General features: G+C 37.3%; 2 protein-coding genes across 2 annotated transcripts; both read right to left on the reverse strand.

The window, feature by feature from the left end:
- Positions 1–3,598: 3,598 nt before the first annotated feature.
- Positions 3,599–5,518, reverse strand: LOC113332258 (protein DMR6-LIKE OXYGENASE 2-like). The gene is made up of 4 exons (XM_026578831.1): positions 5,221–5,518; positions 4,902–5,137; positions 4,002–4,329; positions 3,599–3,924 (listed from the first exon to the last, which is right to left on the reverse strand). Exons 1-4 carry the CDS (start codon positions 5,431–5,433, stop codon positions 3,679–3,681), a joined length of 1,023 nt encoding a protein of 340 aa, XP_026434616.1. The 5' UTR covers positions 5,434–5,518; the 3' UTR covers positions 3,599–3,678.
- A 31,460-nt stretch (positions 5,519–36,978) lies between these two features.
- On the reverse strand, positions 36,979–56,889 carry LOC113332471. The gene is made up of 11 exons (XM_026579006.1): positions 56,613–56,889; positions 55,939–56,506; positions 55,019–55,827; positions 54,150–54,867; positions 53,723–54,042; positions 53,511–53,626; positions 38,827–38,913; positions 38,420–38,740; positions 38,259–38,312; positions 37,365–37,434; positions 36,979–37,256 (listed from the first exon to the last, which is right to left on the reverse strand). The coding sequence occupies exons 1-11, from the start codon at positions 56,887–56,889 to the stop codon at positions 36,979–36,981; spliced, it is 3,618 nt and encodes a 1,205-aa protein (XP_026434791.1).
- Between the last annotated feature and the right edge of the window lie 15,200 nt (positions 56,890–72,089).

Raw genomic sequence — 72,089 nt, forward strand, 5'->3', positions numbered from 1 at the left:
TTGTTTGTTAAGTTCAGTAACTTCACAATTTTATCGCAGAAACCGAACCCAGAGTTCGGTTGGTTAGCTGTTAGGTTCAAGTTTGCGAAAGAACCGAACTTTGTAAACTTATATACTCTTATATTACGTAAAGTTCGGTTAGATCAAAAGTGCATGCAGTTTGCGAACCAACCGAACTTTGTATACCAAAGTTCGGTTAGTTGAGAACCAACCGAACATAACGCTGTAACTCCTAGAAATTCTATTATTTGAGAGTTCGGTAACCTGCGTGTTTGGAACAAGTAACCGAACTACACTTTCAGATGTGTTCGGTTACTTTTTCATCTCACCGGGCAACCGAACTACAACTTCATATGAGTTCGGTTACTTGTTCTTCATATAAAGTAACCGAACTGTTCGAAATCCAGTTCAAATCCGGATCATTTTGAAGATTAACAAATATTCTAGGAGAGGATGGAGATGAAGAATCAGATGAGTTTTCATCATTTGAATACTCAAACTTAGTGAATTGGAAAAAAAATTATTTTCCATGTTTTTCTCCTTCATCTGCTCTAACTCTACTCTCTCAATAATTCTACTCAACTAATAATAAACCCATCTTTTAATTTAATCTCACTAATTGTTTTTAACTAAATCATTCACTAATCATAACCTAAAATTAATTAAGACGGTAGATTAGGTATTAAATAAATAACTAGATATAGGGTGACCTAAAATTACTTCTAATGCCTTTACCGAAAATAAAACCATGGTCCCCAAAAAAACCATGGTCCCCAAATAATCGTTCTTAAACTGCAGGTTTGGTTTCTCTGGTGGGACTGGGCTCTTACCCATGTCCAAGTGGGTCTGTCTGTCTGCTGTCCGGTTGATGGATGTGGATATCAGGACTCCAAAATGGATAAGGCCACCCATTAGAGGATTGGGGATGTTATAGGCTCCTGAGCTTCATCCTGAACCAGAACTAGTTCTGACCCGATACCCGATCCCAGACCGAATGTTTTAAACACAGACCTGAATCCATAAAGGTGCCTATCTTTTGCTTTTTGTAGGTCTGCCACATTGTCATAAATTTTTCGTCTGGCAGTAGACGAATTTGCACCTTTCCCATGATAACCTGATTCTTGTGGGCTGCTGTCAGACGATTCTTTGACAGACAAGGGTGATTGAGGGAGTGGTCTTTGGTTAGTTTGCAAGACTATAACCCAAATACATCAACTGCATCATTTTCGATCCAGACCCTACTTAGATTATAAACATACAACTTTTATACAAAATATCACTTTTTTATATTTTTGCATTCATCACTTCCATTAGTGTTAATTTTTTAATATAATTTTCCCTTCTCTATATAAAAAAGCATGAAGCCGTGTTGTAGTATCTAACAAGGATGTTTCTTCCTGAATCCTAAGAGATTTTATTTTCAAGTTGGAGTATCAATCGACAATGATATAAGGACGTACTTTCTTCTAAGTCTTGGATGATTCATGAAACATGTATGTATTACTTATTGCTATCTCATAAAGATTCCACAAATGATATTCTGGTACTCTTTGGGAAAAGATTCTTTTGTCTCAAGGAGGTAATTGTTATAGTTTGGCATTTGTTTATGAACGATTTTTTAGGGACCATGGTTTTTTTGGGGGACCATGGTCTTATTAGGCCAACCTCCCTATACTTATAAGGGGTATCCCAAAGTTAGGTAAATACCCATTTACCCTTTACCTTAATTTAAATTAAAACTAACTTAATAACTATATAAATCTAATCATATACATCTAATCTAAATGAATTTATTAACCAAAATCAAAATCAAATCAAAATCAAAAGAGCAATCGAAAATTTTTAGTTTTGAAAAAAAGTTTATTCTCTTCTTCTTCTCTCTTTCCTTGACGTTCCTCGTTCGATTGAAAAACCCATCAATCTTTTTAATTCGTTTTTGGATAGGAAAATTGAGTAGAAATCATCAAAATATGGTTTAAATGGATGTTAAAGTGGCATGTTCGGTTAGGAATAGTTTTAAAAAAACTAGTTTTGTAACCGAACGTCTGAAACCAAGAACACGAAGAACACTTCGGTTATCACTAATTTAAATTTTCATAACCGAACTCCGATTTCGGTTGGTTCGCAAAAAATTCTAAAACTAGTTAGTAACCGAACTCTACCCATAATACAAAAAAAAAAAAATGTAACCGAACTGTGTTGTTTTTCCTACTATGTTGAGTTATGATATAACCGAACTTTACCTACCTTGTTCGGTTGGTTCGCAAAAATTTCTAAAACTATCTAGTAACCGAACTCTACTTATATTCCAAAAAGAATTTTTTTTCCAATGTAACCGAACTGTGTTATTTTGTCTACTATGTTGAGTTTCAATTTAACCGAACTTGTTCCACTATGTTCGGTTTGTTCGCAAAAAATCTTGACAAACCGAACTCTTCACTAATTGCATACATGTGGAGTTCGGTTAGATATGTTGTTGGGTTAAAGTTTGCGAACCAACCGAACATTACTCTGTAAGTCCTATAAACAAAGTTCGGTAACCTGCGTGTATGGAAAAGGTAACCGAACAACTAAAAACCTCCATTAAAGAATGAGTTCGGTAACCTGCGTATATGGAAAAGGTAACCGAACTACACTTTCAGATGAGTTCGGTAACCTGTTCTTCACATAAAGTAACCGAACAAGCCCAAATCTACCCTAAAAATTTACAGTTTTTTGAAAATTTGGAGCAATTCAACCAACATTATCTAAGTTTGAAACATACTTGGGTACCCAAATACTCTTCCTTCGGTTGTGGTAGGTAAAATCCTTTCTTTTTCATGTTTTCCTTCTTCATCTTCTCCAACTTTACTCTCTCAATAGTTCTGCTTAATCATTTTACTAATCACTACGCTAACTATTATTAACACTAACTAACACTAACTAATCATTACCAAAAAATTAATCAAGAGGGTAATTTAGGTATTAATATAAATATCTAGATAAGGGGTGACCTAGATTTACTTCTAATGTCTTTACCCAAAATAAAACCATGGTCCCCCAAAATAACCATGGTCCCCAAAAAACCGTTCTGGTTTATTGCTGAAAAGATTGATCTGATCTCGGACAAGTCACACTCTCTAGAATGAGCCAGCCCATACACTTGTTCGGCATGGAAAATAAATGGGCTTGTTTATGTTAGAAATCCCCGGGCCTAACTAACCTCGAAAACCGGCTTGCAAGGTTAGGGCTGCCCATGGCTTATTAAACATGGATACTAGGTTGCCCTAGGCGATGTGGTACAATTTAACACCCCCCTCAACGACTAGGGCTACACTGAACTGATGGTTATGACAGCCGCTGACTGGGCTACATTGATGGGTGGCTGACTGGGCTACACTGATGGGTGATACGGAAACCACGGACACACGGATGGACATGGGTGGGTTGAGAGGGGCCTGGATATGATACCATGTTAGAAATCCCCGGACCTAACTAACCTCGAAAACCGGCTTGCAAGGTTAGGGTTGCCCATGGCTTATTAAGCATGGATCCTAGGTTGCCCTAGGCGATGTGGTACTATTTAACAGTTTAAATACATAGAATAGTACACACGTAGTTCCTGGTCGGAATAGTTTATTTTAGAGCATCGTTCAAGGACAACTAGTTAGTAGTAGTGTGCATAAAAATTAGTACATATTAAACACGAATATGATCCAAACATGTTTTTCCATCAAGTTGGTTGCTCTGTTGAAGCTCGACATATTCTCTATATTTCATCCCTCGATATAACGGGGGATAGTTCTCGCAATCAACTAAATCTGGAGCTGCAGTTACTACAGCGTCCAAAGATGGTCCGTTTGCAGTAACCACAGTTACCCTTGTAGCCTTAGTGTTCACTGCAACTCGATGTAAAATGCTTTTATATTTCCCGTTGCTTAATATCTACGAAATCAGTGAAATATGCAGTTAGAGCAAAAAAATGCACTCAAATCGGGTATTAAGTGAGAAAATGTGTGTACCTCCATGTGATCACCAATGTTAACCATAAAAGAATTTGGTAAAGCGTTTGCAGCGATCCATTTTCCTTTGTGCTTGATTTGCAATCCACCAATTTCGTTTTGAGCGAGTAGTGTGAGAAGTCCATGGTCAGAATGTGGAGGCATACCCATGGCGAGTTCTGGCTGTGGGCAAGGAGGATAAAGATTTACAATCAATATTTGTAAACCAGATTTGGTTTCTAATGCCTTCTCAATATAATCTTCTTCAAGGCCTAAACTCTCTGATATAGCTTTAAGCAATTCCATTGCTACTTCTCTTGATCTTTTGCAATATTCATATGAAATATCTCTGCATAAATAAATCGAACTTCCAACACGTCATCACATCTGTTTTCGTGTGAAATCTTTCAGTATATTGAAGTGCTAGGAGCTATTTTTTTTCCTTTTCGAAGTGCTAGCAACTGGCAGTTAACAGTAAACGCAAACTTCAAATGAGGTAGCGTTTTTCGGGTGAATTATCAATGTGGATTTTTATATTTTTAACTGTTTGCTTTTTCCTAATGTTTGCTTTTTACACACACAATAATGAAACCAGTTAATAATTGCGTGACCAATCAAATTAAAATCTCAGATAAGCAGTTTTTGTGCAAAAAACTTCACCATTTTAGAATTTTATGCATGTAGTCTAAACTCTGTAATACATGATGGATGTTCTATTTGATCGAACCAGCTCGGATCGGCCAAATTATTTGTCAGGCGAAACTCTGTATGACGGACTTTATGATAGTCTAACAACATAAACATAGAAATCCACATTTCTAAAGCTGTATGACTTCTTTTTGGGTTTTTTTTTTTTTTGGTTTTTTTTCCCGTCTGCCCGTATAAAATTTTAGCGGTACACGTTATAGGGTAATTGTTTACCTGAAAGCATGTGGTTTGAGCGGGGCGTGAAATTCTGGGTGCACAAGAATCTTGAGATAATCTCTCCAAAAGTTAATTTTTTCAACTGAAGTATTAAAACTGGTTCCACATCTGATAGGATTCAAAACATGTTTTCCAACATAATCCGATTTTTCATCAGGACTTAGATCAAAGAAACCCAGACACAAATCCATCATTTCATTTATCAGAATCTGAGACACACCATGATTAATCACCTGTACAGCGGAAAATTAACTGATTATGTTATAAAAATAAGTGCCAATTGTGAGCTAAATTTTTGTGTTATATATTTGTTTACCATGAAGAAACCCCACTCGAGACATGCACTTCGAAGGTCCTCGATGATAAGTGACCGTTGTTCGGGAGAACCGGAAGTGAGGAGGTAGTAATCAATTATGGGAATCTGCTGCTCGGCTTCTTCGAGTTCCTCAGGATTTGTAGGGAACACATACTCTGACGGAATTGATATAAGATCACTTGATTCAGTCAAGTCCTTGACAGTTCTATCCATACTCTAGTATGGATCGTAAACCTCAAGATCCGTGAACTATGAGAGAAAGAGAGAGTTGGGTGGTGGACGTTCAAAACAGATACGTAAGAGGTTAAATATAAACTACCTTATGTGTCGGTTTCTCTAGTTAGTGGATAATGGTTTCTAGAAATATCTACTTGATTTATTTATTTTTATACGTAAAAGGAATTTTATTACTAACTAGGATTGATGTTTAACAGCACCTGACCCTGTAATACACTTGGAGGTTTTTGATGGATACTCTTTGAGTACTTTTATTTGTAATTGGGAGGCAGTAATCCGCAATTGCTAATTACTTGCTTTCTTATTTTTTCTTTGACATTTGTCACCTCTAGCGACTTTTATCTCTTAATATAATTTACCCTTTTGGTGTTCAAAAAAAAGAAAATACACTTGGAGGTTCATCATACTAACTATTGGTAATGCCATACTTTCCATTGTATTTTGCAAGCACATGTGCTGCATTATTACATGTTCTTTTTACATAACAAACTTTACAGTTCGGAATTAAATTTAATAAAGGTACAACATCAAGCAGAATATTCTCACTCGCCCAAGTGGATAATGATTTCTGAAACTATCTACTTGATTTTCTTTCCTTTTATGATAAGATAACACTAAAGCTTCCCTAATCGATACCACTAGTAAGTGGATAATGGTTTCCGAAAATATCTATACTTGACTATTTTATTTTATGTATTTTGAAGCATGTATGTATACTTGATAAGATAACACTAAAGCTCGTCTTTTCAATGTCGTGGCCCGTGTATATCCTCATCGAATGAGCGAGACATCTCAATTGACCTGCCAAATGATTTAAGCTTTTGTCGGGCCTTAATCAAAAGCCACCACTACAATGAATTATTGACATCTACAATTCACTACTACAATGAATTATTGATATCTACAATTCAGAATTATTGATATCTACGGTTCAATGAGTTATTGTACCAAGACAAGTGGCATGCTTCAAAAAAAAATAAAAAACCAAGACCAGTGGTTGACTGATAATTCAGCAGCCGAGCTAGAACCCAAACGATTGATGGGTCATTTACAAATCCACTTGCAACAAACAAATCCACCTGCAAAAAAAAAAAAAAAATGTGGACAGGTTCTGATATTAAGCATAGCATGAGATGTTGAAAATCACTTAATTTTGTTGTCGAGAGACCTCCAATTTTTTTACTTAATCCCAAGTCACGAGTGTTACTGTCAATATCTGAGTATTTTAAGTTGTGTTTGTTTTATTTGTATTTCATTCTCTTATGTCAGTTAAGGTTGTGTTAGGAGAGAATAATCTGCTAAGTCGGTGGTTCAATTAGTTGAGAACGTGTTGAGTAGAGTCCAGGTCAGTAGGATGTTTAGTTTTGTTTTCAATTAGTGGGTTTACTTCCTAGATTGTAGGATCTTGAGAATATCTTGTATCTTTATTTAAACAGATATGAATGGAAGGAATCAGGAAACTTGCTTAGTTCTTGTGTTAATCGGAGGTTAGGGCTCCTCTATAAGCCTTGGACGCTAGGGTTCGTCTGTAAACCTTTTATCTTCTTCTTAACTATCACCATTACCATGTATCTCGACTGCCTTTTTCCATCTTCAAGCCATTATATACGTCAATTCCGTTACCATATGTCACATGTGGTCGTAAAAAGTGGTATAACCAGAGCAAGGTTTCCTCTTCCGCAAAACTCAATCTCTTAGGATATCTTGTATTGTGGGTACAAGGTCTTGCAAACATTGCTTCCCAAAAAACTATCATTTTACTTTCTTTCCACCAAACCAGTGTGAAAATCAAAAATGGATGCGAGAGTTGAGAGTTTAGAAAAAACTACAGAAGATCTAAAATAAATTATGACTGAAAATCAAAAGGTAATCGTTGAAAAAATAACTGCTCTAACTAATCTCCTAGTAAAGTTTATTCTGATGCAAACTAATACAGAAGGTGATGAAAAACGGTCAACCGGTGAGAGACAACAATCAGATGAAGGTAAAGGTTCTTTTTCAAAAACTTCTGCAAAATTGAAAGGTGGTGTTAAACTAGTTTTTCCTAGTTTCAAAGGTTCTGAAGATCCTACTAATTGGTTATGTATAGATGAACAATACTTTTGTCTTCAAGAAATTCCTGAAAGTGAACGTGTTTCTTATGTTTCTTATCATCTTGATGACGATGCATAAATGTGGTACCAAATATTGAAGCAAGAGCAAATTTACGTCACCTGGGAAGATTTCAAATTAGCGCTCCAAACCCGTTAAGGTCCAAATAACTATCTCGATTTCTTTGGAGAACTTAGTAAGTTTCAGCAAACTGGAAGTGTTGAAGATTGTCAAAATCAGTTTGAAAAGTTAGTAGCAAAGTCTGGTTCAATACCACAAACTAGACAAGTCAGTTTGTTTGTAAGCGGGTTGCGAGAATCCATTCGAACTGATGTGCAGGCGAATAAACCAGCAACACTGTCAGAAGCTATTGGGTTGACACGTTTGTATGAGGCTCATGATAAGTCACAACAGTTTGATGTTACTCCAACAACAACTCAAGGAAAGATTCCAATAAGGCAATTAACTGCTATGTAGTTGAAAGAGCCCAAGAAACAAAGACTTTGCTTCCACTGTGATGACATGTTCAAGCCGGGATACCATTGCAAGAAACTTCTTATGATTACTCCTGTCATTGAAGAAATAGATGGAGAACATGTCATGGAGACCGACAGTCCCTAGCCTTGAGGACCAGGCTTAATATAATGGAAAATGAATTATTACGGTCAATATCTGAGTCTTTTAAGTTGTGTTTGTTTTATTAGTATTTCATTCTCTTATGTCAGTTAACGTTATGTTAGGAGAAAATAATTTCTGCTGAGTTAGTGGTTCAATTAGTTCAAAATGTGTTGATTAAAGTCCAGGTCAGTAGGGTGTTTAGTTTTGTTTTGAATTGGTGGATTTACTTCCTAGATTGTAGAATCATGAGAATATCTGGTATCCTTTTTTATACAATTATGGATGGAAGGAAAAAATATGCATTGAATTATCAGAAAATTTGTTTAACTCTTGTGTTAATCAGAGGTTAGGGCTTCTCTATAAGCCTTAGATGCCTGGCTTCGCCCGTAAACCTTTTATCTTCTTCTTAACTATGACCATCACCATTTATCTCCATTGCCTTTTTCCATCTTCAAGCCATTACATCAATTCCATTACCATATTTCATGTGTGATCGCAAAAACGAGGCTTCCATTTTTTTTTTCCTTTATTGTATAACATGTATTTTAGGAATTAGAATTTTTATATAATTAGATTATACACTTATCGACATAAACACCTAGCATTTTTAAGTTCTTTATACCGGATTACACCCTTTAGAGTTTGAAAAGAATGAGAAAACTGTAATTAATTTTAAGAATAATTAGGATACGTGTTGCTATATATAGGAAATATTTCCTTTGGATTTATTGCGAATTTGGAGGGGCCACTAGCTGCAACTTAGAAAATACAGGACCAAAGTTACCTATTGTAATGGAAACTTTCCAAAATGTGTGGTGGCCATGGACACCCAAAACTTATACATAGCTCCGCCATTGATTGTTATTGACTTTTCTAGGATATAACATTTTTTTTTTTTAAATTCCGAAAATAAAAAGTTCCTGGAAGTGAAGAAAATAAAATTTATATGGGCCGTCCAATTAAATTTGGGTACTAAATGGAAGAAGGAAAAAAGAAAAGTTGTTTGTTGTTTTTGTAGGATCATAATCTCGCAGCGATAATGTCTCAGCGAAATTATCAGCAACACAACACAACAGCGTCGCAGAACAATTTCAGAAATGATATAATAAACGAAATCAGCTAAAATCATGAGAAAGATGTGATAGTCCTGCGAAAGTTAGAGAGTTTGTGAGATTAACATTTGCAATGTTGAGAGAATGCCACAAGCCATATCCGAAAATAAAGGACAGATTAGCTGTCATCCACTATGTATTTCCTTATAAATAGTTACTCAGTTGTAAAGAAGAGAGAGATCTTTTTCTGAGTGAGAAGCAAGTAAATAGGAGAGAGAAAATCTAGAGAAGTGGTCATTCTTGATTCCTTTATCTTTTCTTGTAAGATTGTTCAAAGATTCATCAATAAAATTAAGATTGTTGATCTAAAATGAGTTGAATGTTAATAAAATCTTGTGAGGGGTGTAGCGTAGGATTTCCTGCAACTACATAATGGCGCTAAAAACAGGGAGATGAAGATCGAAAGTTGAAGATTGTTGTTGAAATTGTTCAAATCAAGAAAGTGATTAAATAAATCAGTGAACCAGTTAAAAGAAAAAAGATTAGAGTCAATGAAGATGACAAAAGATTGGAGTGTAATATGATAAAAAAAAACAATGATTAATGAATTTCATGAAAACATCAAAGGAAGAATACATAAACGAAATTTTGAAGGAAGGAAGGTTATGGCAGTAGAAAAGACATCACCCTAGAAAGATTGGGAAAAGCAAAAAATCACATTCATGGCGGCTGAAATACCAAAAGAAAATTTGAACCACACATCTCCATTGGTTATTACAGTGCCTATTACGCGAAAAGAGAAGGGAACAACAACAAAATCCACGGAAGAATGGATATTGAACAGAACTTTAGTCGATACAGGAAGTTCAGTGGATATAATATTCTATCATGCGTTCAGGGGAATGGGATTTAAAGATGAAGAAATGTCCAATTCAACATATCTTGTTCATGGCTTTGGAAAATCCACAACAAAACCTAAAGGATAAATAGTAGTACGAATTCCACTAGGAGAGATCGAAACACACGTGATACTATACGTGGTGGATATGGAATATTCATATAATATGTTGTTAGGAAGACCATGGATACATGCGATAAAAGCTGTAGTATCAACGTTGCATCAATGTATTAAATTCCCCACACCAAATGGAATAGGTGAAATCAGAGGAGATGTTGACAATGCGAATTTATGTCATCAAATTGAAGTAAAGCATAATGAAGGACAAGCAAAAAGGAAACAATTTCGCAGAAAGTTGGCAAAGGAGGCAAAGAAAGAAGAAGAATTTAAAGTATACATGATAAGGGCAAAAGAAGGCAGGGGAATACCCAGCGAAATTTCTGAAGAGGGAGAAGGACCTGTAAAAAAAATAAAAGAACCAACACCAATGGGAAAATCCAAGTCCAGTTACACTGCCGCAGAACCAACAAAAGAGGTAAACGTTGGGACTATAAAAGAACCTATAATATTGAGAATTGGAACCAAGATGGATGTAGAAGAAGAAGAAAGAAATGTTAACCTTTTGCGAGAATATAAAGACGTTTTCGTAGGGAGCATGGATGAGATACCGGGAATAGATCCATCAATTGCATGTCACAAATTGGAGATTAACAAGAATGTGAGACCATTTAAACAAAGAATAAGAAAAATCGCAACAGCTTATCATTCCCAAATAGAAGAAGAACTACAGAAAATTCTTGATGCGGGAATCATAAGAGAAGCTAAATACCCAGAATGGATAGCGAATATGGTCATTGTCCCAAAGAAAAACAAAGGAATAAGGATTTGCATAGATTTCTCTGATTTAAACAAAGCTTGTCCTAAAGATAGTTTTCCATTACCAGATATTCCTCAAATGGTGGAATCCGCAGCGGGAAATGATAGGGTATCGTCTTTAGATGGGTATAAAGGATATAACCAAATCCCTCTCGCTGAAGAAGATCAAGAACATACTGCTTTTTTCGCCCCTATAGGTTTATATTGTTACACGAAAATACCATTTGGTTTGCGAAATGCAGGAGCGACATATCAAAGAATGGTATAGAAGGTGTTCGCGAAATGGATACACAAAACATTAGAAGTATTAGTGGATGACATGTTAGTAAAGAGTAAAGAAGCCAAAGACCATGTACAGGACCTGAGGTAGATTTTTGAAAAAATGCGGCAGTATAACATTAAACTGAATCCTGAAAAGTGTATTATTGGAGTTTCATCGGGAAAATTTGTAGGCTACATTGTATCAAAGGAAGGAATACAGGTTGATCCAGAAAAAGTGCAAGCAGTTCGTGACATGCCAACACCCGCAACAATAAAAGATGTACAAAAGTTGAGTGGACTTTTAGCTTCGCTGGGGAGATTCATTTCGCGATCATCAGACAAATGCAAATATTTATTCGATATACTCAAGAAGGGGGCGAAATTCAAATGGACTGATGAATGCGAAATTTTTTTTCAAGTGATCAAAGAACATCTTATGAATACAACTATTTTACAAAAGGAAGAATCAGGAGAAGAATTATTGATCTATCTTGCGACGACGTCACATGTATTAAGTGTTGTGTTATTTCGAATAGACGCAGGAGTGGAGAAACCCATCTATTACATTAGCAAAAATTTTAATACTGCCGAGAATAATTACTCAAAGATTGAGAAGCTAATCTTAGCATTAGTTTATGCATCATTTAAGCTCCGCATATATTTTCAAGCGCACAAGATAAAGGTATTAACAAAAGTACCAATTGAATCAGTGATGAAGAATTCTAAAATATCAGGAAGAGTGGAGAGATGGAATGTACAAGTAGGCCATTTTGATATTAAATATGAAATTTCGTCTTCACCAAAATCACAAGTTGTTGCAGATTTCTTGGCATAATTTCCTTTAGAAGAAGATGAAGCGGTAGACAAAATGATGGATATAGAAGAAGAACACGGATATCCAAAAGATTTATTAACAGAACCAAATAGATGGGAGATATTGGTAGATGGATCATCAAATGGAGAAGACAATGGAGTTGGAATTGTATTAATTTCGCCAGAAGGAGTGAAGATGGCTTTTTCATTCAGATTGGAGTTCACATCCACTAATAATGAAACGAAATATGAAGCTGTGATACATGCCTTAAAATTCGCAATATAAATGAAACTAGAAAATGCCAGGATCACTAGTGATTCGCATCTATTTATTCGCCAAATAAAGGGAGAGTATACTACAAATAAACCATCCTTGAAGAAATATAAGAAGCTCGTTGAAGAATTGTCAGCGAAAATCCCAAAAATTAAATGGAGGCACATTTCAAGGAAGGATAACAGACTCGTAGACGCTTTTGCTTTCATCTCAAGCATGATGACAGATCCAACTACGAGATACATAAAAATACAAACACTTATATCACCATCAATCAATAAAGAAGAAGAGGAAGTGGACGTGATGATAATAGACGGTGAACAAGAAGAACAAACGAACAATATCACAGATTGGAGAATAGAACTTCAGGCATATTTGGCGAAAGGAGAAACACCAAGAAATAGATTGGAAACACACAAGTTAAAAAGCCGCGCAACAAATTATGAATTAAGAGATGGGCTGCTATACCGAAAATCATTTAATGGACCATCACTCATATGTTTGACACGAGAGGAAGGATAAAAAGTGCTAAAAATGTTATATAGTGGGGATGCTGTCAATCATAGCGGGGGAAGATCTTTGGCTCATAGAGCAAAAATGCAAGGCTATTACTGTCCATACATGCACGAAGATGCAAAACAAATATCAAGACGTTGCGAAGATTGTCAATGGCATGGAAAGAAAATACATGCGCCTGGAGCACCATTGTCATCTTCAACCAGTGTGTGGCCTTTTGGAAAATGGGGTTTATATATTGTGGGGCCATTTTTACCAGGTTTTGGACAAAGAAGATACTTAATAGTCGCAACAGATTATTTCAGAAAATGGATAGAAGTGAAGGCAGTACAGCATATTCGCGACAAAGATATCTTTACATTCATATTCGAAAATATCATTTGCAGATTCAGAATTCCTGCGCAGTTAGTATCTGATAATGGGAAACAGTTTGAAGGACAAAACATAGAAATGTTACTTAATGCATTTAAGATAAAATGTGGAAAGTCTACTCCTTTGTATCCACAAGCTAATGGGCAGGTAGAAGCAACAAACAAAACAATTGCAGATATATTAAAGAAGAAATTGGAAGGACATCATATAGCATGGTGCGAATAAATACATAATGCAGTATGGGCTTATAATACAACTAGAAGAGAAGCTGCTGGAATGTCACCTTTTTGTTTAACATACGGAGTTGAAGCGGTGTTACCAACAGAAGTTGTTATTCCAACAACAAAGAGAGAAGCTTGGGAGAAAAATCTTAGTGCGGGTTTGATCTTAAACAAACTTGATGAATTAGAAGAAAGAAGAGAAAGAGATTTACAACATATGGAGAATTATCAACGAAGATTAGCCCGAGAATATAATAAACGTGTCAAAGTACGCGAATTCCAACCAGGAGATTTAGTTCTGCGAAAGACACCAATATATCAGCAAGAAAATGGTGGAAAGTTAGAGAAAAAATGGGACGGACCTTACATCATTAAGGAGATAGTTGGAACAGGATCTTATAAATTAATGGATCCAGAAGGTAGAGATGTTGGTCTTAGAGTTGACAAACCATGGAACAGGTTGTACTTAAAAAGATATTATCCGTAATAAGCTTTGAGAAGTTATGGACTCTGAAAGAATAATTGCGAGATCATTCATATCAAAACAAGATCATGATGTGCGAAACTTTCGCAGAGATAATCATAGAACAATGACATGAAAGAAAGGGGCGAACCTTTATGGCGTACACCCTAGTTCGCGAATAAAATTTCGCAAAAGGCAAATGTAAGACCTAAAGTACATCATATAAGGGGGTACCTGTTGCATGGCTCATGGAAAGGCTACACCTCCACCGGAACCTGAGTCATGGAGATTTGGGGTCAATAAAGACCATTCAGGAGAGGCACCTTGGATTCTCAGCTTAATCATATGACTTAGGTTGGGCGACTAAGGTAATAAGGACTCTCCGAAGGAGTGCAGAATCTGATCAAGGCGCCGAGGTACACGGTTGAGTCAAGAGTGCCAGGGGCGTTTGAAGCGTACCTTGCCATTCTTGACAAGTCTTGGCTTATACTGCACTCGGTCCGAAGAAAACCCCACTTAGGGTGCAGACTCGTAACCACAAGTCCTATAGGTAAAAGTAATAAGAGGCTGCGAAAAGAACTGGTTGTTGTTAAGACTGGATAGGAGGAGCTAACCTTGTATGGTAGAAGTACGTCTCCTTGAAGGGGCAACCAGGGGGAAGATAAGGGCGGCACCCTCCATTAGGGAGATGATAAGTGTCTTAAGACGCAAATTTCATGAGGCTTTTTACTCGCAAGGGTATTAAGGCTTGTCATATTTGTGCAACAATCCTGAAGAGGCAATAATACAAAAGAAAAAGATAAGACGAGATCAATGGGTTTTCGCATGAAAGTGCGAAGACGTCCTGCGATTTCGTCGCAAGACGGCAATGTCATGGGGATTTATTTTCGCAAGAATATTTAGGCCTGTCATATTGTCGCAACATTCCTGAAGAAGCCATAATACAAAAGAAAAAGTTAAGGCAAGATCAATGGGTTGTTGCATGAAAGTGCAAGAACGTCCTGAGATTTTGTCGCAATGACAAGAGGTGGCATAATAAGACCTTTAAGTAGGAAGGCAAAATAAGACCACATGACAAAACAAAATATTTATAAGTATTCATAACAGATCCTTTTTCGCAAGAAAGATAATGAGAGGAAAGTATGGGAATCAATAAACAAGAGGCATTATCTTTCTCACCAGCAAAATACTAAAAGGGGAAATTGATTCCAAAGTTGGTTGAAGAATATTATTCGCAAAAAGTAATAAAGATGAGACAATTCAAGAAGATAAAACTAGATAAGAAGCTCATGCATTAGTATTAATTCCAGTAGAAGGAGATAATCGACATTCTTCGCCAATGTTCTCATTATCGCCAGCCTCTCCTGCATTTCGAATCTGATCTTCGCCTTGATTAGCACCTTGATTATCGCCAACAATTACTTCTTCAGAGGAGATTTCTTTTTCATTTTCATTAACACCAGCAGTTGCTTCCTTATAAGGAATTTCTTCTCCATCTTCAAAAAAACTATCCTCTGCACCACTTTCATAATCATAATCACTGTCAGCAGGACGACGAACTTCATCATCATCTACTTTCAGAGGTTCGATTGATGTAGGAGGAAGAGATTTAGACAATAAAATATTATTTACAAGGACTTCAGCCTGGAGATGAACTTGACGAAGAAGTGCTCTCTGATGATTCCTATCTTGAATATCCTTAAAGTAAGCAAGATAGTCAAGTCTTCTTTCTGCTCGGTCGCGAGAACCAGTAAGGATAAAGACAAGTAATGCATTTTCTTTGCGAATTTTGGAATATTTAGCCTCCAAAACAGAAATGGAGGAATGAAGATTTTTCTCAGACTCTGCGAAAGGTAGAATACAAAATTTCAATAAGATGAAGAACTCAAAAAGATATGACAAAGAAAAAATAGTAAAGACAGTCAAATTATTATGACTACCTTCCTTTTGCGAAATAATGTGTTGAATCAAGGTCAGACAACTATTTTCCCAACGGTCCAGTGCGTCATCAAATTTATCTCCAACTAAACCTTTAAGTCGAGACTGAAGATTTTTCTCTTTAGAAATAAGAAAGACATTTTTCTTCGCAAGTGAAGAATGAGATTCTTCTAATTTGGAATATTGTTCTTTAAGTTGATTCTCCTTTACACTTAAAGCTATTCTACCTTGAATGAGTGTATCTCTTTCAGCGATAGATGACTCTGTTACTTCTTTAAGTTCATTTCTTAAAGAGCGAAGAGATTGTTCTTGGTTATCACATACTTTATGAAGAATGATAAGTTGTTGCGAAGATATCGCCATCTTGTTTAAAAAAGTTCTCTTCTCTTGAGATAAGGTTTTATTCTCATCTGATAAAGTTTCCATCCCTAAATTAGCTTTAGTTAAAGAGTAAGAAATGCGAGATATTTCATTACTTAATAAGTCCTGCCTCTGAACTAATTGGGTATTTTCATTGGTAAGATTATCTATATGATCAACAGAATATGAATAGAGGTTATCTAATTGGTTATATTGATCCATCAAAATTTCTTTATCAACACGGGCTTCACAGCAGATTCAAATTGATATCTCTCCACTATTCGTTTATGGTTTAAGGCTTAACATGCGAAAGATGGATTTCAAGGATAATTAAATATGGGAGGGATAAAATCATTAGAAAGGCAAGTTGAAGATACAGATAAGGAAATCATACCTCTCAATTCATCATTCTTCTTGCGAACATTGTCACGATCCAGCAAAACATTCCGAAGCTTTTGATTTTCGAGACGAAGAGCATTACACTCTTTTTCCAAAGCTGTTTGCGAAGCAGCTCTATCAGAACCGAAATACTTACTCAGAATTTCGCAAATACCAGACTTGACAGGACCAATTGGAGACTTTTTGCCATCATCCAGGAATTCAGACAAAACTTTGAAAGCAATATCTATTCCTTCCACAGTTTCTTTCGAAAAGGGAAGAGGCCCAGGTAGAGAACTGGTAATGATAGAAGGTTGAGAAACATTATCAATAGGGAGAGAAGAAGATTCACTCACATAAGGATCAATAATGGGGGTTTCAATCATTGGAAGGTCAGTTGAAGAAATGAAGTTAGAGGCAGCTTTTTCGCGAATTGGAGATAATGGTTTAACTTGCGAAGATGTCGCAGGAGATTTAGAAGGGATAAGTGAATGAAATGAAACAGAGGTTTCAACAATTTTAAGGTGGCGAGTTTTCTTGAGAGTTAGGTCTATTGACATCCTTATCACCCTGCGAATTACAATCCAGATAAGAAACAGAGGCAATAATATTGTTATTAGAGAAGAATAATGTTTCTTACTACCTTCTGATTCGCAGACTTTCTTTTGTGTACAACAATCTTATGTTGTGGTTTAGGAATATTAGGGTTCTTTTTCTGAAATAACAAAAGTATAGGAATCACATAAACAAAATCAAATAAGGCAGTAAGCAAGATTAATTTCAGCAAAACCCATAAGGAAAAAAAAAAAAAAACTAACCTTGATGAATCCATGGAAAACACTAGCAGGAAGATTATTTTAAAGAAAATTACAAATGATGAAGATCTACAGAGGGAACAATATGGAGATGAAGAAGAACTTAAAAGATTGAAAGAAGAAAAATTGCAATAATGGAATTTGCAGAAGAACGATGAAGTTGCAGAGAAAATAAAAATAGAGAAAAAGAGAGTGAGAAAGAGTATATATAGAGGAAATTTTTTATCGAGAAGATAAACACGATGAATGCGGAAAGATGTAAGTGGTTAAAAAGCAGCAGTTACAAGAGACGTGTCAAGATACGGATGGGAAAAAGGATACGTGTGATAAATGCAGAATATGAAATAATGGATAACTGCGACATTTCTCACATCATTCTCTACTTCGCAGAGAAGATATGAGAAGAGGAAAGATGTAGGATCATAATCTCGCAGCGATAATGTCTCAGCGAAATTATCAGCAACAAAACACAACGTCGCAGAACAATTTCAGAAATGATATAATAAACGACGTCAGCTAAAATCATGAGAAAGATGTGATAGTCCTGCGAAAGTTAGAGAGTTTGCGAGATTAACATTTGCAAGGTTGAGAGAATGCCACAAGCCATATCCGAAAATAAAGGACAGATTAGCTGTCATCCACTATGTATTTCCTTATAAATAGTCGTTCAGTTGTAAAGGAGAGAAAGATCTTTTTCTGAGTGAGAAGAAAGTAAATAGGGGAGAGAAAATCCAGAGCAGTGGTAATTCTTGATTCCTTTATCTTTTCTTGTAAGATTGTTCAAAGATTCATCAATAAAATTAAGATTGTTGATCTAAAATGAGTTGAATGTTAATAAAATCTTGTGAGGGGTGTAGTGTAGGATTTCCTGCAACTAAAATTTGGATATCAGGAGCAAAAGTCTAATACGGAAGTCAGAAGTAAAAACAAGATGTTAACTTTTTTGCTCTTAGAATTCATTTAGAGATTACATTGCGGATAATAATTTCTGATTATTAATAAAAAAACGGGGTCTAACAACAACACCAAATATTTTGTTCGACAATTTGTATGTACAACTCAAATACAATTCCATGAGAATCAACTAGGCAGTCAAACTCAATCATGGAAAAGTATCGAAAAGTTATATCTCCATTTCTCAAATCAATCTGCAATCGAATATAATCTGTGAGCCGGATCGATATAAAACTTGGATGGTACCAAAGTCTAATATCCAAGCTTCAATCAATTTCTATCCAACAAGCAAGGTAGGATTTATCAATTTATTGAACTGTGCACAATCTGTGATAATTCAATTAAACAAATATAATGCGAAAAAGAATTAACACAAACACCAAAAATTTTGTTAACAAGATAATCGCAAATGCAGAAAAACCCTGGGACCTAGTCCACTATATTAAACCACTACAGATACTAGCCTACTACAAAATTAACTTCGGACTGGAATGTAGTTGATCCCTAACCAATCTCACATTGATCAAGGTACATCCGCATTCCTTACGCCTCTAAATCCCAGCAGGACTCTACGCACTTGACTCCCTTAGATGGACTCACCAACAACCATGAGTTGCTACAACCCAAAGTCGAAGACTTATAAACCAATTTGTCTCCAAGGGGAAAATCCATTTAGATAGATAAATCTATCTCTCACAAAAATACCTTTGAAGTTTTATTCCGTCTTATGATAAATCAAGGTGCACATGAAACAATTGATAATCTGGTCTTATATTCCCGAAGAACAACCTAGAAATATCAATTACCTCACAATAACTTAACTATATGGCAGTATAACAAGTTATTGTGGAATCACAAAGAATGAGACAAAGAGCTTTGTGATTACTTTTTATATCTTACATATCAGAGTTAAATCTCGAGTCAATCCTAGAAAAGATATTACTCAATATGATAGAACAAGTAAGATCAGAATACGCAACTAAAGAGAAAATAGTTGGACTTGGCTTCAAAATCCCAATGAAGTCTTCAAGTCGTTAACCTACACAATTTAGGAAAAATCTAGGCTAAAGGAGAATCCACTCTAGTACCCAACTAGTATCGCACATGTATGAGGTGTGGGTATTAGGTTTTCCATTTAATAGATTTCTCCTTTATATAACTTTCAAATCAGAGTTTACTTAGTTAGCTTAGCAATAAAGCATTCATTATTCATCGTTAGATAAAATCCTGATTTAAGATGCAAGCTAAGTTTAGCTTGAAACCAAAGCAATATCTCTCCACCATTAGATGGACTTAGCTTGTCACACACAAATGAAATATTCTTCATTTAGATATGGGTAACCATACCTAAACGTGTACATGAGGTGTCTCAATAATAGTTAACCAAAGTTATCCATATGAACACTTTTGTCTAATCCACATTCATCTAACACATCTAGATCAACTATGATGATCAAAGATAATCAAAGGATCTAATTGTGTTCTTCATAAAGTTGTTCAATTGTTCATTATCTTATAGTAAAATATATGAACAAATCGAAGCAAAATCGGATTGATTCGAAAGAATCAGTTCATGAACATTTAAGCCACGGTTCGCAAATATTGCATTCCTTATTATATTAATGTATTTGTTCTTGAGTATGAAATCATACTTTACCGATTTAAGAACTTGAACCACTTAAGTTTGTGAACGGGTAAGCAAAATTAAGTTTCGTACATTGGTCACAAGCCAACAGTTTGCAAACGGGTACGCAAACTTTAGTTCCGGACTGAACTCAGTTGAAACCGTTTGCGAACAGGTAAGCAAACTTGGTTCCTGGAATTCAACAATTAAATAAGTTTACGAACGGCTATGCAAACTTAAGTACCCTGACTTAAACAGTTGAATAATTTTACGAACGGGTATGCAAACTTCCGGTCCTGAAATTTATCAAAACAGTTCGTACACTAAGTACACAAACTGTAATGTATCCAGACATGGGTTTTATAGGCTTAGAGATCTGGCCCATTCGTTGATTGTTTTTAATATATTATCTGGTCCGTTCAATTTGTACCACCTAAAAGAGTGCAGTTTGGGCATGACCGGTTTGTACAAATAATATCTAGAAGTAGCTTTTACACACAAATTGTCAATAGGTATTTTTCACTTTTATCCACCATAAATTTAGTTAACAGGATTCAGTTTCATGCTTGAAAGCAGTTTGGGCATAACCGGTTGTACGTGCTAACTTCCACTAGAAGAAGTTTCATACATTAGTCTTTTTGGATAGTGCCGGCTGTGCAAGCAATCTAGCAACAGTTTAACATGTTCAAAACCAAGGGGTCTAATCTGAAATTTAATTCATTGGGATTCTTTATCCCGAAAAGTGTCAACATGTGAGGTGGGGAATAATGATACCAAAGATGCATCAAGTATAACCACTTTCTATTATGTTGTGGAGAACCTATGGTGAATGTGGGTTGGCAGTTCTTAAAAGTAAAAACCAGTAAACGGAAATTTGCTTCTGATGAGGTTTTTGATTGGAGTTTCCTTATCAGGTTTGAACCATATCGCATAGCTTGGATATCAAAGACAAGACACACACGGATTTTTAAAATTGTGGTAATGACTTCTCCCTTTAAAACCTAAGTTGTTACACACCCTCAAAGCATTATACTGAACCAACCCAAAACGTTATCATATCTAGTTAAGCAATAGGAGCATTGGGACAGTATGCATGTAATTGGTTTTAGTGTGAATAAAATTTCAGGGTGTATTTACATCTAAGATTCCAGTAGTGTATCTACTTGTAACTTTTGCTTTATCTAAACACAGAAGAATCAGTTTAGGGGTATATATTTCAGTTTATGTACAAAATTGTTCTTTAGATTTACTTGATCTACAAATGTTGTTAATGATTGATGATATGTAAACTAAGCCAAGTGAAGACATGCACTGGTGCAAAATACCTTTTGCATTGGTGTGATGGCTTCCTTAATCCCTTGTGAACGTCTTACTGTCTATAGACATGTTAAACTTATTATTTTTAGATTCATAACACTTGACCAATTGTTCGAAAGATTATAGTCCAAAGTAGTGTTAGACTAAAATTTCATTGGGATGGATCAATAGAGACTTGAAAGATTGTGATTTGATGTATGTAGCTTAATTTGGTGATGCTATTTTAACTAATTAATCTTATTTAGGCGTGAGCCCACAAGTGAATAAGAGATTCATTACTTCAAAGAGAATTAAAATTGATTGTTCACATTAACTTAGCTTACTGGATCGCAGAACCAAACTAAGAAGTTTGAACTACCAAAAACTTCAATTAAGAGGTAATAACTAAAAGAATACACTTAACTTGAGTTTGCTAAAATCTACTAAATGTTGTTTGCAAAAGAGACTTACAAAAGAAATGATCCTCAAATCTGTTGATTTGTTTTTGTTCATGTTATATGGTCATCATCACTATCATCGTCATCCCAGTTCAGTGAAACAAGAATATCTAGGTGTGTGTGTGTTTTCCCGACAAAGTTAATTTTATAAAGGCCCACTAGAGGTGAACAAATGTAAAAACGTTACAACCCAATGGATAGTTAACTATCAAAATGAAAAAATGCAACCCTCACTACACCATATGAGCTAATTTGTAACATAGAGATTTCTAATGATTATATTTTAAATCACATAATTTATAGGTCACAAGGAATGTAACTAGGTTAGACGTGATAGATTTTTTTTTAGTGTTACAGTATTTAGGAGTTTATTTTTTTGATAATTAAGTGACAGTTTTTATTAGCAATACATTATGTGTATTTGATGTGATACATATAGAATTATTAATTCCACCCACAGTTCATTAACATAAAATTAAACCCCAGTACTGTGACCCTTTTTGGTTTATTCTATTACTTATTTTTATCAATTACACTTCCAAACACTAGTCCAGAAAGGCTTATAAGTGACGGAAGGAGTCCGTTATAAAACGTGATTAATCACAGATTTCATCCGTTATTCTAACCGTTATTTATTTGGCGTGACTCTTTCTAAATAATAAATAGAAAACGTCACTAAGTATGACGACCAAAATTCATCATTTTTGGTGACGAATAAAGTCTGTGATTTAGAATCACGTTTTTTGTTTGTTAAATATAATAACAGTTGGGATCTGTGATTTCCTAGAAACTGATTCAGATTTGGTGAATCAGAGCCATATTTTGATTCACCTTTGATTCAGCTAAATCTGGAAACTTACTACGTTTTGACACTGAATATACAATTGCATTTTCAAGATGAATTTAACTTTATATTAAATACTGAAAATTACATCAAAATATGAATACAGATTAAATGTATATTCATCATAAAACATAAGCAACTTGAAATTACATGCAAATATTAAAACTGATTTATTTATTTTTTTTCACTAAATTCCATTTACTAAACTGTTACCCAGCTTCGCCACTCTAATTTGGTAGCTCTTCAATAAGATTTACACACGTTTTTGGTCACCTAACCTACTGAACATATCCAAATACGCCATCACTTTCATCCACCATTTCATCAATCTGGCAGTCAAAATCGTCATTATTTGGGGGATTTGCACAATCAACATATGCATTTGCAACTTCTCTTTTCATGAAGTTCCTCAACAAGCAATAGTAATAGGAATGTGCGGGGAACCCACTCTCCAGTATAACAAGATACCAAGTTAGTATAAATACTTCCTAATGTGAACCAATTCGAAGGAATCAACTAATCCCACTTTGAAAGAATCATCAATTGTAAAGGGAGAGACTAATTTTGACCCCCATGCGTAATATTGAAGCAGGGGTGGTAATAGGAACCACAACAAGAAGATTTAATATCTAAAAAAACAACACAATTTCAGGTAAAATTCAACTTCAAGAGACAAAATACGTCAAATTCTGCATTCATTAGCTGATATATTTAAATGTCTGGAGATATTCCAAACCCCTAAAACCTTTGAAGAGTTCAAGAAGCCTAGCAAACTCTAGTTAATAAATTTATGCATTCATTCACTATAATTATCAGGGAAGATATTTGCAATAACGGAGATGTGGTGCAGCATGAACAACAATCATATCTAAGCCTCTACAAGAAGTAGTGAAAATTAAAAACAATAGCTCTAGAGATTGTGCATTAAGTAAGGAGATATCAAACAATAATACAAGGGTATGGGATTTTAAGATGATAGAGCTAGAGGAAAGGAGCTGAGGTCTCTGTGTTACAGGGTAAAGTTATTACTTCCAAATTCTTCCCTGCTGCTCGCGGCAACGAAACGAGCGCAAACTAACTTTAATTAGCCAACTATAATTATTATATTATAAGAAATGGATAAAGACAAACAAAGAAGACAAGTATTGTTAAAGATTGAATCTTTGGAACCTATAAGAAAACGAATTACAACATCACCATCTAGATGTAGAAATGTACAAACAAGTAGGAACCAATCTAAAGTGATAAGAACATGAGGCTGATATCGTATACACCACCTGAAATAAAAAAAAGATCCAGAAAAGATTTAAAAAAATCCATCTAGCATTTTGCAACTTTATATAAATCAATTTCAAGCTTCTTTACTTTAGAAATAAAATTTTCCACCACTTCCGAGAAATACAGATCACATACTCTCTTCATTTTTGAAAAAATTATAAATTTCATAGATGTCCTGGACACAAGAGATGAATTTAATTCAACTATTTAGCATACCCTTCCTGTGCAGCAAGAGCTCTTACTAATTTTGGTCATGATATAAAAATCCCAGCATCAACACCAGAATCATTGACATAACCCAAATGAACATTATCTCACAAAATAAAAAACCCTAAACGGAATCAGATTTTCAGGAAACTTAGAAGTCCTAACCGATACCAATAATATTTCTAGCTAACAAATATCAAATCAACTTAAGGTGATCCTAACCGATACCAATAATATTCTTAGCTAGCAAAAATCAAATCAACTTAAGGTGAAAAGAAATTATACCAAAGATCTGCAAGAAATGCTACTGATGTTGACGAAACCTGATGTTGTTGGTGATGAATCCATATCTTGAGATCGATTTAAATAATACCAACCAAATATAATCTAATCAATTAATAATAACACTAGTGGAAAATAGCCGTTTTTGGATAGTCTAGTAGTGTCGTTTCAGAGAGTAAAAAGACGCTATCGAAGTGCCGCTGAAAGTGCCGTAGATTCAGTGTCTTTTTCTGAAACGACACTTTCAAGGTGCCCCTAAATAACGATGCTTTCAGAGTTCCGTTATGCGCGACACCTGTATGACATCGTAGATTTGATTTATTTTAATATTAAAAATAAGTCAGGTCTGGCTGGCTGGCTGACTGCTGTTATTCTGACTGGGCTGAAACAATTCTGATTCAGATTTAAATTACGATAAACTGAAACTCAAATTAAATTGAAATTGAAATTCAAATGAAAATTCAAATTCAAATTAATTAAAATACTAAATTCAATTTAAATTCCATAGAAAATCAGATTCATTTAATACAAAATGACAACTCTATTACATTGAATTACTCATAAGTTTAGTCCACACTAACAAAAAGAGAAAAGGATTCAGCTGCTAATTAACAAGTTCAAGGTTTCTTAAAGAGAGGTGATACAAGTCCTAAGAATTTCATCAATTTTAGTCATTACGACATTGGTACCAACTTGCTTGAGAACAGAACTGCAGAAGCACAACCCTTTCCAACATTGACTTATCCAGCAACAACAGGATCTTACCATCAACCATGACATCAGTGACCCTTATGAGACCATCTGGAAGAGAGACGACATCCATAAAGGTATCAAACTACATTCAGAATACGAGTAAAATGTTAGAACTTATATGCTAGGTTACATGACTAGTTGAAACATAATACACAGAGGTGGTCTATAGATCCAACATCAAGACAACAACAACAACAACAACATTTCCATAGTGATTTCAGTGCTTACATCAACATGGAGACGAACAAATAAACCATAGGCAATGAAAAACCATAAGCATGATGAGTATGCGAAGACACATACCTCAACATAACATTGTGATTGAATATCTGCAATCCACATTCCTCTAGTTCCCGAAAGCATCAAGAAGTGATTGAATCTCCTTGTACATAATGAAGATAAAAAGACAACCACAAAATAAACAAGTATTGAAACGAGCATTATTACCTGAGCATATCTCAATCTGAATATTCATCATCTCCATATTCAGCTAGTTCCTGACAGTATAAAGAAGTGAATGAATCTCCATGTGTACATAAAGAAGATAAAAATAATTTAAAACGACTTCCTCAATCTAACCAAAGAGAAAATTAAGGGTACATTCATTATGCGACACGAATAGAATTCAGACAACCGAAGGGGAAAACTGTACCATTAAAATGAAACGCACATAACTTAATCCTTGGAAAGAGTTCAAAACAGAAATGGATTTGTCATAAACAAGATTAACTGACAAAAGTGATTCCAGTCGCCTAATCAAGACAAGTTAGCCTCTACTAAGGTATTTTATCAAATATTCATGGATGTACTTACTATCTTCTAGCATGACTTGTCAATTCTACAAGTAAAGAAGATTACGATTACGAATAGAACTCAAACTGCATCAACAATAAAAACTGTGACAACTAAATAACAAACTATTGTCCATTTTTCTGCAGCTAATTCAAAGATGTGGTACCCCAAGTGATTCGAGTCGCCTAATCAAGAAAAGTTAGCCTCTACTAAGGTCTTTTATCATGCATTCATGGATGTACTTACTATCTTCTAGCATGTCTTGTCAACTCTACAAGTGTATAATGAGGTCTGAGATAAATAGCAAGTAAAGAAGATTACAATTACGAACAGACCTCATTATGCAGTTTAACAATAAAAACTGTGACAATTAAATAGCAAATCACTGTCCATTTTTCTGCAGCTAATTCAGAGATGTGGTACCCCACGAAGCCAGAGCAAGAGCATAAAAACTCACACACCTCAATAACCTCAACACTTATGAGGTTCATTTCTATATACATACTCTATCTTGCACAGAGTGTTATATACTTGTATGATTGATTCAAGGGTTCATGCTCTTATGCTCACTGCAAGTTCATTCCGTAGAGAACTAGATCGTAAAAACAGAAAGCACCCGATCTATTGGATTAGTCATGACTGATTCTTTATGGGAAGTGTTTATACTCTTGCTGGTATATATTTGTTTTCTTAGAATCAAGACATTGTGGAACATATAATACATACTGTCAGAAGGTTGATGCAGTGTATTCGTGTCTAGCATTTTTCGTCTTCTCCTAACTTGTGTTTTATGGATATATAAAAGGTGATGCAATGCATACGGCTTTCAATGCATTAACGGAGTTACTAAATTTGCAGTGGTAATTGCATGTATAGGTAAAATTCTTATATGGCTAAAAAAAAAAAAAATTGTTGCTATCAAAAAAAAATTGTTTGACCCCATTGAAAGGAACAAATATTTACCGAGACGAGCAAACTTTACCTGAGCATCTAAATCCGAATACTCATCATCTTCCTGCTAGCATCATTCATTCACCTCTCTTTTTACATAAAGAAGATTAAGAGAAAAACAAATAAATAAACAAGTTCTAAAACAAAGCAATATTACCTCAGCAATTCCATTCCAATATTCATCACGTCCAACAGTTTTTGAAATCAATGGAGCGTCAGCAGAGGTTGCAGTGAAGACATATGGATCTTCAAAAGCATTCATATGGGGGTCTGATCTCATGGGAGACTCCAAAACCAGATTCCAATGCTTTCTTGTCAAATCGCTGCAGTAAAAAACTTGGCTAGCTTGAGATCGACTGCTACTTCCACTAAGAACTTGTTTGTTTGCAGCTGACTCGGCGTCTGAATCTGAGTCAACCCCTGACTCGGACCGAGTCAGCAGTCAGACCGTTTGTTTTCCATTTTGAGTCAGATCTGACTCGACCTCTGACTCAGACATAACCCCTGACTCGGACTCATTTGAGTCAGGTAACAAAATACCCCTGACTCATGGGACCAAACCACTGACTCACTTATTTCCGAGTCAGATGAGTCAGATCTGACTCAAAACAAACATATCGACTCAGATCCAGATGAGTCAGGTGATTTCACTCAGATCCAGATGATTCAGATCCAGACGACTCAGATGAATCAGGAGTAAACAAACATGGTGTAAGTCTCACCATAGTCATCTAAAATAAAACCAATCAAGATTCAAAATGTAAACTGCAGAAGATAAACAATGCAATGAATCGCCAGAAAACCATCAAAGAAGAACTGAACTGAATAAATATCACCAAACCAAGCTTGTCAAAAAGATCTGATGTTATGACTAGGTAGCTTCCTTCTCTATCTCGCACTATTATCGAGAAGTCTACACTATCTTAGAATCACCAACAGGAGATCCACTAATCAACAAGCATTTATATTACATACATGATCATACCTTCCTAAATACTATATTCCCGGTGCAAAGCACTAGTAACTCTATCTAGTTAGGATTAAATGGTGGATGAAAAAAGGGCGACTTGTTTTGGGCAACAGGTACAGACTACAGTTTTCCATTTGACTTAACTATTCTGTAATTTTTAGTGGAAATGTCGGTACAAAGCTGTGTTGTCTTCTTCAAACCTAGGTGACTACAAACTGTATCGTCTATCATCTCTAATATCTACGCAACCATTTCTTATCTCTCCTTGAGAAACCCAAGAAACCATTAATATATTTGATGATTTAATGATCCTACGTGATCAGTATGAAGAACCTCTCTCTCTTTTTAAGATCCAAGCAGAATGTGTCAGTATACACTAGATGCATCTTACCACTTTCTGATTGTCTCTAGAACAAAGTAAAGCTTAAGAAATGTGAACATTTAACCCTAAATCTCCTACATATTCATATAGCCTCCATGTCCAAACCCCATAATAAATGAAACTGCTCACAGCTGTAATAAATTTTGAAGCAATAACCCATGCATATGTACATGTGTAAGACTGTTAAGAGTTTGTTGTAGTAAAGGTGAAGTGATGACTAATAAGAAATATTATATATGTAAGATCTTAAATACTTTCCTGTAAGAAATATTTATATTACATACATGATCATACCTTCCTACACTATCCTATTATGCATAAATTCTTCTTCCTTCTAATGGCAAAAATTAGCAACTTGCATAAAAGGACAACATTATGCACAACTATATGAGCATTCAATCAAGAAAATAAGAAATTCCTTATGCACAAAGAACTACTAAATAATGCTAGGATCAAATACTTCATTCTAAACATCTCATACTTCACACAGTCATTCAAATAAAATGCAAGCAATCTAACAAATGATTATGAACTTTTAATATTTCTAACTATGCATCTGAATATTTGAGTTGTTTCACACAATGACTAGATATAACCAAATTACTCCTTCTACAAAATTTTAACCCTTACTTAGCTAGAATCGACCCTCACATGACGAATCAAATAATCATAAATACTAAGCATACAACTTCACAACAGATTTTACTTCATTAAGAATATCAGAAAACATATTGTAGGTGTAGATAATCCACAAGGCTAGGTGGCAAGATCCTAAGCTGTGATACACCAAAGAACAAAGAGCGGCGAAGCACAAGATAGAACCAGACGGCGCAAAGAGTGAGGTATTACGTGGGTCGAACGTGATGGCCCAATGGTTGTCGGATGTGACGTGACCCTTATCCTCTGACAGGTCGGGCGAACAATCAGAAAGCACTCGGTCGGACGAAGGAAGATGGTCAAACAAAGGAACGAGAAGAAAAGAAGGGCGACATCGTGTTAATCAGACGATTAAGACTCAGCCTCGGGTGAAGAACTATCGGTCAAACCAGAAATTCGGGCGAGCAGTGAAGGTCTGATAGGGAACAGCTAAATTGATGTAATGTGACCAACATTGTAATTCTATTGTATGTCGACCTTGGCCTATAAATATAAGGGAAGGTCGAGAGAGAGAGGCAGGTTGGAAGGGAGAAAAAACAAGACACTACATTGGAGAGTTTGAGAGTTACACCATTTGAGGAGGAGAGTTACACCATTTGAGGAGGAGAGTTACACCATTTGAGAAAGACAGAACATCTTGTAATCAAAGAAAAATAAATAATAACATTCATCCTTTCACCCCGTGGACGTAGGTAATCATACCGAACCACGTATATCTTTGTGTCTATGTTTGTTGTGTATCTTCACTTTGTGTTAAATCATCTTCTACTTCGTTGGATGTGGTGTGTGGTTTTATGCCACTACATTCTGCCGCCGACTAAGGGGATCGTCTAAGTTCTCCGGATACCTTGACTGCATGTGCCGACAGAGACGATCCAAAAGCTCCTAAAAACACTTTATGTGTTAGTTGATGCTATGGGATGAACTCTGCTCGGTGAAAGTCTGTATATGATCGTTTGGTTTGAAGTCTGTTGAGATAGTTAAGTTTTCGTTGTTAAGAACGAGTCGTTAGCAAACATTTTCAGTTAGGTCGATCCCGAACAGTCGACTAGTCTCGCTTGTAGGGGAGTCTGTTTTCGTGTCTTAATCTTCGTTTTCATAGTATTTTTCGCACTTGTCTTTGTATTTTGATCTTAGTTTTTGTCCTGCGAGATCAACAATGGAATACCCATAAACTCCCAAATAACATCTTCGATGTGTGGTTGAAGTTGCTTGAGGTTCCATGTTGGCTGGGGAAAATGCCAAAACAATAGCACGGCAAAATTATTGGTCGCCGGTGAAGGAATCCAAGGAATCAAGGGAAGAAATCCCTTTGTAGTTCCAAGGGAGTGCATAAGTCTTAGTCCAGTTTTTGCCGTGGCGTGCTGACCTCATAAAAGTACGAATTTGGACCTTTTACCCACAGAGAACTAGGTGTTAATGATTTGGAATATAGGGAATGTAGGACAAATTGTAGTTAATGCAGAGTCTGGTACTGAAAGCGACGTCGTGCAACTTTGAAAGAGACGTAGCATGATACCCGTCTACAAGAAGACACTTAGAGTCTGAACAGGGCAAATTAGCGAGGTCAGCGTGGCAGAGCAGAAGGAATCGTACTTTTGAAACTCAGTCTTGGTGTCAGTCACCTTTTCCTTCTAAAAACAGTGCGTACTATTGAAACTTTTCAAAAACAGGTCAAAGTAAGATGTTGTCTGTTTTCAATAACGTAGGTAGGGACGACTCTCGAACTAACAGCACACTGTGTCAGATGGCTAGCACGTCAGGGATGGCAAGAACTCTGAGGAACCGCACGATATCCAGTAACAGCATGCAAGGAGCATTAACTGGGACGAGGCGAGGGAGTAACGGGCATCCACCACCAAAGGAATCACGAGCTGTTGCAAGGGGTATGTCAACTGTGGACGAGGATATCGATCTGGGACGAGATGATGACCCATCGCCTCCGGAGCGTATGCCTCGCCCCCAGGGAGGGATGATCAAATAGATGGACTTACCGCGTCAGACACGGAAGATGATGGGGCAGCATTAATCCTGCATGCTCAGAGACGAAAAATCAGACGACAAGCTGAGTATCAAGAAGCCCTCGGGAGAGAGCAAGAACGACTAAGACGAGTACAACAAGGACGAGAAACAACTATCGGAATCGATCCGGCGACATCGACTCAGATACCCCCCACAGTACCACCTCCACCACCTGTGATGACGACACCACCCCCTGCCCATTTAGGCCATCCAAATGGTCACTCTAGCCATGAGAGTACAGATCCAACACTGCTCGCAATTCTAGAAAGCCAAAGAAGGCAAGAGGCGGCTTTAAGGGATCTTCAGCAGAGGAACCTAGCTCTAGAGTTCGAGAACTATCAACTACGGAACTTAAGGTCGAGGTCGAGAGGATCTTCTAGCCGAGGGACATCAGGACACCAAGGCCGAATCGGGCAGGTACCACCTGCAGTAGGACCAAGCAATTCCGGTCGATCAGGACCACCCCCAACACCACCTATCGGAAGATACGGTCCACCCGAGGATTCATCGACAGATGACGAAAGGCACGAGAGGAATGATCAACAGAGAAACACAAGGTCCGACAATGCGACTGAAGCCAAGTTAAGAGAGTTAGAGGAAAAGATAAAGAAGTTGTCAGGAACCGGCGAAGAAGATAAGCTCGCCGAGGTCATAAGCGAGGCCGAGAGGACCCCTTTCACCCAAGAGCTAGAACTAAGGGCCTTCTCACCTAAGTGCACGCTCCCTACCTTCCCATCAAGGTTCAACGACACGGGAGACGCAGTTGAGCATTTGAAGATGCACACAATGTCCCTAATACAATGGAAAAACCATGAGGTGGTAATGTGCAAGTTCTTCCCTGCAAGCTTGGAAGGTGAGGTAAGGAAATGGTTCTACAACCTCGCATCAGGAACAGTCAACAGTTATGATACTCTAGTTGAAGCCTTCCTTGAAACATAAATGCACAACAGCAGACCTCGGCCCAGGGTCAACAGGTGGCCCGACGGTTCAGAGAACCTCTCAGATCATTGACCGATAGATGGAGAAATTTGTGTACAGAAATTGGGAAAGTACCAGTCGACCAGCAGATGGATCCCATCTGGATAGCCATGTTCACTGAAAAACCACAAACATTGAAAGAAATGAGGAAAATGCAAGAACATTTCATCTCCCTAGAAGAAATTCAGGAAGAGTCAAGGTATAGGGAAGTGCAAGAGGCTAGTGCGGCGTCCGAGTCGACATCAGACGATGTTCAAAGGCGGCTCGAGAAGAGACCGAGCCCACCTACGCGAGGAAATGGGAAGAAGGAATTGGTGGCTAAAGGAAAGAGGACGAGGCACGAGGCGAGAACATACACCCCTCTGAATGCTCCACTAGAAGAAATATTCAAAGAGGTCGAAAAAAGGAGTGACATCATATACCCATCTTCAAGAGGGGTACAGTTCGAGGAGACCAAGGATCACCCAGAATATTGCCATTCTCATCAATATCGAGGCCACTCTACAAAAAACTTTCGAGAAGTGAGAGACATCGTGCAACACCTTATTAGAGATGGTTATCTGAGGAAGTTCGTCCGACACCCATCCCAGACGATCGCAGTCCCCGATGCACCCGTTCATCAGGTCCGGATCGACAGATCCACATAGTTTGTCAACACGATTTCCCATTCCGCCACTCAAGCGTACAATCTGAATCCTGGAATCATGTCAAGAATCCACAAAAGAGATCATAATGGGAAGGAAATTTTCAGTGTAGCAAAAGCTTTGCCGATGGAATCCTGGATGATGTGACCCATCTTTTTCTCGGCTCAGGATGTCCCGATGAACGGCCAAGACCACAGTGATCCCTTGGTTATCACCCTACTGATTGAGGAATGGGGGGTAAGAAGGATACTAGTAGATAGTGGGAGCTCAGTCGAAGTACTCTTCTACGATACGTTCAAAAGGATGGAGTTGTCAGATGATATACTCGTCCCATCGACATATCGTATCACGGTTTTAATGGGACCGTAACCATCCCAAAGGGCGAAGTAACTCTAAGGGTATCAGATGGAGGTGGTTACCTAGATAATTTAACCACATTATGCGTGGTTGATGTCGCCTCGCCGCATGAAGCTATAATCGGAAGACCATGGATCGCGGGAATCAAAGGAGTGGCATCGACCTATCATCAAAGGCTACGATTCCCAACGTACAAGGGGATAGCTGAGGTCGTAGGAGATCCACAGGCAGCCCGACAGTGCATGCAGGTCAAGGCCCAGATAAATAAAGAGCGGCGAGCACGACAAAGGGGAGAGACGAAAAGGGCTAAAGAAGCCAAAGTCACAGAAGAACTGGAAAGAGTTATTTCGCAGGCGGTCATGACTTACGAAGCACAAGGAAACGAGCCTTCATAGCAATTAAAGGAGACGGCGCCGTTGAAGGAATCAAAACCAAACCTCTCGGTCGTGGAACCTACTCGGGAGATTAATTTTGGAACTATAGAAGAACCAAGGGTGGCAAGGATCGGGTCCTTACTATCAGACGAACAAGTAAACCAGCTCGTGGAAGTGCTAAAGGAAAACATGGACGCATTCGAATGGAACATGCACGATATGAAGGGTATAGACCCGGAGGTAAGCTGTCACCATCTAAGAATCGACCCAAGCTTCAAGCCAGTCCGACAAAAGATGAGGAGAATCACACCAGAATTACAGGAGGACGTCGAGAAGGAGCTAAAGAAGTTACAGGAATTGGGAATAATTAGGAAATCGCACTACCCACAGTGGATATCCAACATGGTCGTGGTACCAAAGAGAAACGGAGGAGTCAGAATCTGTATCGACTTCATCGACCTGAACAAAGCTTGTCCGAAGGACAGTTTCCCTCTCCCAAGTATCGATCAACTGGTGGAATCTATAGTGGGGTACGAGGCACTAACGTTGATAGACGGATACGCGGGGTATAACCAGATCCCGCTGGCTCCCGAGGATCAAGAACACACCTCCTTCTTCACACCAAGGGGCCTATACTGCTACACCAAGATGCCGTTTGGGCTGAAGAATGCAGGCGCCACATATCACAGGTTGGTGGGCGACATGTTTGAAGACCAGATCCACAACACCATTGAGGTCTATGTCGACGATATGCTAGTAAAAAGTCGCCTAGCCAAGAATCACATCCAAGACCTGCGGGAAATTTTTCGAACGATGAGAGAATATAGAATGAAAGTTAACCCGACCAAATGCGATTTTTGGGTCACATCGGGCAAATTTTTGGGATATATCATCACTCCAAAGGGATAGAAGCAGATCCCGAGAAAGTCAGAGCCATCCTCGAGATGCCGTCACCAGCCACAATAAAAGACGTACAAAAGCTGAACGGAAGTATAGCAGCATTGGGGCGATTCATATCTCGGTCGTCCGACAAATGCAAGGATTTCTTTAGCACTCTTAAAAAGGGAGAGAAATTCAAATGGACGGACGCCTGTGAGGAGGCGTTTCAGAATATTAAGCTACATCTTGCAAGTCTTCCAATATTACAAAGACCCGAGCCATCGGAGGTCCTCACATTACACCTCGGAGCAACTTCATATGCTATCAGTGCAGTCTTAGTTTGAAATGAAGGGAACGAGGAAAAGCCCGTTTACTTCATCAGCAAAACATTAAGTCCAGCCGAGAAAAATTATACAAGGATGGAACAGATGATTCTAGCGCTAGCTTTCGCCACCTTGAAGCTAAGAACGTATTTCCAAGCCCATCGGATCCGCGTGCTCACAAAATCACATATTGAGGAGGTACTGGACAATGCAGGCCGATCTGGAAGGATCTCCAAATGGGGGGCACAAATTAAACAGTTCAATGTTTTCTACGAAATGAGGACAGCAGTGAAGGCACAAGTAGTGGCAGATTTCTTGGCAGATTTCCCACTAAGCGACGAAGATGAGGACGAGGACATACCCGGAATGGAAGAAGATCGAGAATATGAGGTCGAGGACATACGTTGGGAAGTATTCGCCGATGGAGCGTCGAACAAATATGGATCGGGACTTGGTATAGTCTTTACCACACCAAAGGGACCAAAACTGGTCCATTCGTTTAGATTGGAATTTAAGGCGACAAACAACGTCACCGAGTATGAAGCTGCGATTCATGCCCTGAGATTAATCGTCGAGATGGTCCTACAAGATGTAAGACTAACTAGCGACTCGAAGTTGGTGATCCGACAAATCACAGGCAAATACGCCATCCATGACCCGAGTTTGCAGAAGTACTGGGAGCTCTCCCAATTCTATATCGACCAGATCCACAACATCAAATTTCGCCACATATGCAGAAAAGATAATCGACATTCGGACGCATTGGCATATATTGCATCCCAGCTCACAGACCCAAGTGTGGAGGGTATTCGTGTCATGAGACTCCTCGCCCCATCTATACCAGAGATACCCGAGGTGCACGTCGACGTGGCTATTAACATGGCCGACAGATATCCGAATGGAGAGTGGAGAAAGCCAATTCATTCGTACTTGGATACAGGCGAGTTACCCAAGGGGCGACCCGAGATCAACAAAGTAAAAACATCGACCTACTATTTGGGAGCACATCATATGTCGTTTCGGAGTAACGGCGGCCATCGTCTCGGATAATGGAAAACAGCTCCAGGGAGAAAACATCGACCTACTATTTAACACCTAAAACATCAGAAAAAGCAAGGCTACCCCCATATACCCTCAAAGTAATGGGCAGGCCGAGATCACAAACAAAACTATCGCCGATAATATAAAGAAAAAATTAGATGGAGAATACGGTAATTGGTGCGAAGAACTCTACAATGTTTTATGGGCCTATCGAACCACTCGAAGGGAAGCAACAGGTCTATCACCTTTCATGATGACCTATGGAACCGAAGTGATACTACCAACTGAAGCAATGATACCCACCACAAGAACTGAAGCCTGGAGGCTAAACATATCGGCAGATCTAATATTGGCCAAGCTCTATGACTTGGAGGAAACAAGGGAGATGGCATTGCAAAAAATGTAGAATTACCAAAGGATATTACAACGAGAATACAACAAACGAGTTCGACTAAGAGAGTTTCAACCGGGGCAGTTAGTGTTGAAATATCTAGCCGATTGGGAACGTGATAAAAAGGGCGGTAAACTAGCGGCAAGTTGGGGAGGACCATACAAAATCGTGTCTAAAGCTGGCGAGGGAGCTTATCGATTACTCAAACCAGACGGCAAACCCGAGTTAAAACCGTGGAACGCTCAACATCTGAAACTCTATTACCCATGAGGGGTTCGAGGGAAACGGGAAAACATACTTGTCATTCATATCTTTAAAACTGCGAGGGGTAGGAAATATGACATGAGCGACCAATGGTCATTCGTACTCGGGGCAAAGCCAGTGAGGAAGTTCCGAGGTGACTTACACTCGAATGGTCATTCGTACTCGGGGCAAAGCCAGTGTGGAAGTGCCGAGGTGACTTACACTCGAATGGTCATTCTTACTCGGGGCAAAGCCAGTGTGGAAGTGTCGAGGTGACTTACAGTCGACTGTCTATTCGATACTCGGGGCAGTGGCAGTGTGCAAGTGCCGAGGTAGCCTAAGGGTACTGGTGGTTGGAAGCCAGATACCAAAGGTTGTTAAGATATGATTTCTTCTGAGCTAGGTAACCTACTTACATATGAAAGGTTACCCCCATCGCAGGTGGTCGTGACCACTTTCCTGAGTTGGTTGGTCGATAACCACTTGGGATTATCGAGCCTAGACCTAGGGAGACTATAACCCTTCCACTGAATCTAAAAGATAGTGATGAGATACCTCGGCTGGGACATGGCATCAGGCCCGATGACCCTCCTTGTTGAGCATGTTCGACAGAAAAGGCACTAATAACCAATACATGTGACATCAAGTGCAGGTGTGTAACATAAACAACAAGATAAGGATGAAATTATCAAGAGAATTGTCAACACAATGGAAAAGGCGGAAATTGTCAAGGAAAATAGGAAAGGAAAAACAAGTTTGACGACGCAGCACCCCATTTAAAAGAAATTGTTCAAAGAAGCATGGGAAAAGTGTTCAAACGAATTACAACCCGCAACAAAGGGAAAATTAGTGGCGCATCACTACAAAAGGCGTGATCAACTTCTGGATGGAACAACACCGACCTCTCCCTTCCTCTGAGCAACCTCGCGGCGCTTTTGCGTAATGTACTCGTTTACACCGGCCTTGATCGCCTCAGCAAGCTCGCTCTGATGAGCGTTTCTCTCGTCCACAATCTGCTGAGAAAGCAGCTCGGACCTCGACTCGGCAGCTTGGAGATTAACCTTCATATCACCTGCATCCTTCTTCCACTGCTCCACCTCTTGCCCGAGGTTGTGCACATCTCTCTCCAGATCCTTAGCACGACCCTGCTCGGCTGCAACAAAACATTATAAGCATGTTAAACACGGAATATAGCAGAACACGGAGTAAAAACAACAAATTAACTCGGTCTTAAGGCCACCCCAGCATGCACTCCAGAGACCTGATAGGGTTGAAAACACAGATTCTGACGACTCCACGGACTTGGACAACTCATCCTCGGCCTTAGAAAGCTTCAAAGTTAACTCATTATAGTATTGTTCATTGAATTCATTCGAAGGGCAATATTTCTTGTGATCGCTCCACTCGGCCCTCTGACGATTATAGGACAATTCTAGTATCGATAACTGGGATTGGGTCCACTCTAGGTCACTGGACAGATTATCGAAACCTTTGGTCCTTTCAAGAAGATCTCGGTTGGACTGTTCGGCCTCAGCTTTTTCCCTCAAAATTCGTCGCCGATCTTCATGAAGATATCGGTTTTGAAGCCTAAGGGAACCATTCTGACTCTCCAGTATCGGCTAGTAACGTTTTATCACTAGCAAGTCTCTGAAACATGCCCAAGCGATCCCGTAAGTTATCTATCTCCTAAGAGACATACTCAAACAGGCGATATCTGTCCAATTCCTCTTGAAGTTGCTGGATCTCGGCCTCCTGTTGGTTTATATTCCCATCCTTATTGGAAATTCGTTGTCGAAGATTCTCCACAAGATCTTTCTCGATATCCCATTTTCTCTTCATAAGCCTATACTCCGAAGAAGCGTCTATCTATACTAGATATTTCGGCTAGAATAGAAATAATTGACTCAGGACATTGGTACGAAGAACTCAATCAGCACAACTATGTAAACAATATACATTGAGCATCGGCGAGTTTGATCTCCAGATCAAGAGATCGTTCCTTCTCCTGCTGAAGAGAAGCCTCCAACTTCCTAATCTCTTATCGGTGGAGTGCAGCCTCCAACCTCGACCGATTCAACGCCTACAAATTTCATCCCAATACGAGATTAGTAAGGCCCGATAACATCAAAACGAGGAGTTCAAACAAAACACTTACCAGATTATCAAAGACCGGCGCAATGTCATGGTACAAGGGCACGGCAGCAATCATCTGCTCATCAGTATAGGAGCCGAACTCCTCCGAGTGTAATACGCCAAGAGAATCACACATAGGGCCCGATATGGTAAAAGATGCCAGAACACCCGAGGGAGACCCACACATTTTTTCTGGGGCAGCTTTTGGAGCGATGTTTGGGTCGGCCCCTGAGCTCCAGGCTGCACGATAGGAGTCACAATAGCAGTTTCCACGGGAACCTCCCGTTCCTTCTGACCACCAGCATCCTCATCAAACAGCTGCTCGTCCCCGAATATATCGTCCTCATCTTCTTGATCGGGGATGTCGATCACAGCGTCCGAGCTTTTCAGCACCACTCCTTTTGCCGCCACCTTTCCCCGAGGAGGATTACGCCTTGGAACCAAACCTTCACCACCAACAGTATCAGACCCTCCAACATCTTCATCCTCACGCCTAGGGAATTTCTACACAAGGTTCAGCGTCAAAACACGTGAAGGCAAAAAACAGGGGCAAGTACATGTACTTAGAATAAAATCTATATGTTTGTTACCTTCCCTTGGTCTTCCTCGACCCTTGTGCCAGCGCTTTTCTTCTTGGAAATAGAAGACGATTTGGTAGGCTCTCCCTGAGGCTTAACCTAAGACAAGAAAGTAATCAGTACCCCAAGCCGATACAACAGGAATCATAGAAAGTGGAAAGAAAGCAACATACCCTATCATCGTTAATCACCCAGAAGGGATAAGGCTATGTAGGAAATTGAGGAGGAGGAAAGCTACCATGCAAAATTTGGCCGCGAACAAGAAGTGGAACTCGGTCCCAGTATGGGTCATTGGTCGGCAAGGAAGGAAGGTGAAGAAGAAGAAAGAACAACGCTTGGTTTCTCTGAAAATGGCGAATAGAGGAAAGAGAACATAAAGGGATATATTTATAGGATGAAGTGTCTTGACCGACAGGAGCGGTTACAAGTCATAATGGGATGTTTAGTGGGGAACTGCATGGAGGAATTCTCGGCATGCTCAAGGACGTGGGAAGGTGGAGCGATTTTCTTTCCCTCATGCCAAGCACACGAGCGAAAGAAGGGGCATAAATGTAGGTGTAGATAATCCACAAGGCTAGGTGGCAAGATCCTAAGTTGTGATACACCAAAGAACAAAGAGCGGTGAAGCACAAGATAGACCCAGGCAACGCAAAGAGGGAGGTATCACGTGGGTCGGACGTTATGGCCCAATGGTTGTCGGATGTGACGTGACCCTTATCCTCTGACAGGTCGAGCGAACAATCAGAAAGCACTCGGTCAGACGAAGGAAGATGGTCAAATAAAGGAACGAGAAGAAGAGAAGGGTGACATCATGTTAACCAGACGATTAAGACTCGGCCTCGGGTGAAGAACTATCAGTCAAACCAGAAAGTCGGGCGAGCAGTGAAGGTCCGATAGGGAACAACTAAATTGATGTAATGTGACCAACATTGTAATTCTGTTGTATGTCGACCCTGGCCTATAAATATAAGGGCAGGTCGAGAGAGAGAGGCAGGTTCGAAGTGAGAAAAACAAGACACTACATTGGAGTGTTTGAGAGTTACACCATTTGAGAAGGAGAGAATATCTTGTAATCAAAGAAAAGAAATAATAACATTCATCCTTTCACCTCGTGGACGTAGGTAATCATACCGAACCACATATATCTTTGTGTCTATGTTTGCTGTGTATCTTCACTTTGTGTTAAATCATCTTCTACTTCGTTGGATGTGGTGTGTGGCTAGATGCTAATCATACAAATTGAATCAACAAATACACCCTATACATGACACCAATCATACAAAATACAACTAAACCATACAAATCCATGAATTACTGAACATGTTCTTCACACCAAAACAATTAGAAAGTGAATATACCTCAATCTCTTCCAGAAATCAAGTAAACCCTGTCAATAAAAAAACAAATGATAATTAAAACCTAAAAATAAACAAGAAGAACAACAAAACAGAAAAGGAGATTTTTAGAAAAACCCTAGAAATTACAAACCTAACTCTACCATGAACAAAATCAAAGAAGAACAAGAAACGAACATAAAAATGTTTTCGTTCTTCGGTTTATTTTTGCTTAAACAACTTTTTTGGTTTTCACATTTGATTTTTGGACTTTTGAGACACTGAATCTACTTTTAGATTTTGCCTACTGGTTGAATTGTTTGATTGTTGCGTTCATTCGGTTCTCTTCCATCACCTAATACCCTCCATAAGCCTTTGCCTATAAAAATCCTTTCATTTAAAATGAGAGCCTAGAGTTATCTGTTGGGTTGCCCAAGCTAGACATAAAACACAAATTGCTGCTATTAAAATTGCTGCTTGCGATGGGATTGTATCAGGTAGGAGTATCTGGTTAGTGCAAAAGAAAGTCACTTAATTAGGTAACCGTACTCCCCTGCGCACACACAAAAGTGTACCTAAAATCTCAATATGGATCTATCAAATTCGATTTTCAGACTCACAATCATAATACTAGCTAAGAAAACTCATAACACAAGTGTAATGGGAGATTAAGTGATGGTGAGGAATGAGCACAACAATAAATGTCTAAGAATCTTCTTATTGAGAAGTTTTAGGTTCACTTAATCTAATCGTGCACCGTGCTCTCACTAATCATCCATAGACAAGGACACGCATTTTATAGCCGAACCTTATTACAAAATAAGCTGAACACCTCACCAAACTAATTCCAATACTAAGTTGTGTGGAAGTAAACCTAGAGAAGAAGGGAATAGACAACAAAAACTACTTGTAGCAAATCAAACTGCTAACCCACCGCATGTTTAGTGAATGTCCCGCCTCCATAGAATATCTACGTGACGACAAAAGAAAAAATGCCCCAGTTAGTGGATAATGGCTTTTTAGTTGATGAAGTTTCAGCAGCCATCGATTCATATTGTATGTATCCCCATCAGTATCAGAGTAATCTCTTATGAGGTTTAGGCCCACGCACACATATACATGGAGGGTGATTGTAATTGAAATTCTATATCTAGATTCGTCTTATTTTTAAGTATTCCACTGTCAGAAGGAAAAAGAAAACCTAGCCTGATATCTTAGTTCTCAAAACCAGTGTACTTGTATGATCTTATTACACTATGGAAGGAGCTACTTGAGGCGTTTCCAGAACACAACTTTATTCTCATCAAATGAGTAAAAGGACTTCCCACGTCCAAGACTTGGGATGATATTAGTATTGATTGTGTTTAAGAATATGTTTAAAACGTGAGCCCTTATATAGTAATTTAAGATACTAAAACTACGTAACCATTTTGCAAATGCGCAGGTATAATTGAGGGAAGAAAGAGAGTGATGCCTCAGATCAATATGAATTAGATCTTCATGATAGATAACCCCTTGGACTAGAAATTGTAGTTTGGATGTGGAGAAGTCATTTTGGAAGGTAGCTTAAGCAATAATTATGTGAACATAATCTCTCAATCTTTACCGTTGCAGGGGTCATAGTGGTGTCAATTTCTGTTAGCTGTCGGTTCTCTTCCTGAACAAGGCTTTTAGCGAAGTTTGCAAAGCCGGAAGCATACTTGTAATGCTGTGAAGTTAAAAATACCCACTTCTGAGTGATTTCAAATTCCTCTTGGAGGATGTTTTGTCAACATTTTCTATAGCTCGGTAATATAAATATATGCATCAACTTCTACTAGAAAAGGTTCCATCAATTACACCATGTTTATTTTTCCTCTATATAGGTAGAGGGTTCTATATAGAGGTTTACCTCTATATCTATATAAATATCACTATATAATGTCTCTTAAAATCATGTTTGTTTGACCACTATCTAACAACTCTATATTGTATAGCCAATTTTATATATTTCTCATTTTATCTTTGTAAAATTCAAAAAATCCATGAAGATCCATTACAACCACAAATGTTTAAAAATTCAAAAAAAAAAAATGTATTAGAAAATACAACCATAGATGTTCACTTTTTCTGAAACGGAGCGAAAGTATCATTTTTCTGAAACGTGGAGAAAATATCATTTTTTCTGAAACGGGACAAAATGTCAATTTTTATGAAACGGAGAAAAAAATCATTTTTTTTTTAAACAGGGCAAAAATATCACTTTTTCTGAATCGCAATTCCAATGTCTGCACCTTCTAGTTTGTGAGTCGATGAGCAGCTAAGCTTTGTATATTGTACGTGTATGTTCACTCCCTTCGAGATTGTGAGTTGATGTGTGTAGCTCAGTTTTGTAATTATGTATGTTGCGATAGGAGAGCAAATGGTGCATTTCTTATCATTTTTGTAAAAGAAACGTCAGATAAAAATATGAGGCCAATTGTAGCTAGTCTTGTTGAGGTGAGTCAGACCACCTGGCTCATTTGTTGGTGAGGTTGAGTTTCTATTACAGGAAGTTCCCCGAGAGCATGATCAAAAGCATGGGAATATCTATCTACTTGGTTTTATTGTAGGCAGCTATGAAGTGTTTTTATGGTTTCTATAATTCACCATATTACAGGAAGTTTCCCGAGAGCATGATCTAAAGCATGGGAATGTCTGTCTACTTGGTTTTATTGTAGGAAGCTATGAAGTGTTTTTATGGTTTCTATAATTCATCAAACAGCTAAGAGGGCAGCGACCAAGAATTGGTTCCCAGAGGATTTAAACAGCGAAAGAGGTTTGTGAGAGTGCATTTGAGCACCACAGGTGAAATAAGAAATTGCAAAGTTAGAGTAGAAAGTAAACGAGGCAAAACTAGTTGCCGGGGTTTTGCGCATAAAAATGTGCCGTTTCCAAAATCAGAGGGGTTCTTTGGTCGGGGTGTTACTTTTTTGTGGTAACCTTAAAACATACATTGGAAATAAAAGACGGATACATCTTCCCAAACGTCATAACCACTTCTCCTCTAAAAATATTCAATTCTATCCTTTTGGAATCGTACATCGAGGCTCTCCCCCCTCTGTTTGCGACGACATGATTCAGCCCCACCAACTCTGAATATGTGCAGCAACAGTCGGTGTTGAATACTCCTTCCGTTACATTTTGCGTGATGTTCTACACTTTTTGACGCAGATTAAGAAACAACATAGAGAATAAATATTTTCCAAATCTATCCATATTAATAGTTTCCTAAAAATTTAAAGCACATAACTTTAATTTCTAAATTTAGTGTAAATCACGGATCCCATTGTAATTTATTTGGGATAAACCAAATATTCCACCATGGCGTAGACTTTAAAATTATTTATCTGCGGAATACGATGAGAATTAATGGTATGTTGTGATTTTAACCAAGGACAAATTAGTGAACATTTGGGAAAATTACTAAAACTCTCATCTATTTTGGAACATAAAAAAAACCCTAAAACATCAAGTAAAGTGGAACAGAGGGAGTATTATATTCAGATAAGATCCGTAAAATAATAGTGTTTGATATTTTTTTTGTACGGAAAATGGGTCATTTGTCCAAATATTTTTAAATCACGGTTCAAATGGACGAGTAAAAAATAGTTTGGGTGAAATGGCCAAAAAAAAAAAAATAGTAAGGATGAAACTGGTTTCATCCTATCTTAAATTTAAAAAATATCAAGGATGAAACTGGATACATCCTGTGTAAATTAAAAATAAAATAAAATATTTGAAAATGGGCACGATGAAACTGGTTACATCCTGCCTATTTTTACATTTTTGTCCATTTAAACAGTATCAAAATCTAATTGTCCATTTCACTCAGGAATTGTTGATTTTGGTCTTTTTAACCAATTTTATGTTTTTTGTATTAGCCCACAGTATATTTTGGTTTTTCTAAGCAGGGATGTTTTTATATTAATATGAGATATAAGGTCTAACCTCGGGTTGGTTTATCTTCTGGATCAAAATCTTAAAGTGCACAATTAGGTCAAACTTATTGAGTACCGACCCAACCACCGAAATTGGAAAGGAAGTTTGCCCCACTGACATGCTATTGCAGCTGCCGTTAGTTTCCTCCTATTACTTGAATTCATCTCTTCTCGTGCTTTCTTTACGGGATGTTTAGTTAAAATTTGTTGGAAGTTAAATCTAGATATGGTGTTTTGGTTCGTGGATCAATATATGATGTTGATCCAGTCCGAATGGATCAATTGCTGCAGTTGACACAGTCAAGTTGGATCAACAGGAACAGTTGACACATTATGCGATATTTGGAAGTTCGAGTTAATTAGAAGAGCAAGTTGTGTCGGTTCCTTGTTTTAGAGTTTTACTATATCTAGAGTTTTTTTTTTGTGTTTTTAGAAGTGTGCTTTATTTAGAGTTTGTTTTTATTAGGAAACTACTTTGAGTGATTCTCAAGTTTGTGAGACTATAAGTAGGCTAGTAAGCCATGAGACAATGTACACCAAACTCATTATCAATGTAATGGTTTTATTGTTTCCGCGTGTGCTTTCCTCTCTCTTGCTCGATACTACATTTGGTATCAGAGCCAGGTTAGAGGAAGGGAGAGGAGAAAGAGAGAAAGATTGAAGGTGTGAGTTCGAGAAGATTTTTTTTTTTTAGTTTTTTCCGGTGGTAGAGAATTGTTAAAAGAAGTAGTTGGGCAAGGTTTTTGACGAGTTAAAAGAAAAAGGTTGTTGCTGACAGAGAAAGAAAAAGTTTGTGGTTTTTTAGGTTTTGTTCGTGAAGGAGGTGCAAGGTCTACTGTAACTCATAAGAACTTTGTTCGTGTGGGTCTGCAGAATCGAGAGTTTTAACTTGCCGAGTCGATCAATGGCTTTAGTTTGATATGCTGAGATGAAGTTCGTCAGGTTAGGGTTAATGGACCGTAGATGCTGGTTCATGAGGTTATGTTGTGAACACAACACGTTGCTGGAAGAGAAGTAATTCAGTTTCAGGGCTGTGAAACGGAGATGGTGATTGCTGTGATGAAAAGTTTTGTGAGAATGCAGAGAAAAACGTAGAGATCAAGAGTAAAAAGAAATCTTTTCGAGTTGTGAGACAGGAAGAATTGGTTGGTTGCTGCTATTGAAAGGTGTTGTTGATCATGGTGGAACTCGATGGGAGCTGCAAGGTTCGATGATGACCAGAAGTTAATCGATCTGAGTATACCTCTGGTGATTATTAACGCTGGTGATTCTCATGGGACAACAGGGAACGGTGGTTGAGAGTGATGTTGGCAGATGGTAGTTACATCGGTGATTGATGGAATTGGATGTGATCATTGATTAGAGCTCGGTGTAGAGATTTGAATGACAGTGAAGCTTAACAGAGATGGTGGCCATGACGATCAGCAACTGAAGAGTTGGTGGCAGTGATGATGATCATAGATTAAGAACTCGAACATGATGGTGATGGTGAGACGTTGTTGATGTCGTGATTGATAGAAGAAGTCTGTGATGAAGAGAAGAGTATGGCAACGATGGTGGTGATTGGATTTTGGTAAATCGAGAAGAGTTACGTCGTTGTTGTTGTTTGATAGTGAATGGAATCATGATGGTTTCATGGCAGTGAGTTACAGATGATATGGTTAAGACGGAGAAGAACTGGATATGCCATTGTTCATGGTGATGCTGTGGTGATTCGAAGGTGGTAGGGTCAGGAAAGGTGCTCTGAGTTATTGAAAGTTAGTAACAACATAGATGGGTGTTACGAAGACAGAACAGTTACAGAAATTGTTACAGAAGAGTTACAGAAGAATTTGTTACAGAACCGTTATAGAAATTGTTACATAATAGTTACAGAAAATCTGTTACAAAAGAATCTGTTACAGAAGAGTTGTTACAAAAGAAATTGTTACAGAAGAATGTCACAGTTTTGAGTGACATAAGATGACAACAATAAACGTGTGATAGTTTCTGGCAGAGGTGTTACAGAAAGCAGTTTTTGTGTGTGTTGATGATTGTTGAGGTATTTTATTGAAGGGTTGCTGTGGCAGAGCTTTGGTTGATTTTGGAAGGTAAAGAAGCTTAAGGCGAGTGGTGTTTGAAGGGTTAGGTCATGGATTCAAAGTCAAAGAAGGATCAAAGTATTGCAAGGCTGTTGATAAGAGGGATTGGTACAATTTAATGAAATTGAATTCGAATTCAGGGACTTAGAATGACAAGGAATGTTTGGATGGTTATGTTTGAGCTTAAGGGAGGATCGTATCATATTAAGCTCAAACATGGTGATTGAAGAGTTTGTGGCAGAAACTTGGAAATCATACAAAGTGTGGCAGACTTTGTGTTAGTTATTGCTTGTGGCAGAAGCATAACAAGAAAAAGATTGTGAGAGAATCTTGAAGAACAATGAAGTGTGAAAGTTATGACTCTAACAAGCGTGACTAGAACAAAGAAGTAAATATGAAGTGAAGAAGAAATACAACAGTAAGGTAGTGAAGTAAGAGAAGTAATCACCAGGGGGTGATGTATGAGAACACAACAAAAAGAGGTTAAGCCTATGTGTTGTGGAAGAGACATCACAAGGTTGTGAGCGTGAGACAAGATTGTAGGCGAGTAAAGTCTACAAGTGGAGTGAAGCAATCCAAGTGGGGATTTGGCTTAGAGAAGTGAAGAAATTCCAGTGTGGAATTTGAAGAGTTGAGTGGAAATCCTGCGACTGAAGTAGGTAAACAAGTGTTGAGAAGGTGAGCTACAATGCTCGGTGATGAGTTAAGAAATTGGTTTTGTGTTTGGTTAGCAAGTTGAATAGAGCACAAGGAGGTGTTTCTAGCTTGTTAAGGATTTGTTAAGAATGATGTTCCGCTGCGATGAAGAAGAAAGAAGTTTGTGCTGGTTGCTATGGTAAGGCGACATTATGGAATGTGTTTAAAGATTGTTGTTAAGAAAAATTAGAAGATTGCTTCGTTTTTTAGTTAGTGTGATGTTTGTGCTTTGTTTTGTTTTTTTATTTGAGTTTGAGTTTGACTGACGGAATTCCGGTGTGTTCATGAAGTTGGTATAAGCTATAATCGAGTATCAAGGAGTAAGGGTTTGTTGGTAGTATCTTTGAAGAAGAATGAGAAAACACAAGAACATGTTAACGTTTATCTATGGAAGAAGAGGAATGGAAAATAATAAAAGACAAGGACGTGCTAACGTCGATCTATGGAAGCAGATGAGGAGTAGAAGAGGGTTACGGAATTCTCGTTGAATGATATCTTGGTTTAAGGGAGGACGTTGGAAGTTAAACCAAAATATGGTGTTTTGGATCGTGGATCAACATATGATGTTGATCCAGTCCGAATGGATCAACTGCTGCAGTTGACGCAGTCAAGTTGGATCAACAGGAACAATTGACACACTATGCGATATTTGGAAGTTCGAGTTAACTAGAAGAGAAAGTTGTGTCGGTTCCTTGTTTTATAGTTTTACTATATTTAGAGTTTCTTTGTGTTTCTAGAAGTGTGCTTTATTTAGAGTTTGTTTTTATTAGGAAACTACTTTGAGTGATTCTCAAGTTTGTGAGACTATAAGTAGGCTAGTAATCCATGAGACAATGTACACCAAACTGATTATCAATGTAATCGTTTTATTTCTTCCGCGTGTGCTCTCCTCTCTCTTGCTCGATCCTACAAAATTCGAAGGAAACTTTGCTGAAACACATTCTGAAATATAATTTTATAATATGCCACATAACATCCATCTTGACTAATCTGGTGCATAGAACTTATAAAATTGGTCATCTCTAGTTGAGATATTAGTAATTAACTTGTGCTTCCTCGAAAGCTTAAGATTAAACTCCATATCACCAAACACACGAACAACAAAGGTATTGCAGCAACACCTCCAGCATATCAAGCATAAATGGGACCGGTACATCTGGATTGAATTCAATCGAAACTTCAGAAAAAAACATTAAAGTCCCAACATGCCTGAAACAAAATAGACACAGATCTATCCTAAATCCATTAACTCTAAAAACTCCCAACAAAGCATTTACGACTGAAACCCTCTGTATTATCACAATCAAGCACGTTCACCTCTGATTTTCCTGGCAAGTTGAATATCTTTAGTCATAAATTAGTATCTTCAATCAAACCTACTAAATAAGCTTCGGCTGCTTATTGTAATGCTGCTACTGCTGAAATATGAAATCTCAAATAAGTTTCAAAATCTTGAGCAGTTTCACAAACTAAAATTTGAAACGGTGAGAAGTTTGCATTATGGAGAAGAATTATACATCAAAAATTTGGAGGTGTTGTGGAGGCCTTTTTTCCTTCTCTGACAAGGAATTCAGTTTGTCACAGTCTTTGGTCTGGAATTTTGAAGGCTAGAGACTTTGTGAAAGATGGAACTAAACTGACTATTGGTGCTGGTGTGTGTATGCATTTCTGGGAAGATGTGTGGATTGGGGAATTTCCATTGAAATAACTTTTTCCTTCACTCTTTCAGATTACAAGACAGAAACATGCTATGGTAAGTGATTTGATCTCTGATGAAGGTGCCTGGATTCTAAACTTTTCTAGAACTTTAAATGAGTAGGAGGTGTTGGAGGTGGCTAATTTATTGCAGATTATTGGAGATCCTTCTAGGTTGGTGAATGAAGATTCAAGACAGTGGCGCTATGGAGGAGAATTTTTAGTGGCTAATGCTTATGTTGCTCTTGAAACTGGTGGCTTGTTAACTTTCCCTGATAAATAGTTGTGGAACTCAAATGTGGCTTTAAAGGTATCTTTTCTTGTCTGGACTCTGTACTTCAGTGGCGCACCAACATTTGATTATTTATACAATGCTGGATTAGTGCAAGATCCCACCTGTGTGTTCTGTGAAGCTTGTATGGAAACAAATGAGCATCTGTTTTTGCACTGTAGTTTTGTCTTTGATATATGGGCCTATTTTCTTAAAAGCTTCAACATTAATTGGGTTTTAGCTAGAAATGTGAAGACAAACCTTTGGGAATGGGGTGATAGATGCCGGACAAGATTTATAAGCAGAAAAAAGAAAATCTGGAGCATCTTGCCTTTTGCAATTTGGTGGTGTGTCTAGAATGAACGAAATGCAAGAATTCATAATAATGTGAAGAAAGATTTGGATCAGCTGATTAAGGAGATTAAATGTTTGATGTTCAATTGGGGTTTGAAGTTGCCAATTTTTTCAGGATTTCAGTTATCCACTCTGCTATGTAGTTGGAATGCAATGATGCATTGACACTTTTTGTTTCTTTTTGTGTATCTTGTGTCACTGTTTTGGTGACCTAATGATCCTTTTAATCAATTTTTCCCTTTTGTCAAAAATTTCTTTTTTGAAACGGTAGTTTTCGGGTCAACAGTTCAGTAGTCTTTGGTATTTCTGTTCTGATTTCACGAAGAGCAACAGTTCATGGTCTGGATTTGTCTGTTTTTTCTTACTCCTTTTGCCGGTGCTATTTGGTAATTGAATGATGAACAGCAAGGTTGCATCGGACTTGCAGTATATATGCTGGATGGAGTGAGGAACTCCACAATTTTAATGTTTTACAAATTAGCTTTTAAGTGTGTGGTTACAAAATAAAATAAAGAAATAAAACCAAAAAACAAACCTATAGATGCAAATAACAATTAATTGAAATTGATGTTTCAGGAAAAAAAAAAATAACAATTCAAATTAGTCTTAAATTATGTTACACATCCATTATAATGCTTTTCACATACAAATACACAAATTAAATCTTTTACTAAGAAATCTTCAGTTGAGTTTTTTAATAACGCCTTAAAACCAACTCTTCAAAATCTAACGTAAAAGTCATTCTGAAACATGGACAAAGATAACGCAGAGAGAAGATGCTAATAATATAGAATACAACTGGGGAAATATGATAGTTTCTTGAGAGGAAAAATCATCGTGTGATGGTTGTTGATGGACATACAACATGTATTGGATGCTGTTTTTGTTTCCATTGATGGAAGAACATGAAGAAGAAGATGAAAATGAGACAGATTTGTTGGATGCTGGTGTTGATTTTTTAGGTTTAGGGTTTGGAATTTTTTTCCTTTCACTACACGGATGGAGGAGGCGGAGTAGAAATGACTAATGAGAACAACTATTCTTCTTATAGGCTTAGAGATCTGGTCCATTCGGTCTAGGTCTATATTGTGATCGTTGATTGTTTTTCATATATCATCTGGTCCATTCGATTTGTACCACCTAAAAGTGCAGTTTGGGCATGACCGGTTTGTACCAAATAATATCTAGTAGTTTTTTCACTTTCAGCCACCAGCTTTATTCTAGTAGCTTTTACGCATAAATATTGTTAACAAGATTTGACCGGGTTGTAGCGTGCATCAACTTCCACTGGAAGAAGTTGCATGCATTAGTCTTTTTGGATAGTGCCAATAGTGAGGTGGGTATTCTTTATCCTGAAAAGCAATCTACCATTTTTCCGTAGGCTTGCGTGTGTCTATAGTGAGCTTGAGAAGTGGTGCAAGATTGTAATCGAAGGAGATTTTAGTATATCCCAAAGTTTATCAACCTAACCCTAGAATTTGCATACAATACACAGAATATCAACCCAACAATTGGATGATTTCAACGGCCTTTTGGTAAATCGCTCCAATTTTCTTGTTATAGTATCAACCCAACCCTATGATTTCATAGTGAGAGAGGAGACTGGAAGTGGTAGTGAGCCGTTGCTCTGCTGCTGATTAGAGTTTGCCGTTTCTAAATTCAGATGGTGGATCGGAGTTTTGGTTTCATGTGGGAATCTTTACACATAGTTTGGATGCCAAAATGAGAGATCAGATCTTTGCAAATTGTCGTAATGACTTCTCCTTTCAAAACTAAATTATTGCGCTTATCAAATGCTGATTTATTAGTTGTACCTAAGAGTGTTTTAGTTATCAAATGCTGATTTATTATCGGAAGAAAATCCGAAGGTCTAATAGGTCCTGATCACTGGTCAAAGATGTTTTAGTTATTTGTTGTTCGTTCAAGAATCAATTTGTAACTGCAAATCTATAATTCTTTACTATTCTAAATGATAAATAAGTATGCATTGTATTGGAACAAATTATGTAACTGGATAATCATATCTCTGATTTGTGTACTGTTGTACTTGTAACGTTTCCACGGATTGTGAAAATGGAATTACAGTCCAAAATTGACCACATATCTCTCTTTTTATTTGTGGATTTTGCACACAATTAATTACTTGGGTCAAGAGAAGAAACCTCAAGTTTTGCAGTGGGTTATCAGTCGTCGGTTTCTTTTTTTGCTTAAACAACTTTTCTGGTTTCACATTTGATCTTTGGACTTTTGTTTAATTAAATAATTCAGACACTGAATCTATTTTTAGATTTTTCCTAGTGGTTGAAATGTTCGATTGTTGCGCCATTCCATTTTTTTCCATCACCTAATACCCTCCATAAGCCTTTGCCTGTAAAAATACTTTCATTTAAAATGTGAGCCTGGAGTTATCTGTTGGGTTTCCTAAGCTAGAGAAGAAACACAAAATGCTGCTGCTATTAAAATTGTTGCTTCCGATTGTTTAGAATGAATTTGAAGGAAAGAAAGTTGCATTCGTCAAATGTTACAAATCTGGTTGGTGGATTTTAAGCTACACAAATTAATTTCAAGTTACAGTTGAGATAGACTGCTCGTTGGATTGAGCACTAGGTGATCAGACTCTCTATCCTCCAACAAAAGATGGAAGCCGCAAATTAGAAATTATGCTAAGCCCGAATTTTGATAAGGAAATGTGAGAGATTAAGGAAATAAATAGGTACTGAAACTCTCCAATTTCGATTGACTTTAATTTATTTAAAATCAGAGTATACACCATTACATGTCACCGTTTATTATGCTTTATATGGTGGAACTATTTCCCTATTAGTAATACCTTGCAGTTTGGAGTGTTAGGTACGACAGCTATGGAAGGATTCTGTGATCCACCTAAAAAGATGTCTGTTGAAGGAAAATATTGTATGTTTATTCACTATGAAAAGATGCATGTTGGAGATGAAGTGTCATTTCAACGGATGTAAAATCATCTAAAATAACGTTCTAGATTTCCATTCAAAACATATCTCAACTCTCTCTGATTTTGTCTCTAACAAGCATCACCAAAAACTGATCATGTGTGTTACTGGTTGGGTTAAGGTTGTACAAGCTTTGAAACCAACATTGTTATGGGACTTCAAATATCATGACGGTGATATTAATTGACCTATTTGTACTCGCCAGTCTAATTGGAAAGGATCGAATAATTATCGAAAAGAATCTAACATTAAAGCCTTGAACCGAGAAATAACATTCTTTTTTCTAGTGTCAATTTTTCAACCGTTGATTACATTCCTGAATTGGGAGAGTTGCTTCAGATGGTCGTACCTATTTTATAAAATCACCATCTAGGAAAATCACCATCTAGGGATAGATTGGAGTGCCACGGGGAGGAAGGGATAGATTTTCAGTTTTACAAAATCACCATCTAGGAAAGAATATATATCTTACCTATTTTATCTCAATTTTCCGGTTTAAACCCAACTAATTCCGTAGCACCTACAATTTATAACATGGACACGTGTTAGTTGGACATTCGCAGGGATAGAGGGCACATGGAAAATAAGGCACACACGATTTGGAGCCCGAGTAACTACTGTTAAGAAATTTTTTTTCCAAATTAATATATAAAGAGAAAAAAAATCCACATATTTTTTGTAAAGATAGAAGGAAAAAATAAATAAAATCTACAAATTTTTTCAACATATTAAACGTATTTGCCCCGTCACACAATTTAAAAAAATACATCGGCACGGGGCGGGGCGAATCCCCGCGCACACCAAATGAAAAATGCATCACCACTGGGTAATGCCTCACGCACACAAAATCAAAATTGCATTGTCACGGGACAGGACGAAGCCCCGCGGCACACCAAGTTGTAAAATTTGCACATATTCTCTCCCTATTTAATGTATTTGCGCCTCGCCACACCAAATGAAAAATACATCGCCACCGGGCGTGGTGAAGCGCCGCGCACACCAAATTATAAATGCATTGCCACGGGGCGGGAGAAAATCCCGCGCACAATTTTTTTTGGAATAATGAATGTTTATATTAAAAAAAATATTTACAAAATGTACAATGAGAAAGCCAGGGAATAGTTCTACAAATCACATATGAAGAACTGATTCCCAATGAATCAAAACTTGAGTTACAGTAAAATCTTTGAATACATCCTATCAGAAAACCAAAGCACAATATTCTGCTTAGTTAGCCTAATCACCTCATCTGCATCTCTAGCTCTTCCCCCAAAAGCCCTGTTATTTCTTTCTTTCGAAAGTTGCCAATGCACTGCATATATTACCTACCACCAGACCTGTTTACACCTTCCTTTCAAGTTATTCATGCTCCAAGCTTCAAAATTCTTCTTTACAGTGTCAGGGAATACCCAAGAGATCTGAAATGCCTTCATGAAATAAGACCAAACCTTAACTGCAAAAGGACATCTGAGCATAAGATGATCTGAAGTTTGCTCCTCCCCTTTACATAATGAACATCTAACATCCTCAAAGTGCATACCTCAATGACTGAGCATAGCATAAGTTGGCAATGAATCATGAAAAATTGCCCACATTAAGAAACTCAGCTTTGGAGGAATACCATTTTTCCACAGAAACTTGCTAAAATCACAAACAACATCCTCTTGCACCAATAAATCATAACACATCTTAACTGAAAATCCTCCCATAATCTCCACCACATCTGCTTCCCCATTCAACCCATGTACAGGAACTAATTCATTACAAAGTAAGTCCAATTCCAACTGTTCATAATGATAAAGTCTTCTCCTGACCTGACAATGCAATCTCCCGTCCACAATCATGTCAGACAAAGATGAATTCTTTCTACTGCATACTTTATAAATTGCAGGATATTTATACCTCAAAGCACCAATATTAGTCCAATTGTCAAGCCAAAATCTTATAGCATGTTCATTGTTCAGTTTAAAACTTACACATGTTCCTCCATGAATTCAGTTGACTTCAAAATCCCTTTCCAGTTGCTTCTCCCTTGCGGAGATTCATCATTAGAAGGTAAACAAACTTCTTCACCATTGTTGAGTTTTTGCTGGACCACCTTCCTCCATAATGCTTTCTTCTCATTTGCATATCTCCATATCCATTTTGCTTTGAGAGCTTTGCTGGTACACCTCAAATCTTTTACACCCAAACCACCTAAAAATTTTGGTTTAAAAATTTTCAACCAAGAAACCCAGCTCATTTTCCTCTTTTCATCCGTTGAATCCCATAAAAACCTTCTCATAATCTTGTTAAGCCTCTTCTCCACACACATAGGGAAAGGAATTAAAGACGGAAAATACACAGGTAAACTTGCTAAAACACTTCTTATAAGGACCAACCTCCCAGATTTAGAAAGAAAGTTCTTCTTCCAAGATGCTAGTTTCACCTCCATTCTTTTAATAACTTCATCCCACACTGAAACACATCTAGTTGTTGAACCAATAGGCAACCCCAAATACTTAAATGGAAGTTTCTCCACCTTGTATCCCAATTCCAGTGCCAAAGAATCCACTACTTCATCTGCCCCTACACTTATTATTGTGCTCTTCTCCAAATTTATCTTCATTCCTGTCCACAGCTCAAAAGAATTCAGTATAAGCAACAGTCTTCTTACCTCTTCCTCTTTAGCATCCACAAAAAGAAGAGTATCATCTGTAAATTGCAAATGTGAAATCATAATACCCCCTTCTACAACCTCAAAACCATAGTTGCTTCCTCAAAACTGCATCATCAATAAGTTTAGACAATATTTCCACCACCAGCAAAAACAGAAAAGGAGATAAAGAATCTTCTTGTCTCAAACCTTTAGAAGGTTTAAACTTCTCAGTAGAGCTTCCATTAACAAGAACAGAAATATTCGTAGAAGATATACACCACCTAATCCATGAAATCCATTTGCTTCCAAAACCATGTTTCTCCAATATTCTCAATAAAGAACACCACCTGACATTGTCAAATGCCTTCTGCATGTCAATATTGCACAAAATTCCTGGTTTCTTTGCCTTCAATCTTCTATCCACACATTCTCCTGCAATTAACACACCATCCAGTATTTGTTTTCCTTTAATGAAAGCTCCCTGAAACTCAGACACTAACTTAGGCATAATCTTCTTTAACCTGTTAGCTAACACTTTAGATAACACCTTATAAGCACTACCTAGTAAGCTCAAAGGTCTATAATCCTTAGGGTAACAAGAATCTTCTTTTTTAGGGATTAAAGTTATAAATGAACAATTCAACCTCCAATCCCAGGATCCATATTTGTAAAAATCCTCCATCAAGTTCATAAAATCTGACATAATAATTGGCCAACACACCTTGTAGAATTCCATTGAGAACCCATCTGGACCTGGGGATTTGTTTTTCCCAAAATGCTTCACCACATCAAATACCTCCTCTTCATTGAACTTTTGTTCCAACTCAACTCTCTCCACCTCAGTAATACTTGGAAAATTTAAATTATCCAAAGTAAAAGAAAAGTCATTCTTCTCAGAGAATAAGCCTTCAAAGTAACTTCTCAAATTAGCTTTAATACTATATTGATCAAGACTTTCCACTCCTTCCACCTCAAGTTTAACTATAGTATTCCTTTTCTTTCTAGCATTTGCAATTCTATGGAAATATTAAGTATTTGAGTCACCCCATTTGAACTCATTTTGTTTAGCTCTAACCTGCCACTTCCTTGCCTCCATATCTTTTATATTCTTCAATCTTATCAAGCACTTCATCCTCTCACCAAATTGAACATCTGACAGTTTATGAGTCTCTTCCATTTGATCCAACCAATCAACTTTCTGAGTAAGTTCCTCTTTTTCCTTTTTAACTCCACCAAACTCCTTCCTGCTCCACTCTTTCAAAAAATACTTCAAGTTCTGTAGCTTCTTAAAGAATACAAAACTAGCTTGACCCTTAAATTCCATAACACCCCACCATTCTGCCACCTTTTTAAGAAAATCTTTATGCACCAACCATCCATTCTCAAACTTAAAATAAGGTTTTGACTTAATATTAGGTTTAGTCACCAACATTATCGGTTTATGGTCTGAGATCACTCTAGTAAGTGCCACCTGAATTGCATCTGGAAAGAGTAAATCAAAATCCACACTCAAAAGAAATCTATCTAACCTGCAAAGAAATGGATCCTCTTGCATGTCAGACCAAGTATAAGTTCCACCCACCGATGGTAAATCCACCAACTCATGCTGCATAATAAAGTTATTAAGAAACTCATTATTTCTGGCCTCACCTTCTCCTTTATTCCTTTTTTCCTCACCTCTTACAGCATTCATATCTACAACAAAGCATAATGGACCATTCCACCAACTTCTGACTTCAGTTAGATCATTCCAAAACATCTCTCTTTCATTATAACCACATGGTGAATAAACATTACATACATCCCCATTTCCTTCCATTCACCTTAGAACACAAACCAACAGTAAGATTATTAACTCCCATTCTCCCATCTTCCTTCACAATTTTGTTGACATTCCAGATTGAAAGCAACCCCCCACTATTACAATTAGTACCAACTGAAGGAAGATACAACCAATCAAAATCATCATCAAACAATAATTGTTTCACCAACCCTCTATTCATATTCATTATCTTAGTCTCCTGCACCAAACATAAATCACATTTTTGATTTCTAATTACCTCTTTCAAAGCATTCATTTTATTAAACGAATTAAGCCCACGCACATTCCAAGATATTAAAAGGAATAAAATATGCACATATTCTCCACCTATTTAATATATTTTTCCCACCACACCAAATCAAAAATACATGGCCACGGGAAGGGATGAAACCCCGCGCATACCAAATTAACAGAAAAAATATGCCCGGTGCGTAGCACGGGCACAAATCTAGTAAATGTTCTAGAAACTAGAGTCTTTAAAGCATAATATATTACTTTGAATCTTATGACAATGAATACACATACATAATCGCATTTGTTTTAGCGGCCCGTGGTGTAGTAGAGCACTAGAATTTCACTACACCTAAAGGGTAAATAAGATATTTACCAACTAGGGTACTGGTAACTATACTGATTGCTCTACCACCGTCGGATCGTTCATCCAAGTCTTTCTTACACCCCAGAGAAAGGTAACATACGGGTACCCACTTTTTGCAGCCGCCTCTACAAACTAAACTTCCTTTGTTCAAAAAATTTTCTGCTTGAAAAATTCTTCCTCAAAAATGGACGATTCTTCAAGAATACAATCATCCCACACTGATCTGAACCTCAATCCTACTATTACCCTCATAATTCCAAGAAGAAGAATATGAAACTACTAGCATAATCAGTATCCTATTTTGGTCATTCAATCGGTTAAAATTGGTGTTAAAGCAGATTCAAAGATGAGATTAAAGATTAAAGCTAAGAACCAACCCAATTTGTTGCTGATATTGACAAGTTACGGAATAAAATTCTGAAAGCAAGTTGATGTGTGGTACAGAATTCTATGCAATTAACTAGGAAGGCAGATTGGAAAATCCAGCGCAAGATGGAACACAAACAAATTTTATTTCATGAGGCTGAAACTAGAAGATTCGGAGAAGCAAATATAGCTGATCAAGGAGGAGGAATGTTTCTCTGTTTAATAGAGCACAATATTGGGGATTTGAAGCCAACTTGATTAAGGTGAGGAGATCCTAAAAAATTCCAATCATTTTACTGTATTGCTAGCTGAAATAGGTAATGTTTAGTTGACTTTGGAGAACATGCATATTAACTGGTGTCACTATGATGGGTTGTGGTGTAGTATTCCAACATTTCATGCAAAATTCTAGTTTTGTCACCCCGATTAGTGATTCCATGTTGAGAGTCTTGGGCTTAATATTAGGTTGCTATATCATATCGTATATGGTTTGAATTGCAGAACGACAGCGTTACAACCAAGAAACTTTCGGACATGACGTAGACATGGTATTAAGGAGAAACGTGAACACAAATGATGCAACATTTGGTGTGTAAACTCTATCCAATTTTTCAGACATCTGGTCTGCCGCAGCTGCAATATTTCAGCTCTGCAGCAGGATTATGATCCTGGATGGTAAGACTTACTTTTAACGATAGATTTGGCTGAAACTGACACACCTGAACCAGATTAGGCTGAACAGCTGATTATACAGTTTCGACACTCAGCAAAAGTCATTATTTTTTGGACAAAATAAATTTGTTGTAAATTTTAGACAAAAACTAACCGTCCTATATTAAATAGTACACCGAAAATAGGACAAACTTTAGGACATACGATATTAGTCTTATAACCCGATTTCCGACAGATTTGGCATGTCCTAAATTCCGCATTCTGGACTAGTGACTATAACTAAAATTCTTGCTATTGGGTATGATCACCATCCCATTTTTCTTAATTCCAACCCCAATTGGAAAAATGGCAAAATACCCTTCAAGTTTTTTGGTCCTTGCGTAGACCAGGAGGATTGCAGGAAAATTATAGCAGACTGCTGGAAAAAATCAATATCTGGTTCAAGTGCTTTCATCATTGCTAGAAAACTGAAAGACATCAAGCTACAAATCAGAGTTTGGAACAAGGAAGTTTATGGCAACATCAAAACTAACAATGAGTAAAGCAAGCAATACTTAAATTTGCTACATACAAATTACTTTAGAGATGATAAAAGACAAGCCTTAGGAAATGCAAGAAAACAACTCAAAAATTGGTTTGATATTGAGGAACAGTTCTGGAAAACCAAGAGCAGAATTCAACTTATAAAGTTGGGAGATCAAAATACAAGCTACTTCCACAGAGCAACAAAGAGTAGAACAAGAAGAAACAAGATTGAGCCAATCCAAGATGAGGAGGGCAAATGGATCACAGACTATGGAGAAGTCAAAAACTGCTTCACTAATCATTTTTCCAAATGGCTACTGCTGAACCCATAAATCCTTCTACCGATCTCATCAATCTCATACCATCCAACATAACCAATATTGATTACATGCTTCTCAACATAAAACCTGCACCAGATGAAATCAAAGCTATCTTATTCAGCATGGGTAGTGATAAAGCTCCAGGACTAGATGGCTTTCCACCAAATTTCTTTAAATCCAATTGGGATATTATAGGAACTGACATTGTCAAAATGGTCCAAAACCTCTTCTCTTCTGGTCACCTTCTTACGGAAATGAACTCTACCTTCATATCCCTTATCCCAAAAATTGATAACCCCACCTCCCCAAGCCATTTTAGGCCTATAAGCCTATGCAATAACACATACAAAATAATATCCGAACTTCTATCTCTGAGAATGAAACCCCTTCTATCTAAAATCATATCTCCTTACCAATCAGCTTTTATCCCTGAAAGACAAATTTCAGACAAATAATTCACTCCATCATATCAAAAAGAGGGAAAAAAAAAGTAATAATGGATTTATGGGTATTAAGATTGACATGGAAAATGCCTTTAACAGAGTAGACTGAAACTTTCTGATCGACATCATGAGGAAAATGGGTTTTGATGGACACTGGTGCAAAAAAATTCTACAATGCATCTCCACTTATACTTCTGTTGTTCTTATAAATGGCTCCCCTGATAAGTTTTTCAAACCAACCAGAGGACTAAGGCAAGGGGACCCCCTATTCCCTTACTTATTCCTCTTCTGTATGCAATCTCTCTCAAGAACACTTCTTCATGCTGAGTAGATAGGAATTATTGCAGGACTCAAGATCTGCAAAGCAACACCTTCTATTAGTCACCTTCTTATTGCGGATGACTGCATGATATTCTGCAAGGCAAACTTGATTGAAGCACAAAACATAATGAAGACTCTGTAATTATTTGGAAGCACTTCTGGGAAGCTTATTAACTTCAATAAATCTGGAGTTTTCTTCAGCAAAAACACAAACCCAAGCCTTATTCCCCAAATTAGTGGATCCATAGTTCAGGTACTACAGCTGGATGATAAATATCTAGGATCACTTCTCTTTACTCATAAAAGAAAAATCAGTTCTTTTAAGCCAGGAGTGGAAAATATGAAGCTAAGACTTTCATGTTGGAAAAATACCCCTCTAAATTCTGCAGGTAGGGAAGTTCTCATTAAATCTGTCACTTCATCAGCTTGCATCTATCAAATGAACTGTTTTAAGGTGCCAAAGAAAACTTGTAAAGATCTTGATAAGCTTCAAAGAGATTTCTTATGGGGAAAAACATAGAGAACCCAACTGGTTGATATCCTAAAGCTTGGACTTCAGTATGCAAGCCAAAAGAACCGGGGGGTTTAGGCTTCATGAATTTGGAACTTTTTATCAACTCAATGATAACCAAAATTGGTTGGAGGCTTGAGAAGGATAAAGATTCTCTGTGATATAAAGTCATGTATGCCAAATATCTGATAGGCATGAATGTCTCAATATGGATACTAAATCAAAAGATGGTGACCCCTGGATCTGGAAAGGAATTCTTGAAGGAATAAGTAACATACAACAGCATTGCACATGGAGAATAGGAAATTGAAGGACGGTCAGAATTTGGGAAGACATTTGGATACCAAATACATTCTCAAGATTACAAAAACCACAGAACTGTCCTCAGGACATAGAAAAGGTGGAATCTCTCCTCCTCCCAGATGGAAAATGGAATGAAATACAAGTCCTTTCTATCTTTAACAATAATGAAGCTGCAGCGATTCTGAATCTGCCAAGCCATCCAAATGAAGAATATATAATCATTTGGGACTTAACTAACAAAGGAGATTTCTCCATCAAAGCTCTATACAAGGAAAAAATTGAACATCTATACAGAAATGACACTCCAACAACAAATTGGGAAGAAATCTGGAACATGGAGGTGGCTCCAGCCATCAGAATATTCATCTGGAAGTGTGCTAATGGAATTCTTTCCAGTAATGCAAAAACAACTAGCATTCTTCACAATATCAATCCCAGATGCATTGTTTGCAATAGTGGGGAAAAAGAGACCATGAAACACATGTTTCCAAACCTTCCTGCTACCACTCAAGTTTGGAAGGAAATTATTGGTTACAAGCATACCCATTTTGATCAAAACACTATTTTCATACATTGGCTGAAATTCTGGTTCCTAACAAGAATGCCAAGTAATGAAAATAGTATCAAAACACTATTATCATATTAGCCAACCCTTTAAAACCCTAAATGAAAATCGGACTCTCAATTAAAACCGTCGATCAAAGATGTATCGTTCAGACATCAAAAGAAAAATAACAGCGATTGAAGACTAGTTTTTGAAGAGTACAACTTTGCGTTTTCATTTCTCACAGATAAGAGGTCTAGCTGTTTCATGTTTTGGGTCATATTAATTGATGGAAATGAAAGCAAACACCCGAACAGAAACTATACGTTCCTTAAAGATTGTAAGGAAACAAAACCTTTAACTAACCCAAAACGTTTTCGTATAGAGAGACTTATTAGATGAACCGATTTCTCGTCGAAATATAATTTGTGTTATGACCTGTTCACCTAAAGATTGCAGTGAACCAAAGATATTAACATGAGACGTTTTGGTTGGTAAACACTTAGATAATATTCACGAGTTCCCTCGTAAATAATAGTTTCCGGGACAGATTTCACCACTACTTCCCCACTTTAAATAAGACCAACCCTTCACATCGATCATTAATAGGCAATTGGTACCCATTTGCAGATCGTTTTGTGTAGATTCTGCCAACATCAGTAGAAATGTATTTCCGTTATATATTTCTCATGCTAAATACACTTGAGATACAAAGGGCGTATGATACGTACCTCATAACTGTGATCCTACTCGACTTCTAAGTTCTAACAGCTCAGCCATGGTATTCCTATATCTCATTCAAGGGATATTGTGTTATTGGCCTCATTTTCGGAACATAAAAAGGTAATAATATTAGCTAGCTGCACCCCAAGTACCAAATCTGATATTAACTACGTTGGTACGATTTAGCAATGGTTTTGAAAAATTAAAAATTTGATATGGGTGATGAAAACCTTTGTGGTTCAAAGAAAACACATTGATCCCAACAACTAAAAAAAATAAATGTAAAACCTCAAGTTTAGGTTAGCCAAAAACTTCCATTCCCTTGTTGATAGGAACCGGATGAGTCGGTGTGCCCAGTGCACCTCTGAGATACCAGTACAACGATTCCAAGTATCAATGACGATGACCATATCCCACCGTTGGATGGTACCTATCAAATTTAATCTAGTACCCTAGAAACATAGGGTATGCTTAAAAATTCCCCCGGCCGCCTACAAGCAGACTTTGTGTGTTCTTATGGATCTGAAAATTCCTGTGAAAAATTTCCTTTTCATAAATGGATGATTCTTGAACAATACCATCAACCCACACCGATCTGAACACCAATGTTACTGTTACAATGATAATTCCTCTGAAACTCCCAGATGAAGAAGATGAAACCCTTGTTTTGGTTTTGATGAAGATCCACTAGCAATAGCATAATGAAAGACCAGAAATGGAATTGGGGATAGGCATTGGTGCATATCATAAAAGACCATGAAGATCGGGTCAGAAGGATATATATTATATGCTTTAGGGTTTCAATCTAATTGGAATTAGGGATGCAATTCAATCGGAATTGGGGGATTTCAAGATTAGAATCAAAATGAGACTGCAAAACATAGAAATAGAAATAATACTGTGAATATTAGTTCAATCGATTCAGAACAAAGACAGTTCCAACATACCAAAGATGTTGGATGGCACAACATATCTTAAATCCATAAAAATGTTGGATGTTGTTCATAACGTACAAATGAACTGATTGATGAAACTAACACCAAACAACAAGACGATAATGTAAATATCAGCATTAAATTAAGATTACTCGTCAAGTAACCTGCCTGCTTTAGATAAAAACTTGTTTGCATTTTTACATAAAAAACTAGCTGAAATGCATTCACAAATCACAAAAATCATATCCGCACATACAACCTACCGCTGAAATCAATGAGCAATTCCTCGCTGAACAGTTTACAGATCTACACCGGCAAGATATGGCACAGAAAAGATTTTAGAAATGGAACAGATTTTGCACCTATCGCAGGTTTTTGAGAGGAGAAATCATTGTGCTCAAAAGGTTGTTGTTGTTGATGGACATCCATTTGATATTTCTGTTTCCATTTATGGATCACGAAGAAGAAGAAGAAAATGTATGTTTTCGCTGCTGTTGATTATTAGGTCTACTAGGGTCTGGATGCAAATGGAGGCGGCGGAAGAGAATTATTCTTCTTATAGATCTTCCAGATCCAGCCCGCTCGATCCAGGTCTATATTGTGATCGTTGATTTGATATCAATAGTTGATTGAACGGCTCACATGATTTTATTTCTGACCCAAGTTTATTTTGATACAAATGTCCGTGGGTGGGTTAGTTAGGACCCGCAAATAGCAAAACCTTAAATAGTAGATACAATACTGACCAGAACACCTTGGGAAATGAAATTTCAAAGATTTTATCAAGAGTTCCTCTTAATTTTTCAAGAATCGATCGGAACTACACGGAGTCATCTTTATTAATTAGCTCGGTATAGCATCCAAACCCGTGAAGTACTAGATGTCAATACAGTAATAATCCTAATTATAAGAAAAGTTACTACTCGAAAAGGAAATACTCCATTTTTGTCATGTCTTTTACGTGTAATATGAATCACTTGATCGTGTTTCACAAAACAAGAGAGGATCAATTAAGGAGGAAAAAAAAACAGTAAACGAGATCTGCTAATCAGATGAGGATTTTTGATCGGAGGTCTGGTGTCATGTTTGAACAATAAGGCATTGCTTGGAGATCTAAGGGAAGAGATACAAAGGCGTTTGAAATAGTTGTCATAATGACTTCTCCTCTGGTAACTAACTTGTTACACCTTCCTCATTCTTGGAAGGGCACAGTATGATAACCAACCCAAAATGTTATCACATCTAGCTATAGGATTGGGACAATATGTAATTGATTTCATCTGAACAAATTTCAGGGTGTATTCATATCTCTGATTCCTCCGCGTAGTTTAACTAATTGTAACTTTTGCTTTGCTGATCATATAGAACGATCAGTTGGAGTATAAATTTCAATTCCTGGATAAAAAAATTTGTTTTTGATTTACTATTACAAATTTTTAATTTAGATTTACTTGATCTACAAATGTTGTTAATGAATGAAGCTTCGTAAGCTAAGCCAGGTGAAGACTTGTATTGGTGCACATAAATTTGGAATGTTGTGCACTTTTTTTTCTGTATATTAAAGCTATTTTTATGCAGATATCTCCACATTATTTTTCCTCTGAATTACTTCTATTTTCCAAAGCCATTACTATGTAAATGACAGAATAGTCTTTATAGAGATAGCAGTATGACCAGGCAAATGTTTGTAGCTGTTTTTTGTGGGAGTTTTTTAGTGAATATTTGTTTATGGAACTACTGAAAATATGGGAGTGAGAAATCTTTCTTTTGATGAGCTGCATATGTAGGATGGATATAGTGTATTTATCTGCAGCTCCTCTCTTAAGTCCTCTGCTTCTTGTCCATGGTTTAGTACCATAGAGATGTTAAACTCGTTGCTGTTGTCATACTAGGATTTATAGCATCTGAACAATCTAAGGATTATAGTCCAAAATAGTTTTAGACTTTAGTTTTATTGGGATGGCCTGACACTTCAAAGAATTGCACGCGCTCTGCCTTGGAATCGGACATCCTTTGAGATTGTGAGTTGATGCCTGCAGCTCAATTCGCATTTAAGCACAACAAGTGAATAATATTCGATTAGTCAATTGAGGATTAATATTCGATTAGGTAATAACTATATATAAGACTAAAAGATTGATAAAATCTATTAATGATGTTTGGAAAAACAGACTTACCTATTAATGTGATCTGTCATCCCAGTGAAACTAAACTCTCAACATAGACTAGCTTGGAAGAGTATTCCTTTGCATTCTCATTTCTCACAGACGATAATAGGTCTAGGTGTTTGGTATTTTGGATCATATGGATGGAAATGAAAACAAGCATCCTATCAAATCCGAATAGAAACTCACCGTTCTTTAAGATTGTAAGTGCACAGAATCTTCAAATACTTGAGGCTTTCCCGTATGAAAACTTTATCCTCATCAAATGAGTAAAATATTAGTATTACTTGTGTCTCAGAATATCTTTTAAGTGTAATCCCTTGTATAGTAATTTAGGAATTAATTAAACCTGCATAATCTTTTTGCAAATGTGGAGGTACAGTTGGGGGAAGAAAGAATTCCTAGAGTGATGCCTCGGCTCAGGTGAATTAGAGATTCAGGGCAGATGCGAGTAAAAATTGTAGTTTGGATATGGAGAAATTATTTTGGAAGGTAGGTCAAGCAATTTATGTGAACCTAATTCCACAATCTTTCCCGTCTGAGAGGGGTCAGAGTGGTGCCAATTTTTGTTTGTTGCTGGTTCTACTAGCTTGAATTGTCAATGTGTAAATACTAAGGGTTTTTCTTACTTCTTAATAGCAAGGTGGGAATGGTGATACCAAAAACTCCAATTATTCCCATAGACAATAAAAAGTACACCATGTCTAAGTTTTTTTATTTTTTTCCTAAATTGAGACCACTTGAGTTTGTATTGGGCTAGAAACAGCTAAAGGAACGGAGGCACGTAATGACTGGGCCTGCACATCCATAGAGAGCAACAACATACAACAATTGGATTAGTTCAAGGGCCTTTTGGTAAATTGCACTGTTTTTCTTCCTATAAGTTAAGTTAACCCTAAGATTTTAGATGAGAGTAGAGACTACGAGTGGCGGTGAGGCGGCGTTTAGAAAAAAAGACCCAGCAAACGAAGTTGTTCTGCTGCTGATTAGAGTTTGTCGTTTCTAAATTCAGATGGGGGTTATGATCGGAGCCTTGGTTTCATATGGGAATCTTTACGCATACCTTGGATATCAAAGGGAAGAGGTATTAGATCTTTGCAAATTGTCATAATGATTTCTCCTCTCAAACCTATTCTGATTTGTTGATTGTTGTGGACAACTTCAAATGTTCTCTTCCGTTATCTTTGTCTGCATCTATCTGGAATATCCTAGGTTTATTCCTTTAGGGTTTGTCACTCTTTACAGCCTGTAATGACACCCTATAAGTACTATGATGTCATATCTCCTAGGTATTTCTTATCTAATGAATACAACTTATCATTATCAATAACTCTGTCTACAATTATTCCTCATTGATATCTCTGTCTTAAATCATTAATCAACATCGATACCTCTTACCTACATCATTAAAACATCTGATCTATCATGGTATCAAAAGGAAATCATTAAGTATTTCCTGGGATCTGTGTCTACTATCCATTGACCCGTCACCATCAATATCTGAATCACCTTCATCAGAAAGTTCATCCAACTGTTATTCTAGGAGAGTTTCTCAATCAACAGTTTTTACATCAAGAGAATGTTTAGATATTGACTTAGATGTGACAGTTCTCTCAGGTGAATCCGAGCTATTAGAATCATCTGGTAACTTCTGAACTGGTACGTTATCAGAGATAGACTCGTCCATAATCAGATCGCCACAAACAAAGATGAGGTCTTTAAACGTGTTTGCCTGCTCTGATACCAATTGAAAAAGCGGGGGTCTAACAACACCACCCAATATTTCGCTTAGCAATCTGTATGGACTAACTCTGAAATACTTTGCTAGAGAATCAACTAGACAGTCAGACTCAATCTAGATAAAAGTATCTCAAGGAGTTAATATCTCTCTCTTGATTTGATATTACTCAAGCTAAAAACAATAGCGAGTCCTAATCAAACAGAAGGAATACTTGGACAGTACCAAAGACCAATGTCCAATGATCAATCAATATCAATAAACAACCAAAGGTTGGATTTCCAATTGATGATCACGAACGCCCAACCTGTATTATTTCAATTATATAAAATATAATGCGGAAAAGAAATAACACAGACACCAGAAGTTTTGTTAACGAGGAAACCGCAAATGCAGAAAAACCCCAGGACCTAATCCAGATTGAATACACACTGTATTAAGACGCTAGAGACACTAGCCTACTCCAATCTAACTTCGGACTGGACTATAGTTGAACCCCAATCAGTCTCCCACTGATCCAAGGTACAGTTGTACTCCTACGCCTCTGATCCCATCAGGATACTGCACACTTGATTCCCTTAGCTAATCTCACCCAAAACCAAGACTTGTTGTAACCCAAAATCACAGACTTGATAATAAACAGATCTGTCTCACATAGAAAAGTCTATCAAATGATAAATCTGTCTCCCACATATAAACCCTAGGTTTTGTTCCGTCTTTTGATATAAAATCAAGGTGAACAGGAACCAATTGATAATCCGGTCTTATTTTCCCGAATAACATCCTAGATTAATCAATCACCTCTCTACAATCCTTCCTGACTACACAAGCGTATTGTCGAGGAATCACAAACATTGAGATGAAGATGTTTGTGACTTCTTTATCTTGCCTATCGGAGAACTCTCACGATCTCAAGCCAATCAATCCATTGTACTTGTACAATAGAAGATGCAAGATCAGATCACACAATTACGATAAAGTAGTATCGGTTTGGCTTCACAATCCCAATGAAGTCTTTAAGTCGTTAACCTGATTTTAGAGAAGAAAATCAAAGGTTAATGGAGATCGACTCTAGCGAGCGCATTAGTAGCACATAAACGTGTGGGGATTAGGTTTGCTCAATTCTGGATGTCTCTTTTATATAGCCTTCAAATCAGGATTTTTCCTTAGTTACAAAGCAATCCATATTCACCGTTAGATGAAAACCTGATTTAGATTCAAGCTAATATTTCTCAACCGTTAGATCGAAAACTTAGCTTGTCACAGACACCCGGGTGTACATTTACTGGGTTCGTGAAAACAATTCCCAAACGTGTACATGTATGTTGGTTCAACATAGTAACCCAAAAGGTTAACCATATGAGCATTTCATATTAAACTTGTTCTTCTTCACCATAACTAGTTCAATTGACTCAAATGAACTAGTTAAAGAGTTTTTCAATTGCCATGAGATCTTATCTAACTACACAAGACACAATTGAAAAAAAGATGATTCGATTCGATTGAATCGGCTCATGAACATTATATCCACATCTTGCATAAAGCATTCCTTAGTAATTTAATGTTTCTTCTTCAGAGCACATCTTTAGATCATAACCTGTAAGTTCACAAACAAGTTCGCGGACTTAAGTTAATCGGTTGAGTTTTCCAAACTCAGCAAAAATTCTCGGAAAGAGAACTTCCGCCAGTTCCCTTACTTAGCACACAAACGAGTTTTGGAAAATCCAGCAGAAATTCTCGGTCGAGAACTTCCGACAGTTCGCGGACTTGGCAAGCCAATTCCACAATCCTCCCGATTTCTGTTGATCAACAAAGTTCGAAAACTTCGGTTCAAGGAATACATGGTTATGTAATCTAAAATCTTATTTCAATCATTGAGACATTCTCATAGGACGCTATGTAGCCGTTATTCACAGACCGAGTCACGTCAGAGCAATTCTCAAAGTGATTGAAACTTTTCATGACTTTCGTCACTAGGTGAAGATAAACTTGATCTGTAGTTGCAGGAAATCCTACACTACACCCCTCACAAGATTTCATTAACATTCAACTCATTTTAGATTAACAATCTTAATTTTATTGATGAATCTTTGAATAATCTTACAAGAAAAGATAAAGGAATCAAGAATAACCACTGCTCTAGATTTTTCTCTCTCCTATTTACTTGCTTCTCAATTAGAAAAGATCTCTCCCCTCCTTACAGCTGATCGGCTCTTTATATAGAGTTTTACATAGTGGATGACAGCTAATCTAAACTTTATTTTCGGATATGACTTGCGACATTCTCGCAACCTTACAAATGTTAATCTCGCAAACTCTCTAATTTTCGCAGGACCATCACATTTTTCTCATGATTTAGCTGACGTCGTTTATTATTTCGTTTCTGAAGTTATTCTGCAACGCTGCTGTGTTGTGTGGTTAATAATTTTGCTGAGGAATTATTACTGCGAGATTCTGATCCTACATCATGCCTCTTCTCATATCTTTTCTGCGAAGTAGAGAATGATGTGAGAAATCCCACAAATAGCAAAACCTTAAATAGTAGATACAATACTGACCAGAACACCTTGGGAAATGAAATTTCAAAGATTTTATCAAGAGTTCCTCTTAATTTTTCAAGAATCGATCGGAACTACACGGAGTCATCTTTATTAATTAGCTCGGTATAGCATCCAAACCCGTGAAGTACTAGATGTCAATACAGTAATAATCCTAATTATACGAAAAGTTACTACTCGAAAAGGAAATACTCCATTTTTGTCATGTCTTTTACGTGTAATATGAATCACTTGATCGTGTTTCACAAAACAAGAGAGGATCAATTAAGGAGGAAAAAAAAACAGTAAACGAGATCTGCTAATCAGATGAGGATTTTTGATCGGAGGTCTGGTGTCATGTTTGAACAATAAGGCATTGCTTGGAGATCTAAGGGAAGAGATACAAAGGCGTTTGAAATAGTTGTCATAATGACTTCTCCTCTGGTAACTAACTTGTTACACCTTCCTCATTCTTGGAAGGGCACAGTATGATAACCAACCCAAATGTTATCACATCTAGCTATAGGATTGGGACAATATGTAATTGATTTCATCTGAACAAATTTCAGGGTGTATTCATATCTCTGATTCCTCCGCGTAGTTTAACTAATTGTAACTTTTGCTTTGCTGATCATATAGAACGATCAGTTGGAGTATAAATTTCAATTCCTGGATAAAAAAATTTGTTTTTGATTTACTATTACAAATTTTTAATTTAGATTTACTTGATCTACAAATGTTGTTAATGAATGAAGCTTCGTAAGCTAAGCCAGGTGAAGACTTGTATTGGTGCACATAAATTTGGAATGTTGTGCACTTTTTTTTCTGTATATTAAAGCTATTTTTATGCAGATATCTCCACATTATTTTTCCTCTGAATTACTTCTATTTTCCAAAGCCATTACTATGTAAATGACAGAATAGTCTTTATAGAGATAGCAGTATGACCAGGCAAATGTTTGTAGCTGTTTTTTGTGGGAGTTTTTTAGTGAATATTTGTTTATGGAACTACTGAAAATATGGGAGTGAGAAATCTTTCTTTTGATGAGCTGCATATGTAGGATGGATATAGTGTATTTATCTGCAGCTCCTCTCTTAAGTCCTCTGCTTCTTGTCCATGGTTTAGTACCATAGAGATGTTAAACTCGTTGCTGTTGTCATACTAGGATTTATAGCATCTGAACAATCTAAGGATTATAGTCCAAAATAGTTTTAGACTTTAGTTTTATTGGGATGGCCTGACACTTCAAGAATTGCACGCGCTCTGCCTTGGAATCGGACATCCTTGAGATTGTGAGTTGATGCCTGCAGCTCAATTCGCATTTAAGCACAACAAGTGAATAATATTCGATTAGTCAATTGAGGATTAATATTCGATTAGGTAATAACTATATATAAGACTAAAAGATTGATAAAATCTATTAATGATGTTTGGAAAAACAGACTTACCTATTAATGTGATCTGTCATCCCAGTGAAACTAAACTCTCAACATAGACTAGCTTGGAAGAGTATTCCTTTGCATTCTCATTTCTCACAGACGATAATAGGTCTAGGTGTTTGGTATTTTGGATCATATGGATGGAAATGAAAACAAGCATCCTATCAAATCCGAATAGAAACTCACCGTTCTTTAAGATTGTAAGTGCACAGAATCTTCAAATACTTGAGGCTTTCCCGTATGAAAACTTTATCCTCATCAAATGAGTAAAATATTAGTATTACTTGTGTCTCAGAATATCTTTTAAGTGTAATCCCTTGTATAGTAATTTAGGAATTAATTAAACCTGCATAATCTTTTTGCAAATGTGGAGGTACAGTTGGGGGAAGAAAGAATTCCTAGAGTGATGCCTCGGCTCAGGTGAATTAGAGATTCAGGGCAGATGCGAGTAAAAATTGTAGTTTGGATATGGAGAAATTATTTTGGAAGGTAGGTCAAGCAATTTATGTGAACCTAATTCCACAATCTTTCCCGTCTGAGAGGGGTCAGAGTGGTGCCAATTTTTGTTTGTTGCTGGTTCTACTAGCTTGAATTGTCAATGTGTAAATACTAAGGGTTTTTCTTACTTCTTAATAGCAAGGTGGGAATGGTGATACCAAAAACTCCAATTATTCCCATAGACAATAAAAAGTACACCATGTCTAAGTTTTTTTATTTTTTTCCTAAATTGAGACCACTTGAGTTTGTATTGGGCTAGAAACAGCTAAAGGAACGGAGGCACGTAATGACTGGGCCTGCACATCCATAGAGAGCAACAACATACAACAATTGGATTAGTTCAAGGGCCTTTTGGTAAATTGCACTGTTTTTCTTCCTATAAGTTAAGTTAACCCTAAGATTTTAGATGAGAGTAGAGACTACGAGTGGCGGTGAGGCGGCGTTTAGAAAAAAAGACCCAGCAAACGAAGTTGTTCTGCTGCTGATTAGAGTTTGTCGTTTCTAAATTCAGATGGGGTTATGATCGGAGCCTTGGTTTCATATGGGAATCTTTACGCATACCTTGGATATCAAAGGGAAGAGGTATTAGATCTTTGCAAATTGTCATAATGATTTCTCCTCTCAAACCTATTCTGATTTGTTGATTGTTGTGGACAACTTCAAATGTTCTCTTCCGTTATCTTTGTCTGCATCTATCTGGAATATCCTAGGTTTATTCCTTTAGGGTTTGTCACTCTTTACAGCCTGTAATGACACCCTATAAGTACTATGATGTCATATCTCCTAGGTATTTCTTATCTAATGAATACAACTTATC

Source organism: Papaver somniferum, unplaced genomic scaffold (assembly GCF_003573695.1).
Source record: "Papaver somniferum cultivar HN1 unplaced genomic scaffold, ASM357369v1 unplaced-scaffold_131, whole genome shotgun sequence".
Classification (NCBI taxonomy): domain Eukaryota; kingdom Viridiplantae; phylum Streptophyta; class Magnoliopsida; order Ranunculales; family Papaveraceae; genus Papaver; species Papaver somniferum.

Excerpts from the sequence above, each read along its gene's own strand:
- LOC113332258 (XM_026578831.1), bottom strand. The coding sequence starts at position 5,433 with ATGGATAGAACTGTCAAGGACTTGACTGAATCAAGTGATCTTATATCA. Across the intron at positions 5,138-5,220 it reads TCGAGTGGGGTTTCTTCATG|GTGATTAATCATGGTGTGTC; the intron begins GTAAACAAATAT and ends TCCGCTGTACAG. Across the intron at positions 4,330-4,901 it reads CTCAAACCACATGCTTTCAG|AGATATTTCATATGAATATT; the intron begins GTAAACAATTAC and ends TTATTTATGCAG.
- LOC113332471 (XM_026579006.1), bottom strand. The coding sequence starts at position 56,889 with ATGAATGCTTTGAAAGAGGTAATTAGAAATCAAAAATGTGATTTATGT. Across the intron at positions 56,507-56,612 it reads GAATGGAAGGAAATGGGGAT|ATATGAATGCTGTAAGAGGT; the intron begins GTATGTAATGTT and ends GCTTTGTTGTAG. Across the intron at positions 38,741-38,826 it reads TCGAGGAAGACCAAGGGAAG|AAATTCCCTAGGCGTGAGGA; the intron begins GTAACAAACATA and ends AACCTTGTGTAG.